Source organism: Pyrus communis, chromosome 6, assembly GCF_963583255.1.
Source record: "Pyrus communis chromosome 6, drPyrComm1.1, whole genome shotgun sequence".
NCBI classification, from domain to species: Eukaryota; Viridiplantae; Streptophyta; class Magnoliopsida; order Rosales; family Rosaceae; genus Pyrus; species Pyrus communis.
The window spans coordinates 17,337,507-17,407,628 of record NC_084808.1 but is presented as its reverse complement, the minus strand read 5'-3'; the positions used below and the strand labels follow the sequence as shown (position 1 = coordinate 17,407,628).

Genomic DNA, 70,122 nt, shown 5'->3' with positions numbered 1-70,122 from the left:
ATCGTAGCATTTTTCCCCCTCCTTTTTTTCTTTTTCTTTTTTCATTGAATTTGTTTGCCATTGATTTTTTTTTTCCTAAAACTAGTTTTTATTGATTTTTAAAGTTGAAAATATGAGAATATCTTTAAATTTAGGTTTTAAATCATTCATTTCAATTGTTTAAATATTAATTATAATAGATTTAGCATGGGAAAATATATTTTGAAGAACATGAATATGATAGTTTGTAGTTATGGTAAAAGAAATAAAAAAAATAAAAAAATTGAAAAGAGGGGGATCGGTATGAAACTAGCGACTTGATGTATGGTAAATTGCTAGTTGGCCAGCGATCGTTAGTCCGCAGAATCGCTATACTAATAGCAACTCTCTTCAAAGAAAATAGGTAGAAAAGTACCGATCGTAACATTTTTCCCCCACCTTTTTTTATTTTTCTTTTTTCATTGAATTTCTTTGCCATTGAATTTTTTTTCCTAAAACTAGTTTTTATTGATTTTTAAAGTTGAAAATATGAGAATATCTTTCAATTTAGGTTTTAAATCATTCATTTCAATTGTTTAAATATTAATTATAATAGATTTAGCAAGGGAAAATATATTTTGAAGAACATGAATATGATAGCTTTTAGTTATGGTAAGAGAAATAAAACAAATAAAAAAATTGAAAAGAGGGGGATCGGTATGAAACTAGCGACTTGAATTAAGTTAAATTGCTAGTTGGCTAGCGATCGTAAGTCCGTAGAATCGCTATATTAATAGCAACACTCTTCTAGGACAATAGAAAGAAAAGTACCGATCGTACCATTTTTCCCCCTCCTTTTTTTCTTTTTCTTTTTTCATTGAATTTCTTTGCCATTGAATTTTTTTTTCCTAAAACTAGTTTTTATTGATTTTTAAAGTTGAAAATATGAGAATATCTTTCAATTTAGGTTTTAAATCATTCATTTCAATTGTTTAAATATTAATTATAATAGATTTAGCATGGGAAAATATATTTTGAAGAACATGAATATGATAGTTTTTAGTTATGGTAAGAGAAATAAAAAAAATAAAAAAATTGAAAAGAGGGGGATCGGTATGAAACTAGCGACTTGAATTGAGTTAAATTGCTAGTTGGCCAGCGATCGTTAGTCCGTAAAATCGCTATACTAATAGCAACTCTCTTCAAGGACAATAGGTAGAAAAATACCGATCGTAACATTTTTCCCCCACCTTTTTTTCTTTTTCTTTTTTCATTGAATTTCTTTGCCATTGAATTTTTTTTCCTAAAACTAGTTTTTATTGATTTTTAAAGTTGAAAATATGAGAATATCTTTCAATTTAGGTTTTAAATCATTCATTTCAATTGTTTAAATATTAATTATAATAGATTTAGCATGGGAAAATATATTTTGAAGAACATGAATATGATAGTTTGTAGTTATGGTAAAAGAAATAAAAAAAATAAAAAAATTGAAAAGAGGGGGATCAGTATGAAACTAGCGACTTGATGTCAGGTAAATTGCTAGTTGGCCAGCGATCGTTAGTCCGAAGAATCGCTATACTAATAGCAACTCTCTTCAAGGACAATAGGTAGAAAAGTACCGATCGTAACATTTTTCCCCCACCTTTTTTTATTTTTCTTTTTTCATTGAATTTCTTTGCCATTGAATTTTTTTTCCTAAAACTAGTTTTTATTGATTTTTAAAGTTGAAAATATGAGAATATCTTTCAATTTAGGTTTTAAATCATTCATTTCAAATGTTTAAATATTAATTATAATAGATTTAGCATGGGAAAATATATTTTGAAGAACATGAATATGATAGTTTGTAGTAATGGTAAGAGAAATAAAAAAAATAAAAAAATTGAAAAGAGGGGGATCGGTAAGAAACTAGCGACTTAATTTCTGTTAAATTGCTAGTTCGCTAGCGATCGTAAGTCCGTAGAATCGCTATATTAATAGCAACTCTCTTCAAGGACAATAGGAAGAAAAGTGCCGATCGTAACATTTTTCCCCCTCCTTTTTTTCTTTTTCTTTTTTCATTGAATTTGTTTGCCATTGATTTTTTTTTTCCTAAAACTAGTTTTTATTGATTTTTAAAGTTGAAAATATGAGAATATCTTTAAATTTAGGTTTTAAATCATTCATTTCAATTGTTTAAATATTAATTATAATAGATTTAGCATGGGAAAATATATTTTGAAGAACATGAATATGATAGTTTGTAGTTATGGTAAAAGAAATTAAAAAAATAAAAAAATTGAAAAGAGGGGGATCGGTATGAAAATAGCGACTTGATGTATGGTAAATTGCTAGTTGGCCAGCGATCGTTAGTCCGTAGAATCGCTATACTAATAGCAACTCTCTTCAAGGAAAATAGGTAGAAAAGTACCGATCGTAACATTTTTCCCCCAACTTTTTTTATTTTTCTTTTTTCATTGAATTTCTTTGCCATTGAATTTTTTTTCCTAAAACTAGTTTTTATTGATTTTTAAAGTTGAAAATATGAGAATATCTTTCGATTTAGGTTTTAAATCATTCATTTCAATTGTTTAAATATTAATTATAATAGATTTAGCAAGGGAAAATATATTTTGAAGAACATGAATATGATAGCTTTTAGTTATGGTAAGAGAAATAAAACAAATAAAAAAATTGAAAAGAGGGGGATCGGTATGAAACTAGCGACTTGAATTGAGTTAAATTGCTAGTTGGCCAGCGATCGTTAGTCCGTGAAATCGCTATACTAATAGCAACTCTCTTCAAGGACAATAGGTAGAAAAATACCGATCGTAACATTTTTCCCCCACCTTTTTTTCTTTTTCTTTTTTCATTGAATTTCTTTGCCATTGAATTTTTTTTCCTAAAACTAGTTTTTATTGATTTTTAAAGTTGAAAATATGAGAATATCTTTAAATTTAGGTTTTAAATCATTCATTTCAATTGTTTAAATATTAATTATAATAGATTTAGCATGGGAAAATATATTTTGAAGAACATGAATATGATAGTTTGTAGTTATGGTAAAAGAAATAAAAAAAATAAAAAAATTGAAAAGAGGGGGATCGGTATGAAACTAGCGACTTGATGTATGGTAAATTGCTAGTTGGCCAGCGATCGTTAGTCCGCAGAATCGCTATACTAATAGCAACTCTCTTCAAAGAAAATAGGTAGAAAAGTACCGATCGTAACATTTTTCCCCCACCTTTTTTTATTTTTCTTTTTTCATTGAATTTCTTTGCCATTGAATTTTTTTTCCTAAAACTATTTTTTATTGATTTTTAAAGTTGAAAATATGAGAATATCTTTCAATTTAGGTTTTAAATCATTCATTTCAATTGTTTAAATATTAATTATAATAGATTTAGCAAGGGAAAATATATTTTGAAGAACATGAATATGATAGCTTTTAGTTATGGTAAGAGAAATAAAACAAATAAAAAAATTGAAAAGAGGGGGATCGGTATGAAACTAGCGACTTGAATTAAGTTAAATTGCTAGTTGGCTAGCGATCGTAAGTCCGTAGAATCGCTATATTAATAGCAACACTCTTCTAGGACAATAGAAAGAAAAGTACCGATCGTACCATTTTTCCCCCTCCTTTTTTTCTTTTTCTTTTTTCATTGAATTTCTTTGCCATTGAATTTTTTTTTCCTAAAACTAGTTTTTATTGATTTTTAAAGTTGAAAATATGAGAATATCTTTCAATTTAGGTTTTAAATCATTCATTTCAATTGTTTAAATATTAATTATAATAGATTTAGCATGGGAAAATATATTTTGAAGAACATGAATATGATAGTTTTTAGTTATGGTAAGAGAAATAAAAAAAATAAAAAAATTGAAAAGAGGGGGATCGGTATGAAACTAGCGACTTGAATTGAGTTAAATTGCTAGTTGGCCAGCGATCGTTAGTCCGTAAAATCGCTATACTAATAGCAACTCTCTTCAAGGACAATAGGTAGAAAAATACCGATCGTAACATTTTTCCCCCACCTTTTTTTCTTTTTCTTTTTTCATTGAATTTCTTTGCCATTGAATTTTTTTTCCTAAAACTAGTTTTTATTGATTTTTAAAGTTGAAAATATGAGAATATCTTTCAATTTAGGTTTTAAATCATTCATTTCAATTGTTTAAATATTAATTATAATAGATTTAGCATGGGAAAATATATTTTGAAGAACATGAATATGATAGTTTGTAGTTATGGTAAAAGAAATAAAAAAAATAAAAAAATTGAAAAGAGGGGGATCAGTATGAAACTAGCGACTTGATGTCAGGTAAATTGCTAGTTGGCCAGCGATCGTTAGTCCGAAGAATCGCTATACTAATAGCAACTCTCTTCAAGGACAATAGGTAGAAAAGTACCGATCGTAACATTTTTCCCCCACCTTTTTTTATTTTTCTTTTTTCATTGAATTTCTTTGCCATTGAATTTTTTTTCCTAAAACTAGTTTTTATTGATTTTTAAAGTTGAAAATATGAGAATATCTTTCAATTTAGGTTTTAAATCATTCATTTCAAATGTTTAAATATTAATTATAATAGATTTGAGCATGGGAAAATATATTTTGAAGAACATGAATATGATAGTTTGTAGTAATGGTAAGAGAAATAAAAAAAATAAAAAAATTGAAAAGAGGGGGATCGGTAAGAAACTAGCGACTTAATTTCTGTTAAATTGCTAGTTCGCTAGCGATCGTAAGTCCGTAGAATCGCTATATTAATAGCAACTCTCTTCAAGGACAATAGGAAGAAAAGTGCCGATCGTAACATTTTTCCCCCTCCTTTTTTTCTTTTTCTTTTTTCATTGAATTTGTTTGCCATTGATTTTTTTTTTCCTAAAACTAGTTTTTATTGATTTTTAAAGTTGAAAATATGAGAATATCTTTAAATTTAGGTTTTAAATCATTCATTTCAATTGTTTAAATATTAATTATAATAGATTTAGCATGGGAAAATATATTTTGAAGAACATGAATATGATAGTTTGTAGTTATGGTAAAAGAAATAAAAAAAATAAAAAAATTGAAAAGAGGGGGATCGGTATGAAAATAGCGACTTGATGTATGGTAAATTGCTAGTTGGCCAGCGATCGTTAGTCCGTAGAATCGCTATACTAATAGCAACTCTCTTCAAGGAAAATAGGTAGAAAAGTACCGATCGTAACATTTTTCCCCCAACTTTTTTTATTTTTCTTTTTTCATTGAATTTCTTTGCCATTGAATTTTTTTTCCTAAAACTAGTTTTTATTGATTTTTAAAGTTGAAAATATGAGAATATCTTTCGATTTAGGTTTTAAATCATTCATTTCAATTGTTTAAATATTAATTATAATAGATTTAGCAAGGGAAAATATATTTTGAAGAACATGAATATGATAGCTTTTAGTTATGGTAAGAGAAATAAAACAAATAAAAAAATTGAAAAGAGGGGGATCGGTATGAAACTAGCGACTTGAATTGAGTTAAATTGCTAGTTGGCCAGCGATCGTTAGTCCGTGAAATCGCTATACTAATAGCAACTCTCTTCAAGGACAATAGGTAGAAAAATACCGATCGTAACATTTTTCCCCCACCTTTTTTTCTTTTTCTTTTTTCATTGAATTTCTTTGCCATTGAATTTTTTTTCCTAAAACTAGTTTTTATTGATTTTTAAAGTTGAAAATATGAGAATATCTTTAAATTTAGGTTTTAAATCATTCATTTCAATTGTTTAAATATTAATTATAATAGATTTAGCATGGGAAAATATATTTTGAAGAACATGAATATGATAGTTTGTAGTTATGGTAAAAGAAATAAAAAAAATAAAAAAATTGAAAAGAGGGGGATCGGTATGAAACTAGCGACTTGATGTATGGTAAATTGCTAGTTGGCCAGCGATCGTTAGTCCGCAGAATCGCTATACTAATAGCAACTCTCTTCAAAGAAAATAGGTAGAAAAGTACCGATCGTAACATTTTTCCCCCACCTTTTTTTATTTTTCTTTTTTCATTGAATTTCTTTGCCATTGAATTTTTTTTCCTAAAACTATTTTTTATTGATTTTTAAAGTTGAAAATATGAGAATATCTTTCAATTTAGGTTTTAAATCATTCATTTCAATTGTTTAAATATTAATTATAATAGATTTAGCAAGGGAAAATATATTTTGAAGAACATGAATATGATAGCTTTTAGTTATGGTAAGAGAAATAAAACAAATAAAAAAATTGAAAAGAGGGGGATCGGTATGAAACTAGCGACTTGAATTAAGTTAAATTGCTAGTTGGCTAGCGATCGTAAGTCCGTAGAATCGCTATATTAATAGCAACACTCTTCTAGGACAATAGAAAGAAAAGTACCGATCGTACCATTTTTCCCCCTCCTTTTTTTCTTTTTCTTTTTTCATTGAATTTCTTTGCCATTGAATTTTTTTTTCCTAAAACTAGTTTTTATTGATTTTTAAAGTTGAAAATATGAGAATATCTTTCAATTTAGGTTTTAAATCATTCATTTCAATTGTTTAAATATTAATTATAATAGATTTAGCATGGGAAAATATATTTTGAAGAACATGAATATGATAGTTTTTAGTTATGGTAAGAGAAATAAAAAAAATAAAAAAATTGAAAAGAGGGGGATCGGTATGAAACTAGCGACTTGAATTGAGTTAAATTGCTAGTTGGCCAGCGATCGTTAGTCCGTAAAATCGCTATACTAATAGCAACTCTCTTCAAGGACAATAGGTAGAAAAATACCGATCGTAACATTTTTCCCCCACCTTTTTTTCTTTTTCTTTTTTCATTGAATTTCTTTGCCATTGAATTTTTTTTCCTAAAACTAGTTTTTATTGATTTTTAAAGTTGAAAATATGAGAATATCTTTCAATTTAGGTTTTAAATCATTCATTTCAATTGTTTAAATATTAATTATAATAGATTTAGCATGGGAAAATATATTTTGAAGAACATGAATATGATAGTTTGTAGTTATGGTAAAAGAAATAAAAAAAATAAAAAAATTGAAAAGAGGGGGATCAGTATGAAACTAGCGACTTGATGTCAGGTAAATTGCTAGTTGGCCAGCGATCGTTAGTCCGAAGAATCGCTATACTAATAGCAACTCTCTTCAAGGACAATAGGTAGAAAAGTACCGATCGTAACATTTTTCCCCCACCTTTTTTTATTTTTCTTTTTTCATTGAATTTCTTTGCCATTGAATTTTTTTTCCTAAAACTAGTTTTTATTGATTTTTAAAGTTGAAAATATGAGAATATCTTTCAATTTAGGTTTTAAATCATTCATTTCAATTGTTTAAATATTAATTATAATAGATTTAGCAAGGGAAAATATATTTTGAAGAACATGAATATGATAGCTTTTAGTTATGGTAAGAGAAATAAAACAAATAAAAAAATTGAAAAGAGGGGGATCGGTATGAAACTAGCGACTTGAATTAAGTTAAATTGCTAGTTGGCCAGCGATCGTTAGTCCGTAGAATCGCTACACTAATAGCAACTCTCTTCAAAGAAAATAGGTAGAAAAGTACCGATCGTAACATTTTTCCCCCACCTTTTTTTCTTTTTCTTTTTTCATTGAATTTCTTTGCCATTGAATTTTTTTCCCTAAAACTAGTTTTTATTGATTTTTAAAGTTGAAAATATGAGAATATCTTTCAATTTAGGTTTTAAATCATTCATTTCAATTGTTTAAATATTAATTATAATAGATTTAGCATGGGAAAATATATTTTGAAGAACATGAATATGATAGTTTTTAGTTATGGTAAGAGAAATAAAAAAAATAAAAAAATTGAAAAGAGGGGGATCGGTATGAAAATAGCGACTTGATGTATGGTAAATTGCTAGTTGGCCAGCGATCGTTAGTCCGTAGAATCGCTATACTAATAGCAACTCTCTTCAAGGAAAATAGGTAGAAAAGTACCGATCGTAACATTTTTCCCCCAACTTTTTTTATTTTTCTTTTTTCATTGAATTTCTTTGCCATTGAATTTTTTTTCCTAAAACTAGTTTTTATTGATTTTTAAAGTTGAAAATATGAGAATATCTTTCGATTTAGGTTTTAAATCATTCATTTCAATTGTTTAAATATTAATTATAATAGATTTAGCAAGGGAAAATATATTTTGAAGAACATGAATATGATAGCTTTTAGTTATGGTAAATTGCTAGTTGGCCAGCGATCGTTAGTCCGCAGAATCGCTATACTAATAGCAACTCTCTTCAAAGAAAATAGGTAGAAAAGTACCGATCGTAACATTTTTCCCCCACCTTTTTTTCTTTTTCTTTTTTCATTGAATTTCTTTGCCATTGAATTTTTTTCCCTAAAACTAGTTTTTATTGATTTTTAAAGTTGAAAATATGAGAATATCTTTCAATTTAGGTTTTAAATCATTCATTTCAATTGTTTAAATATTAATTATAATAGATTTAGCATGGGAAAATATATTTTGAAGAACATGAATATGATAGTTTTTAGTTATGGTAAGAGAAATAAAAAAAATAAAAAAATTGAAAAGAGGGGGATCGGTATGAAACTAGCGACTTGATTTCAGTTAAATTGCTAGTTGGCCAGCGATCGTTAGTCCGTAAAATCGCTATACTAATAGCAACTCTCTTCAAGGACAATAGGTAGAAAAGTACCGATCGTAACATTTTTCCCCCACCTTTTTTTCTTTTTCTTTTTTCATTGAATTTCTTTGCCATTGAATTTTTTTCCCTAAAACTAGTTTTTATTGATTTTTAAAGTTGAAAATATGAGAATATCTTTCAATTTAGGTTTTAAATCATTCATTTCAATTGTTTAAATATTAATTATAATAGATTTAGCATGGGAAAATATATTTTGAAGAACATGAATATGATAGTTTTTAGTTATGGTAAGAGAAATAAAAAAAATAAAAAAATTGAAATGAGGGGGATCGGTAAGAAACTAGCGACTTAATTTCTGTTAAATTGCTACTTCGCTAGCGATCGTAAGTCCGTAGAATCGCCATATTTATAGCAACTCTCTTCAAGGACAATAGGAAGAAACGTACCGATCGTAACATTTTTCACCCTCCTTTTTTTCTTTTTCTTTTTTCATTGAATTTCTTTGCCATTGAATTTTTTTTCCTAAAACTAGTTTTTATTGATTTTTAAAGTTGAAAATATGAGAATATCTTTCAATTTAGGTTTTAAATCATTCATTTCAAATGTTTAAATATTAATTATAATAGATTTAGCGTGGGAAAATATATTTTGAAGAACATGAATATGATAGTTTTTAGTTATGGTAAGAGAAATAAAAATAATAAAAAAATTGAAAAGAGGGGGATCGGTATGGAACTAGGGACTTGATTTTAGTTAAATTGCTAGTTGGCCAGCGATCGTTAGTCCGTATAATCGCTATACTAATAGCAACCCTCTTCAAGGACAATAGGTAGAAAAGTACCGATCGTAACATTTTTCCCCCTCCTTTTTTTCTTTTTCTTTTTTCATTGAATTTCTTTGCCATTGAATTTTTTTTCCTAAAACTAGTTTTTATTGATTTTTAAAGTTGAAAATATGAGAATATCTTTCAATTTAGGTTTTAAATCATTCATTTCAATTGTTTAAATATTAATTATAATAGATTTAGCATGGGAAAATATATTTTGAAGAACATGAATATGATAGCTTTTAGTTATGGTAAGAGAAATAAAAAAAATAAAAAAATTGAAAAGAGGGGGATCGGTATGAAAGTAGCGACCTGATTTAAGTTAAATTGCTAGTTGGCTAGCGATCGTAAGTCCGTAGAATCGCTATATTAATAGCAACTCTCTTCTAGGACAATAGAAAGAAAAGTACCGATCGTACCATTTTTCCCCCTCCTTTTTTTCTTTTTCTGTTTTCATTGAATTTCTTTGCCACTGAATTTTTTTTCCTAAAACTAGTTTTTATTGATTTTTAAAGTTGAAAATATGAGATTATCTTTAAATTTAGGTTTTAAATCATTCATTTCAATTGTTTAAATATTAATTATAATAGATTTAGCATGGGAAAATATATTTTGAAGAACATGAATATGATAGTTTTTAGTTATGGTAAGAGAAATAAAAAAAATAAAAAAATTGAAAAGAGGGGGATCGGTATGAAACTAGCGCCTTGATTTCAGTTAAATTGATAGGTGGCTAGCGATCGTTAGTCCGTAGAATCGCTATATTAATAGCAACTCTCTTCAAGGACAATAGGAAGAAAAGTACCGATCGTAACATTTTTCCCCCTCCTTTTTTTCTTTTTCTTTTTTCATTGAATTTCTTTGCCATTGAATTTTTTTTCCTAAAACTAGTTTTTATTGATTTTTAAAGTTGAAAATATGAGAATATCTTTCAATTTAGGTTTTAAATCATTCATTTCAATTGTTTAAATATTAATTATAATAGATTTAGCATGGGAAAATATATTTTGAAGAACATGAATATGATAGCTTTTAGTTATGGTAAGAGAAATAAAAAAAATAAAAAAATTGAAAAGAGGGGGATCGGTATGGAACTAGGGACTTGATTTCAGTTAAATTGCTAGTTGGCCAGCGATCGTTAGTCCGTAGAATCGCTATACTTATAGCAACTCTCTTCACGGACAATAGGTAGAAAAGTACCGATCGTAACATTTTTCCCCCACCTTTTTTTATTTTTCTTTTTTCATTGAATTTCTTTGCCATTGAATTTTTTTTCCTAAAACTAGTTTTTATTGATTTTTAAAGTTGAAAATATGAGAATATCTTTAAATTTAGGTTTTAAATCATTCATTTCAAATGTTTAAATATTAATTATAATAGATTTAGCATGGGAAAATATATTTTGAAGAACATGAATATGATAGCTTTTAGTTATGGTAAGAGAAATAAAAATAATAAAAAAATTGAAAAGAGGGGGATCGGTATGGAACTAGGGACTTGATTTTAGTTAAATTGCTAGTTGGCCAGCGATCGTTAGTCCGTATAATCGCTATACTAATAGCAACCCTCTTCAAGGACAATAGGTAGAAAAGTACCGATCGTAACATTTTTCCCCCTCCTTTTTTTCTTTTTCTTTTTTCATTGAATTTCTTTGCCATTGAATTTTTTTTCCTAAAACTAGTTTTTATTGATTTTTAAAGTTGAAAATATGAGAATATCTTTCAATTTAGGTTTTAAATCATTCATTTCAATTGTTTAAATATTAATTATAATAGATTTAGCATGGGAAAATATATTTTGAAGAACATGAATATGATAGTTTTTAGTTATGGTAAGAGAAATAAAAAAAATAAAAAAATTGAAAAGAGGGGGATCGGTATGAAAGTAGCGACCTGATTTAAGTTAAATTGCTAGTTGGCTAGCGATCGTAAGTCCGTAGAATCGCTATATTAATAGCAACTCTCTTCTAGGACAATAGAAAGAAAAGTACCGATCGTACCATTTTTCCCCCTCCTTTTTTTCTTTTTCTTTTTTCATTGAATTTCTTTGCCACTGAATTTTTTTTCCTAAAACTAGTTTTTATTGATTTTTAAAGTTGAAAATATGAGATTATCTTTAAATTTAGGTTTTAAATCATTCATTTCAATTGTTTAAATATTAATTATAATAGATTTAGCATGGGAAAATATATTTTGAAGAACATGAATATGATAGTTTTTAGTTATGGTAAGAGAAATAAAAAAAATAAAAAAATTGAAAAGAGGGGGATCGGTATGAAACTAGCGCCTTGATTTCAGTTAAATTGATAGGTGGCTAGCGATCGTTAGTCCGTAGAATCGCTATATTAATAGCAACTCTCTTCAAGGACAATAGGAAGAAAAGTACCGATCGTAACATTTTTCCCCCTCCTTTTTTTCTTTTTCTTTTTTCATTGAATTTCTTTGCCATTGAATTTTTTTTCCTAAAACTAGTTTTTATTGATTTTTAAAGTTGAAAATATGAGAATATCTTTCAATTTAGGTTTTAAATCATTCATTTCAATTGTTTAAATATTAATTATAATAGATTTAGCATGGGAAAATATATTTTGAAGAACATGAATATGATAGCTTTTAGTTATGGTAAGAGAAATAAAAAAAATAAAAAAATTGAAAAGAGGGGGATCGGTATGGAACTAGGGACTTGATTTCAGTTAAATTGCTAGTTGGCCAGCGATCGTTAGTCCGTAGAATCGCTATACTTATAGCAACTCTCTTCACGGACAATAGGTAGAAAAGTACCGATCGTAACATTTTTCCCCCACCTTTTTTTATTTTTCTTTTTTCATTGAATTTCTTTGCCATTGAATTTTTTTTCCTAAAACTAGTTTTTATTGATTTTTAAAGTTGAAAATATGAGAATATCTTTAAATTTAGGTTTTAAATCATTCATTTCAAATGTTTAAATATTAATTATAATAGATTTAGCATGGGAAAATATATTTTGAAGAACATGAATATGATAGCTTTTAGTTATGGTAAGAGAAATAAAAAAAATAAAAAAATTGAAAAGAGGGGGATCGGTATGAAACTAACGACTTCAGTTAAGTTAAATTGCTAGTTGGCTAGCGATCGTAAGTCCGTAGAATCGCTATATTAATAGCAACACTCTTCTAGGACAATAGAAAGAAAAGTACCGATCGTACCATTTTTCCCCCACGTTTTTTTCTTTTTCTTTTTTCATTGAATTTCTTTGCCATTGAATTTTTTTTCCTAAAACTAGTTTTTGTTGATTTTTAAAGTTGAAAATATGAGAATATCTTTCAATTTAGGTTTTAAATCATTCATTTCAATTTTTTAAATATTAATTATAATAGATTTAGCATGGGAAAATATATTTTGAAGAACATGAATATGATAGTTTTTAGTTATGGTAAGAGAAATAAAAAAAATAAAAAAAATTGAAAAGAGGGGGATCGGTATGAAACTAACGCCTTGATTTCAGTTAAATTGCTAGGTGGCCAGCGATCGTTAGTCCGTAAAATCGCTATACTAATAGCAACTCTCTTCAAGGACAATAGGTAGAAAAGTACCGATCGTAACATTTTTCCCCCACCTTTTTTTCTTTTTCTTTTTTCATTGAATTTCTTTGCCATTGAATTTTTTTCCCTAAAACTAGTTTTTATTGATTTTTAAAGTTGAAAATATGAGAATATCTTTCAATTTAGGTTTTAAATCATTCATTTCAATTGTTTAAATATTAATTATAATAGATTTAGCATGGGAAAATATATTTTGAAGAACATGAATATGATAGTTTTTAGTTATGGTAAGAGAAATAAAAAAAATAAAAAAATTGAAATGAGGGGGATCGGTAAGAAACTAGCGACTTAATTTCTGTTAAATTGCTACTTCGCTAGCGATCGTAAGTCCGTAGAATCGCCATATTTATAGCAACTCTCTTCAAGGACAATAGGAAGAAACGTACCGATCGTAACATTTTTCACCCTCCTTTTTTTCTTTTTCTTTTTTCATTGAATTTCTTTGCCATTGAATTTTTTTTCCTAAAACTAGTTTTTATTGATTTTTAAAGTTGAAAATATGAGAATATCTTTCAATTTAGGTTTTAAATCATTCATTTCAAATGTTTAAATATTAATTATAATAGATTTAGCGTGGGAAAATATATTTTGAAGAACATGAATATGATAGTTTTTAGTTATGGTAAGAGAAATAAAAATAATAAAAAAATTGAAAAGAGGGGGATCGGTATGGAACTAGGGACTTGATTTCAGTTAAATTGCTAGTTGGCCAGCGATCGTTAGTCCGTAGAATCGCTATACTTATAGCAACTCTCTTCACGGACAATAGGTAGAAAAGTACCGATCGTAACATTTTTCCCCCACCTTTTTTTATTTTTCTTTTTTCATTGAATTTCTTTGCCATTGAATTTTTTTTCCTAAAACTAGTTTTTATTGATTTTTAAAGTTGAAAATATGAGAATATCTTTAAATTTAGGTTTTAAATCATTCATTTCAAATGTTTAAATATTAATTATAATAGATTTAGCATGGGAAAATATATTTTGAAGAACATGAATATGATAGCTTTTAGTTATGGTAAGAGAAATAAAAAAAATAAAAAAATTGAAATGAGGGGGATCGGTAAGAAACTAGCGACTTAATTTCTGTTAAATTGCTACTTCGCTAGCGATCGTAAGTCCGTAGAATCGCCATATTTATAGCAACTCTCTTCAAGGACAATAGGAAGAAACGTACCGATCGTAACATTTTTCACCCTCCTTTTTTTCTTTTTCTTTTTTCATTGAATTTCTTTGCCATTGAATTTTTTTTCCTAAAACTAGTTTTTATTGATTTTTAAAGTTGAAAATATGAGAATATCTTTAAATTTAGGTTTTAAATCATTCATTTCAAATGTTTAAATATTAATTATAATAGATTTAGCGTGGGAAAATATATTTTGAAGAACATGAATATGATAGTTTTTAGTTATGGTAAGAGAAATAAAAATAATAAAAAAATTGAAAAGAGCGGGATCGTTATGGAACTAGGGACTTGATTTTAGTTAAATTGCTAGTTGGCCAGCGATCGTTAGTCCGTATAATCGCTATACTAATAGCAACCCTCTTCAAGGACAATAGGTAGAAAAGTACCGATCGTAACATTTTTCCCCCTCCTTTTTTTCTTTTTCTTTTTTCATTGAATTTCTTTGCCATTGAATTTTTTTTCCTAAAACTAGTTTTTATTGATTTTTAAAGTTGAAAATATGAGAATATCTTTAAATTTAGGTTTTAAATCATTCATTTCAAATGTTTAAATATTAATTATAATAGATTTAGCATGGGAAAATATATTTTGAAGAACATGAATATGATAGCTTTTAGTTATGGTAAGAGAAATAAAAAAAATAAAAAAATTGAAAAGAGGGGGATCGGTATGAAACTAACGACTTCAGTTAAGTTAAATTGCTAGTTGGCTAGCGATCGTAAGTCCGTAGAATCGCTATATTAATAGCAACACTCTTCTAGGACAATAGAAAGAAAAGTACCGATCGTACCATTTTTCCCCCACGTTTTTTTCTTTTTCTTTTTTCATTGAATTTCTTTGCCATTGAATTTTTTTTCCTAAAACTAGTTTTTGTTGATTTTTAAAGTTGAAAATATGAGAATATCTTTCAATTTAGGTTTTAAATCATTCATTTCAATTTTTTAAATATTAATTATAATAGATTTAGCATGGGAAAATATATTTTGAAGAACATGAATATGATAGTTTTTAGTTATGGTAAGAGAAATAAAAAAAATAAAAAAAATTGAAAAGAGGGGGATCGGTATGAAACTAACGCCTTGATTTCAGTTAAATTGCTAGGTGGCTAGCGATCGTTAGTCCGTAGAATCGCTATTTTAATAGCAACTCTCTTCAAGGACAATAGGTAGAAAAGTACCGATCGTACCATTTTTCCCCCTCCTTTTTTTCTTTTTCTTTTTTCATTGAATTTCTTTGCCATTGAATTTTTTTTCCTAAAACTAGTTTTTATTGATTTTTAAAGTTGAAAATATGAGAATATCTTTAAATTTAGGTTTTAAATCATTCAATTCAATTGTTTAAATATTAATTATAATAGATTTAGCGTGGGAAAAGAAGAACATGAATATGATAGTTTTTAGTTATGGTAAGAGAAATAAAAATAATAAAAAAATTGAAAAGAGGGGGATCTGTATGGAACTAGGGACTTGATTTTAGTTAAATTGCTAGTTGGCCAGCGATCGTTAGTCCGTATAATCGCTAGACTAATAGCAACCCTCTTCAAGGACAATAGGTAGAAAAGTACCGATCGTAACATTTTTCCCCCACCTTTTTTTCTTTTTCTTTTTTCATTGAATTTCTTTGCCATTGAATTTTTTTTCCTAAAACTAGTTTTTATTGATTTTTAAAGTTGAAAATATGAGATTATCTTTAAATTTACGTTTTAAATCATTCATTTCAATTGTTTAAATATTAATTATAATAGATTTAGCATGGGAAAATATTTTTTGAAGAACATGAATATGATAGTTTTTAGTTATGGTAAGAGAAATAAAAATAATAAAAAAATTGAAAAGAGGGGGATCGGTATGAAAGTAGCGACCAGATTTAAGTTAAATTGCTAGTTGGCTAGCGATCGTAAGCCCGTAGAATCGCTATATTAATAGCAACTCTCTTCTAGGACAATAGAAAGAAAAGTACCGATCGTACCATTTTTCCCCCTCCTTTTTTTCTTTTTCTTTTTTCATTGAATTTCTTTGCCACTGAATTTTTTTTCCTAAAACTAGTTTTTATTGATTTTTAAAGTTGAAAATATGAGATTATCTTTAAATTTAGGTTTTAAATCATTCATTTCAATTGTTTAAATATTAATTATAATAGATTTAGCATGGGAAAATATATTTTGAAGAACATGAATATGATAGTTTTTAGTTATGGTAAGAGAAAGAAAAAAAATAAAAAAATTGAAAAGAGGGGGATCGGTATGAAACTAGCGCCTTGATTTCAGTTAAATTGCTAGGTGGCTAGCGATCGTTAGTCCGTAGAATCGCTATTTTAATAGCAACTCTCTTCTAGGACAATAGAAAGAAAAGTACCGATCGTACCATTTTTCCCCCTCCTTTTTTTCTTTTTCTTTTTTCATTGAATTTCTTTGCCACTGAATTTTTTTTCCTAAAACTAGTTTTTATTGATTTTTAAAGTTGAAAATATGAGATTATCTTTAAATTTAGGTTTTAAATCATTCATTTCAATTGTTTAAATATTAATTATAATAGATTTAGCATGGGAAAATATATTTTGAAGAACATGAATATGATAGTTTTTAGTTATGGTAAGAGAAAGAAAAAAAATAAAAAAATTGAAAAGAGGGGGATCGGTATGAAACTAGCGACTTGATTTCAGTTAAATTGATAGGTGGCTAGCGATCGTTAGTCCGTAGAATCGCTATATTAATAGCAACTCTCTTCAAGGACAATAGGAAGAAAAGTACCGATCGTAACATTTTTCCCCCTCCTTTTTTTCTTTTTCTTTTTTCATTGAATTTCTTTGCCATTGAATTTTTTTCCCTAAAACTAGTTTTTCTTGATTTTTAAAGTTGAAAATATGAGAATATCTTTCAATTTAGGTTTTAAATCATTCATTTCAATTGTTTAAATATTAATTATAATAGATTTAGCATGGGAAAATATATTTTGAAGAACATGAATATGATAGTTTTTAGTTATGGTAAGAGAAATAAAAAAAATAAAAAGATTGAAAAGAGGGGGATCGGTATGAAAGTAGCGACCTGATTCAAGTTAAATTGCTAGTTGGCTAGCGATCGTAAGTCCGTAGAATCGCTATATTAATAGCAACTCTCTTCTAGGACAATAGAAAGAAAAGTACCGATCGTACCATTTTTCCCCCTCCTTTTTTTCTTTTTCTTTTTTCATTGAATTTCTTTGCCACTGAATTTTTTTTCCTAAAACTAGTTTTTATTGATTTTTAAAGTTGAAAATATGAGATTATCTTTAAATTTAGGTTTTAAATCATTCATTTCAATTGTTTAAATATTAATTATAATAGATTTAGCATGGGAAAATATATTTTGAAGAACATGAATATGATAGTTTTTAGTTATGGTAAGAGAAAGAAAAAAAATAAAAAAATTGAAAAGAGGGGGATCGGTATGAAACTAGCGCCTTGATTTCAGTTAAATTGATAGGTGGCTAGCGATGGTTAGTCCGTAGAATCGCTATATTAATAGCAACTCTCTTCAAGGACAATAGGAAGAAAAGTACCGATCGTAACATTTTTCCCCCTCCTTTTTTTCTTTTTCTTTTTTCATTGAATTTCTTTGCCATTGAATTTTTTTTCCTAAAACTAGTTTTTATTGATTTTTAAAGTTGAAAATATGAGAATATCTTTCAATTTAGGTTTTAAATCATTCATTTCAATTGTTTAAATATTAATTATAATAGATTTAGAATGGGAAAATATATTTTGAAGAACATGAATATGATAGTTTTTAGTTATGGTAAGAGAAAGAAAAAAAATAAAAAAATTGAAAAGAGGGGGATCGGTATGAAACTAGCGACTTGATTTCAGTTAAATTGATAAGTGGCTAGCGATCGTTAGTCCGTAGAATCGCTATATTAATAGCAACTCTCTTCAAGGACAATAGGAAGAAAAGTACCGATCCTAACATTTTTCCCCCTCCTTTTTTTCTTTTTCTTTTTTCATTGAATTTCTTTGCCATTGAATTTTTTTCCCTAAAACTAGTTTTTCTTGATTTTTAAAGTTGAAAATATGAGAATATCTTTCAATTTAGGTTTTAAATCATTCATTTCAATTGTTTAAATATTAATTATAATAGATTTAGCATGGGAAAATATATTTTGAAGAACATGAATATGATAGTTTTTAGTTATGGTAAGAGAAATAAAAAAAATAAAAAGATTGAAAAGAGGGGGATCGGTATGAAAGTAGCGACCTGATTCAAGTTAAATTGCTAGTTGGCTAGCGATCGTAAGTCCGTAGAATCGCTATATTAATAGCAACTCTCTTCTAGGACAATAGAAAGAAAAGTACCGATCGTACCATTTTTCCCCCACGTTTTTTTCTTTTTCTTTTTTCATTGAATTTCTTTGCCATTGAATTTTTTTTCCTAAAACTAGTTTTTGTTGATTTTTAAAGTTGAAAATATGAGAATATCTTTCAATTTAGGTTTTAAATCATTCATTTCAATTTTTTAAATATTAATTATAATAGATTTAGCATGGGAAAATATATTTTGAAGAACATGAATATGATAGTTTTTAGTTATGGTAAGAGAAATAAAAATAATAAAAAAATTGAAAAGAGGGGGATCGGTATGGAACTAGGGACTTGATTTTAGTTAAATTGCTAGTTGGCCAGCGATCGTTAGTCCGTATAATCGCTAGACTAATAGCAACCCTCTTCAAGGACAATAGGTAGAAAAGTACCGATCGTAACATTTTTCCCCCACCTTTTTTTCTTTTTCTTTTTTCATTGAATTTCTTTGCCATTGAATTTTTTTTCCTAAAACTAGTTTTTATTGATTTTTAAAGTTGAAAATATGAGATTATCTTTAAATTTAGGTTTTAAATCATTCATTTCAATTGTTTAAATATTAATTATAATAGATTTAGCATGGGAAAATATATTTTGAAGAACATGAATATGATAGTTTTTAGTTATGGTAAGAGAAATAAAAATAATAAAAAAATTGAAAAGAGGGGGATCGGTATGAAAGTAGCGACCAGATTTAAGTTAAATTGCTAGTTGGCTAGCGATCGTAAGCCCGTAGAATCGCTATATTAATAGCAACTCTCTTCTAGGACAATAGAAAGAAAAGTACCGATCGTACCATTTTTCCCCCTCCTTTTTTTCTTTTTCTTTTTTCATTGAATTTCTTTGCCACTGAATTTTTTTTCCTAAAACTAGTTTTTATTGATTTTTAAAGTTGAAAATATGAGAATATCTTTCAATTTAGGTTTTAAATCATTCATTTCAATTGTTTAAATATTAATTATAATAGATTTAGCATGGGAAAATATATTTTGAAGAACATGAATATGATAGTTTTTAGTTATGGTAAGAGAAAGAAAAAAAATAAAAAAATTGAAAAGAGGGGGATCGGTATGAAACTAGCGACTTGATTTCAGTTAAATTGATAGGTGGCTAGCGATCTTTAGTCCGTAGAATCGCTATATTAATAGCAACTCTCTTCAAGGACAATAGGAAGAAAAGTACCGATCCTAACATTTTTCCCCCTCCTTTTTTTCTTTTTCTTTTTTCATTGAATTTCTTTGCCATTGAATTTTTTTCCCTAAAACTAGTTTTTCTTGATTTTTAAAGTTGAAAATATGAGAATATCTTTCAATTTAGGTTTTAAATCATTCATTTCAATTGTTTAAATATTAATTATAATAGATTTAGCATGGGAAAATATATTTTGAAGAACATGAATATGATAGTTTTTAGTTATGGTAAGAGAAATAAAAAAAATAAAAAGATTGAAAAGAGGGGGATCGGTATGAAAGTAGCGACCTGATTCAAGTTAAATTGCTAGTTGGCTAGCGATCGTAAGTCCGTAGAATCGCTATATTAATAGCAACTCTCTTCTAGGACAATAGAAAGAAAAGTACCGATCGTACCATTTTTCCCCCACGTTTTTTTCTTTTTCTTTTTTCATTGAATTTCTTTGCCATTGAATTTTTTTTCCTAAAACTAGTTTTTGTTGATTTTTAAAGTTGAAAATATGAGAATATCTTTCAATTTAGGTTTTAAATCATTCATTTCAATTTTTTAAATATTAATTATAATAGATTTAGCATGGGAAAATATATTTTGAAGAACATGAATATGATAGTTTTTAGTTATGGTAAGAGAAATAAAAAAAATAAAAAAAATTGAAAAGAGGGGGATCGGTATGAAACTAACGCCTTGATTTCAGTTAAATTGCTAGGTGGCTAGCGATCGTTAGTCCGTAGAATCGCTATTTTAATAGCAACTCTCTTCAAGGACAATAGGTAGAAAAGTACCGATCGTACCATTTTTCCCCCTCCTTTTTTTCTTTTTCTTTTTTCATTGAATTTCTTTGCCATTGAATTTTTTTTCCTAAAACTAGTTTTTATTGATTTTTAAAGTTGAAAATATGAGAATATCTTTAAATTTAGGTTTTAAATCATTCAATTCAATTGTTTAAATATTAATTATAATAGATTTAGCGTGGGAAAATATATTTTGAAGAACATGAATATGATAGTTTTTAGTTATGGTAAGAGAAATAAAAATAATAAAAAAATTGAAAAGAGGGGGATCGGTATGGAACTAGGGACTTGATTTTAGTTAAATTGCTAGTTGGCCAGCGATCGTTAGTCCGTATAATCGCTAGACTAATAGCAACCCTCTTCAAGGACAATAGGTAGAAAAGTACCGATCGTAACATTTTTCCCCCACCTTTTTTTCTTTTTCTTTTTTCATTGAATTTCTTTGCCATTGAATTTTTTTTCCTAAAACTAGTTTTTATTGATTTTTAAAGTTGAAAATATGAGATTATCTTTAAATTTAGGTTTTAAATCATTCATTTCAATTGTTTAAATATTAATTATAATAGATTTAGCATGGGAAAATATATTTTGAAGAACATGAATATGATAGTTTTTAGTTATGGTAAGAGAAATAAAAATAATAAAAAAATTGAAAAGAGGGGGATCGGTATGAAAGTAGCGACCAGATTTAAGTTAAATTGCTAGTTGGCTAGCGATCGTAAGCCCGTAGAATCGCTATATTAATAGCAACTCTCTTCTAGGACAATAGAAAGAAAAGTACCGATCGTACCATTTTTCCCCCTCCTTTTTTTCTTTTTCTTTTTTCATTGAATTTCTTTGCCACTGAATTTTTTTTCCTAAAACTAGTTTTTATTGATTTTTAAAGTTGAAAATATGAGAATATCTTTAAATTTAGGTTTTAAATCATTCATTTCAATTGTTTAAATATTAATTATAATAGATTTAGCATGGGAAAATATATTTTGAAGAACATGAATATGATAGTTTTTAGTTATGGTAAGAGAAAGAAAAAAAATAAAAAAATTGAAAAGAGGGGGATCGGTATGAAACTAGCGACTTGATTTCAGTTAAATTGATAGGTGGCTAGCGATCGTTAGTCCGTAGAATCGCTATATTAATAGCAACTCTCTTCAAGGACAATAGGAAGAAAAGTACCGATCCTAACATTTTTCCCCCTCCTTTTTTTCTTTTTCTTTTTTCATTGAATTTCTTTGCCATTGAATTTTTTTCCCTAAAACTAGTTTTTCTTGATTTTTAAAGTTGAAAATATGAGAATATCTTTCAATTTAGGTTTTAAATCATTCATTTCAATTGTTTAAATATTAATTATAATAGATTTAGCATGGGAAAATATATTTTGAAGAACATGAATATGATAGTTTTTAGTTATGGTAAGAGAAATAAAAAAAATAAAAAGATTGAAAAGAGGGGGATCGGTATGAAAGTAGCGACCTGATTCAAGTTAAATTGCTAGTTGGCTAGCGATCGTAAGTCCGTAGAATCGCTATATTAATAGCAACTCTCTTCTAGGACAATAGAAAGAAAAGTACCGATCGTACCATTTTTCCCCCACGTTTTTTTCTTTTTCTTTTTTCATTGAATTTCTTTGCCATTGAATTTTTTTTCCTAAAACTAGTTTTTGTTGATTTTTAAAGTTGAAAATATGAGAATATCTTTCAATTTAGGTTTTAAATCATTCATTTCAATTTTTTAAATATTAATTATAATAGATTTAGCATGGGAAAATATATTTTGAAGAACATGAATATGATAGTTTTTAGTTATGGTAAGAGAAATAAAAAAAATAAAAAAAATTGAAAAGAGGGGGATCGGTATGAAACTAACGCCTTGATTTCAGTTAAATTGCTAGGTGGCTAGCGATCGTTAGTCCGTAGAATCGCTATTTTAATAGCAACTCTCTTCAAGGACAATAGGTAGAAAAGTACCGATCGTACCATTTTTCCCCCTCCTTTTTTTCTTTTTCTTTTTTCATTGAATTTCTTTGCCATTGAATTTTTTTTCCTAAAACTAGTTTTTATTGATTTTTAAAGTTGAAAATATGAGAATATCTTTAAATTTAGGTTTTAAATCATTCAATTCAATTGTTTAAATATTAATTATAATAGATTTAGCGTGGGAAAATATATTTTGAAGAACATGAATATGATAGTTTTTAGTTATGGTAAGAGAAATAAAAATAATAAAAAAATTGAAAAGAGGGGGATCGGTATGGAACTAGGGACTTGATTTTAGTTAAATTGCTAGTTGGCCAGCGATCGTTAGTCCGTATAATCGCTAGACTAATAGCAACCCTCTTCAAGGACAATAGGTAGAAAAGTACCGATCGTAACATTTTTCCCCCACCTTTTTTTCTTTTTCTTTTTTCATTGAATTTCTTTGCCATTGAATTTTTTTTCCTAAAACTAGTTTTTATTGATTTTTAAAGTTGAAAATATGAGATTATCTTTAAATTTAGGTTTTAAATCATTCATTTCAATTGTTTAAATATTAATTATAATAGATTTAGCATGGGAAAATATATTTTGAAGAACATGAATATGATAGTTTTTAGTTATGGTAAGAGAAATAAAAATAATAAAAAAATTGAAAAGAGGGGGATCGGTATGAAAGTAGCGACCAGATTTAAGTTAAATTGCTAGTTGGCTAGCGATCGTAAGCCCGTAGAATCGCTATATTAATAGCAACTCTCTTCTAGGACAATAGAAAGAAAAGTACCGATCGTACCATTTTTCCCCCTCCTTTTTTTCTTTTTCTTTTTTCATTGAATTTCTTTGCCACTGAATTTTTTTTCCTAAAACTAGTTTTTATTGATTTTTAAAGTTGAAAATATGAGAATATCTTTAAATTTAGGTTTTAAATCATTCATTTCAATTGTTTAAATATTAATTATAATAGATTTAGCATGGGAAAATATATTTTGAAGAACATGAATATGATAGTTTTTAGTTATGGTAAGAGAAAGAAAAAAAATAAAAAAATTGAAAAGAGGGGGATCGGTATGAAACTAGCGACTTGATTTCAGTTAAATTGATAGGTGGCTAGCGATCGTTAGTCCGTAGAATCGCTATATTAATAGCAACTCTCTTCAAGGACAATAGGAAGAAAAGTACCGATCCTAACATTTTTCCCCCTCCTTTTTTTCTTTTTCTTTTTTCATTGAATTTCTTTGCCATTGAATTTTTTTCCCTAAAACTAGTTTTTCTTGATTTTTAAAGTTGAAAATATGAGAATATCTTTCAATTTAGGTTTTAAATCATTCATTTCAATTGTTTAAATATTAATTATAATAGATTTAGCATGGGAAAATATATTTTGAAGAACATGAATATGATAGTTTTTAGTTATGGTAAGAGAAATAAAAAAAATAAAAAGATTGAAAAGAGGGGGATCGGTATGAAAGTAGCGACCTGATTCAAGTTAAATTGCTAGTTGGCTAGCGATCGTAAGTCCGTAGAATCGCTATATTAATAGCAACTCTCTTCTAGGACAATAGAAAGAAAAGTACCGATCGTACCATTTTTCCCCCACGTTTTTTTCTTTTTCTTTTTTCATTGAATTTCTTTGCCATTGAATTTTTTTTCCTAAAACTAGTTTTTGTTGATTTTTAAAGTTGAAAATATGAGAATATCTTTCAATTTAGGTTTTAAATCATTCATTTCAATTTTTTAAATATTAATTATAATAGATTTAGCATGGGAAAATATATTTTGAAGAACATGAATATGATAGTTTTTAGTTATGGTAAGAGAAATAAAAAAAATAAAAAAAATTGAAAAGAGGGGGATCGGTATGAAACTAACGCCTTGATTTCAGTTAAATTGCTAGGTGGCTAGCGATCGTTAGTCCGTAGAATCGCTATTTTAATAGCAACTCTCTTCAAGGACAATAGGTAGAAAAGTACCGATCGTACCATTTTTCCCCCTCCTTTTTTTCTTTTTCTTTTTTCATTGAATTTCTTTGCCATTGAATTTTTTTTCCTAAAACTAGTTTTTATTGATTTTTAAAGTTGAAAATATGAGAATATCTTTAAATTTAGGTTTTAAATCATTCAATTCAATTGTTTAAATATTAATTATAATAGATTTAGCGTGGGAAAATATATTTTGAAGAACATGAATATGATAGTTTTTAGTTATGGTAAGAGAAATAAAAATAATAAAAAAATTGAAAAGAGGGGGATCGGTATGGAACTAGGGACTTGATTTTAGTTAAATTGCTAGTTGGCCAGCGATCGTTAGTCCGTATAATCGCTAGACTAATAGCAACCCTCTTCAAGGACAATAGGTAGAAAAGTACCGATCGTAACATTTTTCCCCCACCTTTTTTTCTTTTTCTTTTTTCATTGAATTTCTTTGCCATTGAATTTTTTTTCCTAAAACTAGTTTTTATTGATTTTTAAAGTTGAAAATATGAGATTATCTTTAAATTTAGGTTTTAAATCATTCATTTCAATTGTTTAAATATTAATTATAATAGATTTAGCATGGGAAAATATATTTTGAAGAACATGAATATGATAGTTTTTAGTTATGGTAAGAGAAATAAAAATAATAAAAAAATTGAAAAGAGGGGGATCGGTATGGAACTAGGGACTTGATTTTAGTTAAATTGCTAGTTGGCCAGCGATCGTTAGTCCGTATAATCGCTAGACTAATAGCAACCCTCTTCAAGGACAATAGGTAGAAAAGTACCGATCGTAACATTTTTCCCCCACCTTTTTTTCTTTTTCTTTTTTCATTGAATTTTTTTTCCTAAAACTAGTTTTTATTGATTTTTAAAGTTGAAAATATGAGATTATCTTTAAATTTAGGTTTTAAATCATTCATTTCAATTTTTTAAATATTAATTATAATAGATTTAGCATGGGAAAATATATTTTGAAGAACATGAATATGATAGTTTTTAGTTATGGTAAGAGAAATAAAAAAAATAAAAAAAATTGAAAAGAGGGGGATCGGTATGAAACTAACGCCTTGATTTCAGTTAAATTGCTAGGTGGCTAGCGATCGTTAGTCCGTAGAATCGCTATTTTAATAGCAACTCTCTTCAAGGACAATAGGTAGAAAAGTACCGATCGTACCATTTTTCCCCCTCCTTTTTTTCTTTTTCTTTTTTCATTGAATTTCTTTGCCATTGAATTTTTTTTCCTAAAACTAGTTTTTATTGATTTTTAAAGTTGAAAATATGAGAATATCTTTAAATTTAGGTTTTAAATCATTCAATTCAATTGTTTAAATATTAATTATAATAGATTTAGCGTGGGAAAATATATTTTGAAGAACATGAATATGATAGTTTTTAGTTATGGTAAGAGAAATAAAAATAATAAAAAAATTGAAAAGAGGGGGATCGGTATGAAAGTAGCGACCTGATTTAAGTTAAATTGCTAGTTGGCTAGCGATCGTAAGTCCGTAGAATCGCTATATTAATAGCAACTCTCTTCTAGGACAATAGAAAGAAAAGTACCGATCGTACCATTTTTCCCCCTCCTTTTTTTCTTTTTCTTTTTTCATTGAATTTCTTAGCCATTGAATTTTTTTTCCTAAAACTAGTTTTTATTGATTTTTAAAGTTGAAAATATGAGAATATCTTTCAATTTAGGTTTTAAATCATTCATTTCAATTGTTTAAATATTAATTATAATAGATTTAGCGTGGGAAAATATATTTTGAAGAACATGAATATGATAATTTTTAGTTATGGTAAGAGAAATAAAAAAAATAAAAAAATTGAAAAGAGGGGGATCGGTATGAAACTAGCGACTTTATTTCAGTTAAATTGCTAGTTGGCCAGCAATCCTTAGTCCGTAGAATCGCTATACTAGTAGCAACTCTCTTTAAGGACAATAGGAAGAAAAGTACCGATCGTAACATTTTTCCCCCTCCTTTTTTTCTTTTTCTTTTTTCATTGAATTTCTTTGCCATTGAATTTTTTTTCCTAAAACTAGTTTTTATTGATTTTTAAAGTTGAAAATATGAGAATATCTTTAAATTTAGGTTTTAAATCATTCATTTCAAATGTTTAAATATTAATTATAATAGATTTAGCATGGGAAAATATATTTTGAAGAACATGAATATGATAGCTTTTAGTTATGGTAAGAGAAATAAAAAAAATAAAAAAATTGAAAAGAGGGGGATCGGTATGAAACTAGCGACTTGATTTCAGTTAAATTGCTAGTTGGCTAGCGATCGTAAGTCCGTAGAATCGCTATATTAATAGCAACTCTCTTCAAGGACAATAGGAAGAAAAGTACCGATCGTAACATTTTTCCCCCTCCTTTTTTTCTTTTTCCTTTTTCATTGAATTTCTTTGCCATTGAATTTTTTTTCCTAAAACTAGTTTTTATTGATTTTTAAAGTTGAAAATATGAGAATATCTTTAAATTTAGGTTTTAAATCATTCATTTCAATTGTTTAAATATTAATTATAATAGATTTAGCATGGGAAAATATATTTTGAAGAACATGAATATGATAGTTTGTAGTTATGGTAAGAGAAAAAACAATAAATAAAAAAATTGAAAAGAGGGGGATCGGTATGAAATTAGCGACTTTATTTCACTTAAATTGTTAGTTGGCTAGCGATCGTAAGTCCGTAGAATCGCTATATTAATAGCAACTCTCTTCAAGGACAATAGGAAGAAAAGTACCGATCGTAACATTTTTCCCCCTCCTTTTTTTCTTTTTCCTTTTTCATTGAATTTCTTTGCCATTGAATTTTTTTTCCTAAAACTAGTTTTTATTGATTTTTAAAGTTGAAAATATGAGAATATCTTTAAATTTAGGTTTTAAATCATTCATTTCAATTGTTTAAATATTAATTATAATAGATTTAGCATGGGAAAATCTATTTTGAAGAACATGAATATGATAGTTTGTAGTTATGGTAAGAGAAAAAACAATAAATAAAAAAATTGAAAAGAGGGGGATCGGTATGAAATTAGCGACTTTATTTCACTTAAATTGCTAGTTAGCTAGCGATCGTAAGTCCATAGGATCGCTATCTTACTTGCAACGCTCTACAAGGACAATAGGAAGAAAAGCACCGATCGTAACATTTTTCCCCCTCCTTTTTTTCTTTTTCTTTTTTCATTGAATTTCTTTTCCATTGAATTTTTTTTCCTAAAACTAGTTTTTATTGATTTTTAAAGTTGAAAATATGAGAATATCTTTAAATTTAGGTTTTAAATCAAATTATTTCAATTGTTTAAATATTAATTATAATAGATTTAGCTTGGGAAAATATATTTTGAAGAACATGAATATGATAGTTTTTAGTTATGGTAAGAGAAAAAACAATAAATAAAAAAATTGAAAAGAGGGGATCGGTATGCAATTAGCGATCTCAATTCAGTTAAATTGCTAGTTCGCTCGCAACCTTGCTTCCATAAGATCGCTAGCTTACTAGCAACTCCCTTCAAGGATAATAGGAAGAAAAGTACCGATCGTAATATTTTTACCCCTCCTTTTTTTCTTTTTCTTTTTCCATTGAATTTTTTTTCCTAAAACTATTTTTTATTGATTTTTAAAGTTGAAAATATGAGAATATCTTTAAATTTAGGTTTTAAATCATTAATTTCAACTGTTTAAATATTAATTATAATAGATTTAGCATGGGAAAATATATTTTGAAGAACATGAATATGATAGTTTGTAGTTATGGTAAGAGAAAAAAAAAATAAATAAATAAAAAAGAGAGGGATCGGTGCGTAACTAGCGACTTAATTTATTTAAATTGCTAGTTAGCTAGCGACATTGTTTCTATATGATCGCTAGTTTACTAGCAACTCCGTTCAAGGACCATAGGAAGAAAAGTACCGATCGTAGCATTTTTACCCCTCCTTTTTTTCTTTTTCTTTTTCCATTGAATTTCTTTTCCTAAAACTATTTTTTATTGATTTTTAAAGTTGAAAATATGAGAATATCTTTAAATTTAGGTTTTAAATCATTCATTTCAATTGTTTAAATATTAATTATAATAGATTTAGCGTGGGAAAATATATTTTGAAGAACATGAATATGATAGTTTGTAGTTATGGTAAGAGAAATAAAAAAAATAAAAAAATTGAAAAGAGGGGGATCGGTATGAAACTAGCGACTTGATTTCAGTTAAATTGCTAGTTGGCTAGCGATCGTAAGTCCGTAGAATCGCTATATTAATAGCAACTCTCTTCAAGGACAATAGGAAGAAAAGTACCGATCGTAACATTTTTCCCCCTCCTTTTTTTCTTTTTCCTTTTTCATTGAATTTCTTTGCCATTGAATTTTTTTTCCTAAAACTAGTTTTTATTGATTTTTAAAGTTGAAAATATGAGAATATCTTTAAATTTAGGTTTTAAATCATTAATTTCAACTGTTTAAATATTAATTATAATAGATTTAGCATGGGAAAATATATTTTGAAGAACATGAATATGATAGTTTGTAGTTATGGTAAGAGAAAAAAAAAATAAATAAATAAAAAAGAGAGGGATCGGTGCGTAACTAGCGACTTAATTTATTTAAATTGCTAGTTAGCTAGCGACATTGTTTCTATATGATCGCTAGTTTACTAGCAACTCCGTTCAAGGACCATAGGAAGAAAAGTACCGATCGTAGCATTTTTACCCCTCCTTTTTTTCTTTTTCTTTTTCCATTGAATTTCTTTTCCTAAAACTATTTTTTATTGATTTTTAAAGTTGAAAATATGAGAATATCTTTAAATTTAGGTTTTAAATCATTCATTTCAATTGTTTAAATATTAATTATAATAGATTTAGCGTGGGAAAATATATTTTGAAGAACATGAATATGATAGTTTGTAGTTATGGTAAGAGAAATAAAAAAAATAAAAAAATTGAAAAGAGGGGGATCGGTATGAAACTAGCGACTTGATTTCAGTTAAATTGCTAGTTGGCTAGCGATCGTAAGTCCGTAGAATCGCTATATTAATAGCAACTCTCTTCAAGGACAATAGGAAGAAAAGTACCGATCGTAACATTTTTCCCCCTCCTTTTTTTCTTTTTCCTTTTTCATTGAATTTCTTTGCCATTGAATTTTTTTTCCTAAAACTAGTTTTTATTGATTTTTAAAGTTGAAAATATGAGAATATCTTTAAATTTAGGTTTTAAATCATTCATTTCAATTGTTTAAATATTAATTATAATAGATTTAGCATGGGAAAATATATTTTGAAGAACATGAATATGATAGTTTGTAGTTATGGTAAGAGAAAAAACAATAAATAAAAAAATTGAAAAGAGGGGGATCGGTATGAAATTAGCGACTTTATTTCACTTAAATTGCTAGTTAGCTAGCGATCGTAAGTCCATAGGATCGCTATCTTACTTGCAACGCTCTACAAGGACAATAGGAAGAAAAGCACCGATCGTAACATTTTTCCCCCTCCTTTTTTTCTTTTTCTTTTTTCATTGAATTTCTTTTCCATTGAATTTTTTTTCCTAAAACTAGTTTTTATTGATTTTTAAAGTTGAAAATATGAGAATATCTTTAAATTTAGGTTTTAAATCAAATTATTTCAATTGTTTAAATATTAATTATAATAGATTTAGCTTGGGAAAATATATTTTGAAGAACATGAATATGATAGTTTTTAGTTATGGTAAGAGAAAAAACAATAAATAAAAAAATTGAAAAGAGGGGATCGGTATGCAATTAGCGATCTCAATTCAGTTAAATTGCTAGTTCGCTCGCAACCTTGCTTCCATAAGATCGCTAGCTTACTAGCAACTCCCTTCAAGGATAATAGGAAGAAAAGTACCGATCGTAATATTTTTACCCCTCCTTTTTTTCTTTTTCTTTTTCCATTGAATTTTTTTTCCTAAAACTATTTTTTATTGATTTTTAAAGTTGAAAATATGAGAATATCTTTAAATTTAGGTTTTAAATCATTAATTTCAACTGTTTAAATATTAATTATAATAGATTTAGCATGGGAAAATATATTTTGAAGAACATGAATATGATAGTTTGTAGTTATGGTAAGAGAAAAAAAAAATAAATAAATAAAAAAGAGAGGGATCGGTGCGTAACTAGCGACTTAATTTATTTAAATTGCTAGTTAGCTAGCGACATTGTTTCTATATGATCGCTAGTTTACTAGCAACTCCGTTCAAGGACCATAGGAAGAAAAGTACCGATCGTAGCATTTTTACCCCTCCTTTTTTTCTTTTTCTTTTTCCATTGAATTTCTTTTCCTAAAACTATTTTTTATTGATTTTTAAAGTTGAAAATATGAGAATATCTTTAAATTTAGGTTTTAAATCATTCATTTCAATTGTTTAAATATTAATTATAATAGATTTAGCGTGGGAAAATATATTTTGAAGAACATGAATATGATAGTTTGTAGTTATGGTAAGAGAAATAAAAAAAATAAAAAAATTGAAAAGAGGGGGATCGGTATGAAACTAGCGACTTGATTTCAGTTAAATTGCTAGTTGGCTAGCGATCGTAAGTCCGTAGAATCGCTATATTAATAGCAACTCTCTTCAAGGACAATAGGAAGAAAAGTACCGATCGTAACATTTTTCCCCCTCCTTTTTTTCTTTTTCCTTTTTCATTGAATTTCTTTGCCATTGAATTTTTTTTCCTAAAACTAGTTTTTATTGATTTTTAAAGTTGAAAATATGAGAATATCTTTAAATTTAGGTTTTAAATCATTAATTTCAACTGTTTAAATATTAATTATAATAGATTTAGCATGGGAAAATATATTTTGAAGAACATGAATATGATAGTTTGTAGTTATGGTAAGAGAAAAAAAAAATAAATAAATAAAAAAGAGAGGGATCGGTGCGTAACTAGCGACTTAATTTATTTAAATTGCTAGTTAGCTAGCGACATTGTTTCTATATGATCGCTAGTTTACTAGCAACTCCGTTCAAGGACCATAGGAAGAAAAGTACCGATCGTAGCATTTTTACCCCTCCTTTTTTTCTTTTTCTTTTTCCATTGAATTTCTTTTCCTAAAACTATTTTTTATTGATTTTTAAAGTTGAAAATATGAGAATATCTTTAAATTTAGGTTTTAAATCATTCATTTCAATTGTTTAAATATTAATTATAATAGATTTAGCGTGGGAAAATATATTTTGAAGAACATGAATATGATAGTTTGTAGTTATGGTAAGAGAAATAAAAAAAATAAAAAAATTGAAAAGAGGGGGATCGGTATGAAACTAGCGACTTGATTTCAGTTAAATTGCTAGTTGGCTAGCGATCGTAAGTCCGTAGAATCGCTATATTAATAGCAACTCTCTTCAAGGACAATAGGAAGAAAAGTACCGATCGTAACATTTTTCCCCCTCCTTTTTTTCTTTTTCCTTTTTCATTGAATTTCTTTGCCATTGAATTTTTTTTCCTAAAACTAGTTTTTATTGATTTTTAAAGTTGAAAATATGAGAATATCTTTAAATTTAGGTTTTAAATCATTCATTTCAATTGTTTAAATATTAATTATAATAGATTTAGCATGGGAAAATATATTTTGAAGAACATGAATATGATAGTTTGTAGTTATGGTAAGAGAAAAAACAATAAATAAAAAAATTGAAAAGAGGGGGATCGGTATGAAATTAGCGACTTTATTTCACTTAAATTGCTAGTTAGCTAGCGATCGTAAGTCCATAGGATCGCTATCTTACTTGCAACGCTCTACAAGGACAATAGGAAGAAAAGCACCGATCGTAACATTTTTCCCCCTCCTTTTTTTCTTTTTCTTTTTTCATTGAATTTCTTTTCCATTGAATTTTTTTTCCTAAAACTAGTTTTTATTGATTTTTAAAGTTGAAAATATGAGAATATCTTTAAATTTAGGTTTTAAATCAAATTATTTCAATTGTTTAAATATTAATTATAATAGATTTAGCTTGGGAAAATATATTTTGAAGAACATGAATATGATAGTTTTTAGTTATGGTAAGAGAAAAAACAATAAATAAAAAAATTGAAAAGAGGGGATCGGTATGCAATTAGCGATCTCAATTCAGTTAAATTGCTAGTTCGCTCGCAACCTTGCTTCCATAAGATCGCTAGCTTACTAGCAACTCCCTTCAAGGATAATAGGAAGAAAAGTACCGATCGTAATATTTTTACCCCTCCTTTTTTTCTTTTTCTTTTTCCATTGAATTTTTTTTCCTAAAACTATTTTTTATTGATTTTTAAAGTTGAAAATATGAGAATATCTTTAAATTTAGGTTTTAAATCATTAATTTCAACTGTTTAAATATTAATTATAATAGATTTAGCATGGGAAAATATATTTTGAAGAACATGAATATGATAGTTTGTAGTTATGGTAAGAGAAAAAAAAAATAAATAAATAAAAAAGAGAGGGATCGGTGCGTAACTAGCGACTTAATTTATTTAAATTGCTAGTTAGCTAGCGACATTGTTTCTATATGATCGCTAGTTTACTAGCAACTCCGTTCAAGGACCATAGGAAGAAAAGTACCGATCGTAGCATTTTTACCCCTCCTTTTTTTCTTTTTCTTTTTCCATTGAATTTCTTTTCCTAAAACTATTTTTTATTGATTTTTAAAGTTGAAAATATGAGAATATCTTTAAATTTAGGTTTTAAATCATTCATTTCAATTGTTTAAATATTAATTATAATAGATTTAGCGTGGGAAAATATATTTTGAAGAACATGAATATGATAGTTTGTAGTTATGGTAAGAGAAATAAAAAAAATAAAAAAATTGAAAAGAGGGGGATCGGTATGAAACTAGCGACTTGATTTCAGTTAAATTGCTAGTTGGCTAGCGATCGTAAGTCCGTAGAATCGCTATATTAATAGCAACTCTCTTCAAGGACAATAGGAAGAAAAGTACCGATCGTAACATTTTTCCCCCTCCTTTTTTTCTTTTTCCTTTTTCATTGAATTTCTTTGCCATTGAATTTTTTTTCCTAAAACTAGTTTTTATTGATTTTTAAAGTTGAAAATATGAGAATATCTTTAAATTTAGGTTTTAAATCATTCATTTCAATTGTTTAAATATTAATTATAATAGATTTAGCATGGGAAAATATATTTTGAAGAACATGAATATGATAGTTTGTAGTTATGGTAAGAGAAATAACAATAAATAAAAAAATTGAAAAGAGGGGGATCGGTATGAAACTAGCGACTTGATTTCACTTAAATTGCTAGTTAGCTAGCGATCGTAAGTCCATAGGATCGCTATCTTACTTGCAACGCTCTACAAGGACAATAGGAAGAAAAGCACCGATCGTAACATTTTTCCCCCTCCTTTTTTTCTTTTTCTTTTTTCATTGAATTTCTTTTCCATTGAATTTTTTTTCCTAAAACTAGTTTTTATTGATTTTTAAAGTTGAAAATATGAGAATATCTTTAAATTTAGGTTTTAAATCAAATTATTTCAATTGTTTAAATATTAATTATAATAGATTTAGCTTGGGAAAATATATTTTGAAGAACATGAATATGATAGTTTTTAGTTATGGTAAGAGAAAAAACAATAAATAAAAAAATTGAAAAGAGGGGATCGGTATGCAATTAGCGATCTCAATTCAGTTAAATTGCTAGTTCGCTCGCAACCTTGCTTCCATAAGATCGCTAGCTTACTAGCAACTCCCTTCAAGGATAATAGGAAGAAAAGTACCGATCGTAATATTTTTACCCCTCCTTTTTTTCTTTTTCTTTTTCCATTGAATTTTTTTTCCTAAAACTATTTTTTATTGATTTTTAAAGTTGAAAATATGAGAATATCTTTAAATTTAGGTTTTAAATCATTAATTTCAACTGTTTAAATATTAATTATAATAGATTTAGCATGGGAAAATATATTTTGAAGAACATGAATATGATAGTTTGTAGTTATGGTAAGAGAAAAAAAAAATAAATAAATAAAAAAGAGAGGGATCGGTGCGTAACTAGCGACTTAATTTATTTAAATTGCTAGTTAGCTAGCGACATTGTTTCTATATGATCGCTAGTTTACTAGCAACTCCGTTCAAGGACCATAGGAAGAAAAGTACCGATCGTAGCATTTTTACCCCTCCTTTTTTTCTTTTTCTTTTTCCATTGAATTTCTTTTCCTAAAACTATTTTTTATTGATTTTTAAAGTTGAAAATATGAGAATATCTTTAAATTTAGGTTTTAAATCATTCATTTCAATTGTTTAAATATTAATTATAATAGATTTAGCGTGGGAAAATATATTTTGAAGAACATGAATATGATAGTTTGTAGTTATGGTAAGAGAAATAAAAAAAATAAAAAAATTGAAAAGAGGGGGATCGGTATGAAACTAGCGACTTGATTTAAGTTAAATTGCTAGTTGGCTAGCGATCGTAAGTCCGTAGAATCGCTATATTAATAGCAACTCTCTTCAAGGACAATAGGAAGAAAAGTACCGATCGTAACATTTTTCCCCCTCCTTTTTTTCTTTTTCCTTTTTCATTGAATTTCTTTGCCATTGAATTTTTTTTCCTAAAACTAGTTTTTATTGATTTTTAAAGTTGAAAATATGAGAATATCTTTAAATTTAGGTTTTAAATCATTCATTTCAATTGTTTAAATATTAATTATAATAGATTTAGCATGGGAAAATATATTTTGAAGAACATGAATATGATAGTTTGTAGTTATGGTAAGAGAAATAAAAAAAATAAAAAAATTGAAAAGAGGGGGATCGGTATGAAACTAGCGACTTGATTTAAGTTAAATTGCTAGTTGGCTAGCGATCGTAAGTCCGTAGAATCGCTATATTAATAGCAACTCTCTTCAAGGACAATAGGAAGAAAAGTACCGATCGTAACATTTTTCCCCCTCCTTTTTTTCTTTTTCCTTTTTCATTGAATTTCTTTGCCATTGAATTTTTTTTCCTAAAACTAGTTTTTATTGATTTTTAAAGTTGAAAATATGAGAATATCTTTAAATTTAGGTTTTAAATCATTCATTTCAATTGTTTAAATATTAATTATAATAGATTTAGCATGGGAAAATATATTTTGAAGAACATGAATATGATAGTTTGTAGTTATGGTAAGAGAAATAAAAAAAATAAAAAAATTGAAAAGAGGGGGATCGGTATGAAACTAGCGACTTGATTTCAGTTAAATTGCTAGTTGGCTAGCGATCGTAAGTCCGTAGAATCGCTATATTAATAGCAACTCTCTTCAAGGACAATAGGAAGAAAAGTACCGATCGTAACATTTTTCCCCCTCCTTTTTTTCTTTTTCTTTTTTCATTGAATTTCCTTGCTTCCATATGATCGCTAGCTTACTAGCAACTCCCTTCAAGGACAATAGGAAGAAAAGTACCGATCGTAACATTTTTACCCCTCCTTTTTTTCTTTTTCTTTTTACATTGAATTTTTTTTCCTAAAACTATTTTTTCTTGATTTTTAAAGTTGAAAATATGAGAATATCTTTAAATTTAGGTTTTAAATCATTCATTTCAATTGTTTAAATATTAATTATAATAGATTTAGCACGGGAAAATATATTTTGAAGAACATGAATATGATAGTTTGTAGTTATGATAAGAGAAAAAAAATAAATTAAAAAAATTAAAAAAAGGGGGATTGGTACGAACTAGCGACTTTATTTCATTTAAATTGCTAGTTAGCTAGCGACCTTGTTTCGATATGATCGCTAGCTTACTAGCAAGTCCAGATAGTGTTGGTATATTGTACCTGGAAGTCTAGAACTTTGGTAGAATATTTCCTCTAAGTTGCTATCATTTTACTTTAAATCCAATACGTTGAACTGATGAAGTTTAGATGATCACTAGAATTTGTACGCACGCGTCGCTGCGGGATTGAAAACTATATGAAAGATTATACAATTTCAATCTTCATAAACAATGTTTGCGTCAAAAACTGAGTTACCAATGCCAATACAAATTATACACAACCTCATCATGAATGAAACAAATTTAAATATCAAAAGAGAAGCCTATTTCGTCTATTAAAAATATTACGAAGTTCTTTGGATACGAAAAAACACTTCCTATCCAAAAACATTAATGGGAAATGTTGTTCACTGCAACACTAAAAGTTGTCCTCTGCTATGTTGGTCATTAAGGAAGCATCCCAGGCAAGGAAAAAAAATTGAGATAAATTTATAGATTGTAGAATTATATCATGAACAAAATAAGGATGATGCGTGCTTACCTAGTGTTTTCGTGTGCAGAAAGAAGTCTGATTTTGCACAAAATGGAGATGACCTTCTCTGGCAATTCTATAGGACGCAATCAAACTTTTTTGCGCTTCCAACTTGCCTTGCAACCAAGTTTCTGCAAAAACAAATTGAATTCAAGAAAGTAATTAGACCAAGGCATAAGAGATTATAAGAAAAAAGTATAGAAAATATAAACCACATATACCACTTATTATATTACTTTGTATTCCAAATACACCTAAAAATATATCGATTTCTAGTGAATGGTTCGGTTCCAATTAATTCCACTTTAGTTTCTTTCAAACCCTTCAACTTATCCTTAACTTTTTTTTTTTTTTTTTTAACGGCATCATAATTAAGAGATAGCTAATAATAAATATACAAATCTGTTAACCTTTAGTTGACCCTCGACATGTGCTCAGAAGAGGGCTCTTCCAACACCCTGAAATCATGTCAAGAGTTAAAAAGGAGCAAGAAAAAACTAATGTAAGAGCTTTGTAACATTGAGGCAGAGCATATTACCTTATAGGGCCTCTTTAAAATCAGATGGACCAAATTCTATTGCCATGGTTTCATCATCCAATTTGTCAACCATCTGAAAAATGAAGAGAGAGTATTTACATAAGTAAAATCTGAAAAGTAATAGCAAAAAATGAGTCAGTTGTTTAAAACAACGATCTGCTAAGACAACATCCATACCTGCATATAATTCACAACTTTTGAGACAGAATAGTGTAATAAGGAATTTCTACCAAGTTCCTTTTCAAAGATCCACCAGTCCCTCTCAAAAATCCCACTTCAATGAAAAGGAAGTTAGGCCACACTATAAAATGCACTACTCCAACTTTTTTCAAAAATGATATTCTAAGAAGCTAAATGCTTGAAGAACCTAAGAAGAAGATAATATATAAATTTATACTAAATTTTAATACTAAATCTACATATACTAAAGTAAAGTTATTTTAAATGCCCAAAAATAAATCTAAACAAAAACTTGAAACTAAAAACCAAATGGTTATCAAACGGCTCCTAAAGGAATACACGTTTGGATTTATTAAATGGAGTTTTTCAAGACCTTCAACTAAGTGAAACTAATATACAAATACTAAAGAATAATATCGCATAGCCTTACCTCAATCTTCTCAAAATTGATCATGACACTCCCTTTTGTACCGCATGGAATATCCCTTACCTACAATGTTGCTAACAGAAGCTTTCAAAGCTATAATGAAGGGAAAGACAGAATCCCCAATCATCCAAACATGGATTACCAAAGTTACCTGATCAGTCTGTAGGGTCACTTGAACGGGTTCAAAATGGGTGACCAGAGGCAGCTTGAGATGAAAACCTGAAATTTGAAATAATGAGAAGCAGGCAAATTTAAGGCCCTATGCAAGCAACTTCTCAATGCACATCACTTGGATCTGTAATTGTCTTCAGAAGAGCGCCTCCTCTCCAATATACCCCAACATGACCTTCTGGGACTTGGTGTAGAATTGATATCAGTCCTTGGTTGATACCTAGGTTCTGGTTCACAACTAAATTTATTAATATTCACATAATCATTAGACACAATTACATTATTAGGTTCACAACTAAATTAAAAAAAAAAAAAAACATTCTCATAATCATGAGACATCATTCCAACTCATTTCTTAAACCCCAAAGAAAATCTAAAATGAAACTATGATTTCCACCACAAAGAAGTTGGAATTCTCTACTGTCACCAACCTGTTTTCGCCGCCCAGAAATTGGAAGAATCCAATCTTGGACCCATATTCTCACACTAAATAGCAAAAAAAATAAGTTTTAAGAAATTGGGAGCCAAAATTCCATAATTAACCAAAACAAAGAAAAATATCTAAAACCCAAATTTGAAAACATAGAAATAAACATATATGCCACTCGCCATTTCAGTGGCTTCTGGTTCTGTAAGGTTATTTATTTGATTGCTGTAGGGTATACGAAACCAAGCATAAATTAATCGAGCATGTTCAAAAAATAACCCAGATGAAAACCCAAAAAATCAGAAGAAAGAAGACCAAAAAAAAAAAATACACGTTGCTAAATTTCTTTTTGAGGTTTTATCAGAAATTTGTAAATCAAAATTAAATTCCAATCCAAACTCAAATTGCAAAACAATCAGAGCATACAAATTTAATAACCCAAAAGGTTAATGAAACCAAACCTATACTTGAGTACCTCACTCAATGTTTCAGTTGGGTGTGCAGCATATGCTTCCCTGAAAGAAACAGCTTTCCGCAGGTGCTTCCCACGACCAAGAGCTGCTTCTTTCTCACTTTGATATTTTCCCATCTACAAATCCAACAAAATGCAAATAAGTCCTTAATAAATCAAGAAAATGGGAGATGGAAAGCACTTCGTACACAGGAAACCTCATTAGAAACATTAAAGAACTCAACCTCCCCTCGAAATTCAAACGCCAATTTCATCGGTTCCTCCGATTTCCAGAGAGTAGGAGAAGCAGCGATCTTTTTCTTTTTTTTGGATGAGAGAAAGCGGAATAAAGCAGAAGAGTCGAGAAGCGGAAGTCGAAGCAGAAGGTGCATCGATGATGGACGCGTGGGCTTGGAGGGCAAACCCGTCCTTTTGCTGTGTAAAATGGAAAAAAAGGACTGATATCAAAGGAATTGGAGGGTATTTTTTGTCCTCACACTGTTAAGGAACAGTGTTTTGGTTAGGTTTTAAGTATAGTATAATATCCTGGCTGGTAATCGGTATAAGGCACACCATTTGACGGTTCTTCTGACTTGTGTGGTAAGTTGTTGAACTAACTTTCGATCACAATGGAATCTATTCATACTGTGTAGATCTTGTTCAGGAGAGCATGCAAATAATTAAGAATCCCGTTGAAATATACAGTTTTAATGTATTGTATTTGCATGTTGGATCGGCTTTCTTTGAAAATTAAAAAAAAAAAATTAATAAAGGAAAAATAATGTCTTTGCTTTGGTATTCTATGATAAGTGACTACCTCATAAATTCTCTCTTGCGTGTGGATTTCACATAACCCCGATTGACAACGTATTCTTTTATATAAATAGTAATCTCGAGGTCCTGTGTGCGGAAGGGAATTAAAAGCCCTAAAAGTTGCAAATTTTTCACACTGTCCGGAACATAAGGTGGTACGGCATATGTTATTATATATAAGTGGAAGAAATTTTTTTTTTTTTCCAAGTGTTCCTCTACTTGTATAATAACATACGGTGTATGTATCCTGTGTTCCGAGCACACTGAAAAATCTCTCCCCTTCATCATGCTACCTAGTCGCTAGTTGTGAGGAAGTTGATAGTTTCTTCATCTGCTTACTCGCCAGTGGCCTGGATCGCATTCGTTGCTTAATTCCCTCACTTCATGGTCTAAGGTTTAAGCCACACTCTTTATGGTGTGAGGTTTTAGCCCTATTTTAAGTGTCTTTTCATTTATATTATGATAAATAATGTATCTATTATCTTCCGAACATACTAAAAAGAATTCCTCTTTTATGACACGATAACTATTTCTTACTTTTTGACAATGTGCACTAGACTAAATTCACAGCACCACCATATGTCAAGGCCCAATGTACAAACCCACTTTACACAGAAGCCCTATAAATTCGAGGGAACCCCATTCCATAAGAAAGTAATGATTCTCACCCTTTTTTTTGTTTTTTTTTTTTCCTTTTCTTTCCTTTTATTTGAAAGTGATAGTTAAATTACGTCAATATCTTATATTAAATGTTTATATATATAAATAAAAAAACAAAAAAAAACAAAATAAAATAAAGAAGGTAAGAAGAGGAGGTGAAAGAGATGGAAAGAGAGGGGGCTAAGCGAGCCAAACCCTGAACCAGATACGTCCCGTTTACTCTCCGCACGTAATCAGAGTGTTTCAGTGATCACTCGGATCCCTTTCCACTGCAACAGTTGAAGCAACAGCATCATCCTCCATGGACCCGCTCTCCGCCCTCCGCGACTTCACAATCCGTGGCGAGCTCGACAAGATCGTCCGGGTCAACGACGAGTTCCGGTTCGGTTCCGACTACAGCTTCCCCTGCCACGCCGAGACCGCCTACCGCTCCAAGCAAGGCAATCTCTACACCCTCGAAACCCTCCTTTATTACGTCAACAACCACCAAATCAAGCACACCGATTACATCCAGTGCGCCCGCACCCAGGGGATCCCCTCCGTCACTTTCCCCGACCGCAAGCCCCTCCTCGACTACCTCACCGGAAAGATCTCTTCCTCCGACTCCATCGAGTTCATCCTCCCTCCCCAGAACGACGCCATACACCACCCCAAAATCCCTGCCGCCCTCGATTCCGCCAGCAACGGTAACCACATCAGCAACGACAACGGCGATTACGCCGCTTTGGATTCTAGGGTTTTCACTCAAATTGAGACGCCGGTGGACTACATGTCTTTGATTGGCTCCAGCGAGAGGCCGTTGAAGGACCGCGAGGGGTTGCTGGAGTGTAAAGGCAGGAACTTTTACGCCGTTTTGACTTCGGCGACGAAGAGGGAAGAGGAACGGCAGCGTATCGAGTCGCAGCAGAGGAAAGACGGGCTGGTGGCGAAGAGCAGGCTAATGGGTTCCGACGAGAGGGGCTTGACCGGGTTCGGAGATGAATCGGGTTACGACCCGAATACGAAGCCCAAATTGCACTTGAAAGGAGGTAAAGTTGGGGAAGGGGTGCCCATAATTTTGGTGCCCAGTGCGTTTCAGACGCTGATTACGATTTACAATGTGAAGGAGTTTTTGGAAGATGGGGTTTATATACCCACTGATGTGAAGGTGAAGCAGATGAATGGGGCGAAGCCAGACTGCGTGACGGTGCAGAAGAAGTTTAGTAGGGATAGGGATCGGGTGGTGACGGCTTATGAGGTTAGGGATAAGCCCTCAGCATTGAAGGCGGAGGATTGGGACCGTGTTGTGGCGGTTTTCGTGTTGGGGAAGGAATGGCAGTTCAAGGATTGGCCTTTCAAGGACCATGTTGAGATTTTCAATAAGAGTAAGTGGAAATTTTCAGTTCTGAGGTTTTAATTGCATTGAAAAATAGTTTTCTGGTTCGTTGAGATTTAGCTTTCTGACTTTGTTTTATGTGGCTTTTGAAACTTCATTGTATTTGTAGCTGATATGATTTGGCTTATTTTGTATCTGTCTGATTGTAATGCAGTTATGGGTTTCTTCATGCGGTTCGAAGATGATAGCGTGGAGTCGGCAAAAATTGTGAAGCAGTGGAATGTGAAGATCATCTCAGTAAGAATTTTCACCATCTTGAGCTAGTTAGGGACATGGTTTTGTAATTGAAATCATTGTCACTTCATGTTTGTTATTTATTTGTTCTGTTCTCGAACGATATTGAACTGTGTTCTAAATGTGCAGATTAGCAAGAATAAACGACATCAAGATAGAGCTGCAGCATTGGAGGTGTGGGACAGATTAGAAGAATTTGTGCGGTCAAGATCACATTCTTGATGTGCATCAAGGTGCGGAAGAAAGAGATTACAGCAGTCATGTTGGTGCAGCTTGCGCTTTTGTGCTTCTTTAAATTTTAAGTTTTGTTATCAAATTTTTGATGATTTTTTAGGATAATGTAACATTACAATTTTTCTGAGTGACGATACTATATCAATCTAAGAGTACATGGAGATGCTTGGCTGAATATTCAGGGTTGGCAAGGAGAATGCCTGAGGATGTATACTTGAAGATGGACTTGTCGTTTTACATATTTGCAAACTCTTGCCTGCTCATTGCAGATATGCAGAGGGTTTCCCAGTTAATCTAAAACTGACTGAGAAACAGCGGTCGGTGCCCTTGAACCATCTTCTCCGGAGATTCAGCAAGACATTGTTGAGGTTCATCTGAGTGTACGATCTCTGCATATGTGCAAACTAGGCTGAAGTTAATACTGTTCCTACATCTCCAGCCGCCTGTAGGGAGACAAACCTTTGCAGGAAGTGCAATGTTGCTATCCGGGAGGACGGAGATTGGCAAGCTTGTAGTACAATAAGTGTAAGTTTTCTACCGAAGTTGTTATATATTGTGATTGATGTTTATTATCATAATTCTAATTCAATTGATAATTTTGTCACCCAAAAGCTAGAAAAAGTTTATTATAACAAAAAAGGGAAGAGAGCGGGATTGCCTCTTTCAATAGTACAAAAACCGTATCTAGCAAAAATAAAGTACAAAAACTATATCAACCTCTCTGAGGTCACAAGGAATGTATCAATAATCTAACAACTGAATTCAAAATAATAATCGAATACGTTGACAATCACAAACAGTATTCTGTGTAACTCGAAATGTTTGGCCAACAGAAAAGAAAAATTAGCACATTGTAAAGGTAGCATATGCCGCAGCCAAGAGAAGAAAGAGTTGAGTCGTGGTAGACATCTTGATGGAGTTGCCGGCCGACGAGCCACCTTGAGTCGATGGTACATTTTTTGATCCGGTTCCTGCACGATATGAACACCAATACAGCGTCAACCTTGTAGAAATTGCTATAGATTCATTCACAGCTAAAATAATCATATGAACTGTTTTGTGTACCTGAAGGAGTATTTGGAGAGTCTGCTGCTCCTGTTGGTGAGTCAGCTGGAGAACCGGCTGCGCAAATATAACGGTATACAAGTTATTAGAAGAAGATTAAGACGGATCATTAGAATGTGAGCATCCACCCAAAGCCAATAAACAATAGGGTGGAAAGGCCTAAGATCATTTATACTATATTAGGCAAGGCTTCAATTCCCTGATGTGAGATTCACTCTAAACACCGACAGAAGGCATTGAGCAAGTGCAGGCTTACCGTTACACTGGCTGAGTGGTGGAGCCTGGACATTGCAAGCACCAGGCAATGCCAGAGCCTGAGTCCGATTCACGTTGACCCCCAGAGATGATCCACCGCCGTTAAGAACCTCACACAAGCACTGTGGGGAGGAAGCGACAACGCTAGCTAGCTGCGAGCAGCATCGGGAAGAAGGGGTTGAGGAGTTTCCAGTGATGTAACTTAGGCAGGGTGACATGCTGATGATCACGTTTGTGCAACTGGACTGTGCTGCTGCCCTTGCCAAGAACATGGTCGCTAGGACAAGGACTAGAGACATCTCAAACTTTCGTGCCATTGGAAATTTGGAATAAAAGTCGTTTGGATTTGTGTGAGAAGTGATTGGGAAGTTGTGATATCCGCAGTGGGATACGACTGTTTTGAATGATTTGGTGAAGTTAGAGGAGAAATATGTGGCTTTTTGTAGTGGGGGAGATGAAGAGAGAGGACAAAAATGTTGGATTAATTGGTAACCTAACTATTCCTACTTGTATTATGTCACAATGGGTTCTTCATTTAGTTAGAAGCTAAGATTTATTAAATTGTCAATTGTTGTGTGGTTTAGCTGGCTGTGGAATAGTATGAAGGTCGGTTTTTGGGTTACCAACTTCTATTGTTTTTGGCATAGATTGGATCTCAACTTAAAACATTTTTGATGTCTAAAAATGGGTCGCTTCGTATTTATGATTGGATTAGATGATTCATTGTATTTAAAGTCTGGAATGAAGAAATGTTTTTTTAATTCCATTTTGAGCGACTTAAAGAAATAGTATGTTGAATGAAAAGTTATTTACTACTACATTCAAATAGACCTCAAATTATGAGTTATTCAATGCAATTTAATAGGCACCAAACGAGCTCCATAAAACCTTACAAACTACTTTATCTTTTATTTCTGGCTACGAATAATAATATTAAGAGAGTGAAGAAGAAAGAATATTAAGAGTTAACCTATTAAGAGTTAACCTAAACACCACCTCAAATTTAAGAGTTAAGATGTAAGTGGTCATTTACCACAGTAATGAAAATGAATTGAGCTCTTGTATGATGGTGTGAGTTCAAACCCTGTCGGTGGCTAATCTAACATCTAATACAGAAACTTGTTAAAGCACTTCTTCTTAAATTCCTAGATGCGATGTATGTTGGAAGAGATTTTGGGGAGAAGGTTACCGTTCTTTTATTTTCAGAATAATGCACACGATTTGTTTGACGACGATATTCTTGGTAGTTTCTAGAAGGAAAGTTGACTTGAGTTTATGATTGTGAACAATGAGGCATGTTTTAACATCATGAGATGAGGTATGGTGAACTACTTTTATCTTGTATTTCCATTTTGGTCAGCAAAATGTTTGAGTTGTCAAATGATTATTGAAACCCTAAGTTTGGAGAGCAAATTATACGGAATCAGTTTACTGCAACTGTGATGTCATGCAATGTCATGTTGAGAGAAATTTAGACATGACGATAGGTTATGAACTTATTAGACAGAAATGCTACGTAATAGTGAAATCATTTTATGTAAATTCTTCTCTAAGTCTATAACAAAAAGGAAAATGATTATTGAAGCAATTTTTTTTTCCTTTTCTTTTTAGAACTAAAGAATTATTCTCTTTTCATGAAAAATGAAAAATCTGACAACTCGAACATTATCGTTAAGCTTTTGGAAACTTAACGATAATGCTTCTTGTACATAATTCTTTTGCTAATTCCTAATTGTGTACAAGAAGCATTATCGTTAAGTTTTTGGTTCTCAATTTTAAGAGTCCTTGTATTAGAGAAGTCAGATAACAAGGATCGAAATTGAGGCAAAATCTTAAATGTAATTGATTTACTAACATCTGTTTATCTCACACATCATATGATTGAATTAGAAGAAAATAATGACCAAATCATATGACATGTAAAACACATTAACAAACCATCGGATACACGGAAGAATCTCTCACACCTTTTTCACTTGGTGTTACTTCATTTTGGTCACATTTTCATTCTTTATGTTCCTATTAGTATGATTCTAAACAAATGATATGAACCAACCATATGAAGCCACATAATAAAAACCAGGGTTGGACGTTTCTTACTCACCAAAGTCTCAGCGAAAATGCAAATCAAAAGATGGTGCATAAATCTGTTACGCCATGCTAATCCCACCGCTAACAAAAGTGACAAAACACCCTATTTTTTTCCACATAGGTTCGTTAAGGTAGTTGAGCTCCAAAAACCAACTCAGAAAATTCACCTTTTCTTGTTCCCTCCACTTCCCTTCATGTATAAATTCTCTCACCCTTCTCACTTCCAAACGCAACTCAAACAACTCAGAATTCATCATAAGTTTGTACGCATTTCCAACTCCTACATAACCACAGATTTCCTTCCAAGTTCCACCAAAAGATTCAGATACTATGGAGATTTTCGTGTCGTTTCCCCGCCTAGTTATGTCAATGGCAGTGACTCTTGTCCTGGCTCTGGCAGTCTCCGCGCAAGTTCGTTCCCCTTGTACTGCCAACACGATTGCTAGCTTTTCCTCTTGCATGAGTTTTCTCACTAACAGCAGCGCCAATGGTACAGCACCAACCGCAGACTGCTGCAATTCGCTAAAATCCATCACAAGTACTAGCAGGGACTGTTTTTGCCTCCTTGCGACTGGAGGCGTTCCCTTCCAGTTGCCAATCAACCGGACTCTAGCCATCTCTCTTCCTCGTGCCTGCAACCTCCCTGGCGTCCCTCTCCAATGCCCAGGTTAATTTAAAACTTTCGTAATTTTGACATGGTTTTTCAGTAATATAAACATGATTAATTATGTGCACTTTATGATATGATTACTAACATGAACACATGATCAACGTGCAGCCGCTGGTGCACCTATTCCTGCTCCAGGTACCATTTTACCTGAAGTACTGTAATTTTAGGTTAATGTTCCCTTGTCAGACAGTCGAATATGTTATATTACGATAATAATTGATATTGACAATCTAATATCATAACATGTCGGACTGCCTAACGAGTAAACATTTTCTTATACTGTATGGTTGTTAGTTGGTGAACTAATGCTGTCTAATTGAATTTGGCAGGTCCTAGCTCCCTGTCGCCAGCTCTTTCTCCTGGAGCTTCACCATCTGCTCCAACAGGTAACTTCTTAAATTAGTACATTTTCATCGAAGCTGTTTAATGCTAAAAGCGCTCGAAATGGCGATGGTTCGTGATATTGATTGTCTCATAACATGTTTTCTGTTGAACAGCTTCCTCTGTCCCAGCACCCACCTCATCTGCTGAGTCACCGGAATCCGACAACACACCGGATTTAACTCCGCCATCTACAACAGGGGGTTCTGCAGCTCCAAACGCAATTCCTGGGAGCCGCCCGGTTCTGACTCCTTCGGCTGCCACACTCTCTTACTCGCCTTCCCTTCTGCTATTGGCATCCGGCATTCTAGCTATGAAGTTTTTCTAGGCTGATTGTATATGTTTGCCTCTACACATTTTTCGTACATTGTTTGAGAAATATTATTTATAATTGAGTGTGATTATTGTATTTCATTACTTCAGATCATTGTAAACCATATTTAGGTGGTTACTGATAGAATCAGTGAAAATAAATATTTGTTTCATTTTAATTTGGGACCTTTCACAAATTCAGTTTCAGTAAATTACTTCAAGACTCCTACGAATGGCTGACACAATTTTCTTTCTTCGTGAGACGTTGCATCGATCACTTCACTACTCACTCCACCCTAGATGCAAGAATGTTGGGGTCAAACACTCAATTTTGCGCAGAGATGTAATTGATTCTGACATTCTTGAAGTTTTGTGTGGACGGAGGAGTGAAGCGTTTGATGAAATGACTCATAAGGTTATCATTTATCTGCAATGAAAAATGATTTTGGTTTCTATCTGTTGACTTTGAGTAGATATTTGGATTCAAAATTCGAATTTGTAACCATATGATGTGGTTATCTTCAAATTTGAGAATTTGCAAACATTTATATAAAAGCTGAGGAAAAACAGACTCATCATCTCATTTCACACAATGTTTGTGCTTAACTTGTGGCTCAAGTCACAAATTAAAAACCTCCTCTGCAGTTGAGAATTCATGAATAATACTCCTCACAATCCATGTGAAAGGGTTGTATTTTATCAACCCACCATGCAGGGCGAATTGCATGAATTTTTTTTACGATAAAAAGACGAAAGGAGTGATACGTGTCAACTCATTTCGTTCTGCCTGTCACAATATGAATTTGTTCCTATACAAAGATGACAGAGCATTTGCTTGACAAAAAAGATAGCAGACATAATCGATAATGTTTCAAATTGTAATACCAACCAATTAATAAAATGGCTTTTCAACTTTAACTTGCATTTTGGTGCAGTTGCTTGGGAATTAAGACAGTTAAATTTCAGTAAATAGTTTCGTTATCAAAATGCTGGAATGCTGTAAACTAACAAATGTATCAATAGAGCAACATTTCTAAAATGAAATGAAATAAATTGAAGGAAAATAAGGCATAAAATCAAAGTGTCAGTTGAAGTTAATAAACATGCAGGAAAAAGACATAAGTAATACTTGAGCATTGCTGGAAACCCAGTAATGTTGGGTTTATTTCCGTGGATGATTCTGAAACTTGTTTCACTGCCCTTAATCAAATTCTCCAAGCTGGGTATGAATGCTTGTGCTCTGATAGGAGAATCCTTCCCACCCCTACCTTCTTCCGGCATCTCGTTGTCATTGCCATTATCAAAGTCTAACATATCTGCACCTCCTTTAACTTACTGTCCAGGTATAACTGTGCCATGTCTATCTTCTACTACAACTGATCCAGGAACCGTCCTGTTGGCCCCGGTTGAAGCACTGACGACGCTACAATAGAAGCATATCAGCCACAGGCCCTCAAGTAACCAAAACCAACGACGATGGTCCCAAGAGGAAATCAAACAGAGAGGACAAGACCAAGGTTAATCCACTACCAATGCTGCTACTGCCATTTGCTCTTCAAGCTTGTAAAGCATTGTATTAGCTTAATGAATTCTCTATTTCTTGTGCTACAGTAAATTGACCAATAATGTAATTTTTTCGAATAACGATTATGTTGAGGCTTCTATCATTTTCTTGTTGAGCAATGCTAAAAGAATCGTGTTACTGAATGTGAGTCGGTTGGTCTAGGCAATGTTTCCGCGTTATGCACCCAAAGTTGATTCCTTCCAGTAGATTGGAGTAGTTTGGCTACAAAATTTGTTAGAAGCAAATTCTAACCGCTTCCATAAGGTTAAGCTTGGGCAGTTAAAATTACACTCTTCGTTATTAACCGCAAACCTGAAAAGGGCACTTCTGGAATTATCAAAATTCCTCTGTTTCCCGCCATTTCTCTCTCAAACTCTCGAGCATGATAACCACTGCCACCGCTCCTCCGCCCCTCATGGCCATCCTCCTCGCCATGACGCTCGCCATTATCAGCACCGAAGCAGCAGAACCGCCGTCGCCGCTACCCAGTTGTGGTGACGAGCTTGTGAGATTCTCGCCGTGCCTGCCGTACGTGTCGTCTCCGCCGAACAACCTCTCCAACTCGCCCCCACCCAAGTGCTGCGACGCGTTCTCGCTGTCGCTGGAGTCCGGCGGCGCTCTGTGCCTCTGCTACCTGGTCCAGGATCCTCCTATGCTCGGGTTTTCCGTGAACGGGAGTCGCGTTCTGTTTCTGTCTTCCACTTGCCCTCTCGGAGACATTTCCACAAACACAAGCAGTGCAGAGTCTTTGGAATCGCTCTGCTCAGGTTCTTGAGCCCAATTTATGGTTTTATATATCGATTCATAAATTACCAATCTTTTAACTTCTTGACGCCATGAATGCGAATTTTCAAGAAACTTTGGTTCTGAAAATTCTGATTTTATTGTGCAACTGCAACAGGATCGCCAGAACTCCCTCCTCTCGGCAGCTCAACAATTTCAGAGATTTCTCCTCCTCCTTCTGGTAATTAGTCCCAATTACTCCACGACTTTCTTGGATTTTAACCTTCAAAAATGTATTTATTATTTAATAATTATTATTAATTGTCTTTGAAGTGCATTGAGATTCAAGAGGGATGCTACATGCTAATCTTGGCTAATTAAGAAAAACCCTAAAAACCCCATTTGTCACTTTTCTAATCTCACTTCTAAAATGCCATGCAGAAAACTTCGATTTTGTAAAAACCCTAAAAATCCCATTTTTATTATTATCTTGCAGGTTTTGAGTCTGTTGGCAATGCTTCATCTCCTCTCATGAGCTTAGCACCAGAATCAGCAAACACTACAAGCATTCCACCGGCAAACAGATCTCCGACTCCACCAAGCTCAGCGGTATATCCGGCTAGGGTTTCAGCAGCAGTGAAGCAAATTCACACAAGCAACACTTGGTTTCTACCTGCCCTACTGAGTTTCCTTGTTTCCATGTCCAGCTGATGCTTCCTATATTCATTGAGATTGTAGATGAAAATTCCACCGCCCTTTCGGCATTTCTCGTACTGACTTCATCAGGAAAGCTTGTGTAGTTACCCTGTCACATTGACATTCATGAAAAATTGTACATTCACATATAAATTTCTGCCTAATTTTGAGATGACAACCTGTGATAGTTGAGCAATGAAGTATAATGAAATTCACCCACAAATATGTTTCATCTGCATAACTTATAAAATCAACTTTCGTCTTTCACACAAACACAACGAGCTGAATGTAGTCCTACATGAAATTGGCATGTCAAATCATGCTGGAATAGTGCCGTAGATTCATGGCACGTAAAATAAAATAAAAAGTAAAGTAAATTACAGTTCTGGCTAGCATCCATGGATTCATAGTATATGAAGAAAATAAACTTCTGTTCCAATTTATATGTTCCAATCAGACCATTCAGCTTCACCAACCCCAGCAGGCTGGGGGACTTCTGTTTGCAAGAATTCTTCCGGCTGCCCATCATCTATAGAGAAAGATGTGTCTTCATCATCTTCCTGTCTCTCAGGGGGACTACAACCCTGATAGGATGAGTTGTCAGCACAACGCCAAAGCAGCTTGTTCCAGTTCCGGTCCTGCCAAAACCAATCAACTGAAATCATAAGAAAATAATCCTAGGATTGCACGCACGCACATACACACCAGTAGACACCAGTAGTCGAAAGATAATGTCCTGTAACCTGCTGTAAGACAAAGGAACATACCTTGGTGATGATGTGCGGGTTACCAATTACAATTAGCAAAGCTTTAGCACGAGTAATAGCCACATTAAACCTTTTTGGGTTGCTCAAAAATCCCAAGCAGTACGTTTTGTCAAACTCATTGTGTTTGATTGTTGATCGGACAGTTGATATTATAATAACTTGCCTCTCTTGTCCCTGGAATTGCTCAACACTTCCAATCTTGATATTAGGCATGTTCTCATTCTCGAAAGCTTTCTTCAGTTTTAGCACTTGCTGCCGATAAGGTGTTATGATCCCAATCTCTTCCTCGCTCAAATTCTTTCGTGCAGTCAACCGCTTAGTGATCTCTACTACCTTACTTGCCTCAGTCCGATTAAACCATGATGGATTACACCCTTCCCTCTCATCACAGCCTTGGATGCCAAAGAAAAGAACAGGGAAATCTTTGTTAGGAAGAAGGTCCACCCTTGCCATGAAGGAAACTGGGTCATCCTTGCAAGCAATCAACTCTCGTCCATAGAACAGCTCATTAGGGAGATGCAAAATTTCCGGGTGAGATCGATAGTTTTTAATCAACTTTGTAACATAATTTCTGTCCCCATTTCTATAAAAATCACATTCGTAAATCCTCTCTAAGTATGATTTCCCCAAACCAAAGGTTTCTGCTTCTCTGGAGTTTATGATTGGACCTAATTGCATCGGGTCACCAGCAAGAACAACTACTGTATTCTGTTTATAGATACTCGATATCGGGATCATGGTCTCTGGTTCTGAAGCTTGGCCTGCCTCGTCCAAGATAATATGAGAGAAGTGGCCTCGACGGACACCTTCTGCATAAATCAAGGAGGCACTCGTATAGGTGCATATGATGATCCGATAGCTCAACAGGGCATGGAGTTCAGGACAGGTGAAGGCATCATCATCATAGAAGCAGTAGTCAATAAGGTTGGGATTGACATCTTCATAAGGGCGGGTAGATGCATTGAGCCTCAATATATCAAACTCTTGAACTACGACATCAGCATTTGCATTGAGCAGTTTCTCCAGAATGTGGTCTGCTGCGCTATTTGAAGGAGCACAAACAAGGATTCGATCTCTCTTCCGGGTTGTGTAGAGTTGCAGGATTGTTTCAACTAATGTCATAGTCTTACCTGTTCCAGGAGGGCCGTAAATTACATAAGGTGGCCCTCCTTTGCAGCCAAGGATCATCTCAACCGAGCGCCTCTGCTCCTCATTAAGGGTACATGATATAGGCACCATTCGCATGGCTCTAATCATCCTTCTTTGAGTGGACTCAGATGGAAAAAGGAACCCTACATCTAAATCTTCTGTAGCATCAACAGCTTGATATAACCTTCTCATGCTGCTTCGATTATATGTGAATTGTACCTTATAAAGGTTACCGTCCCTATGATGTGAATGAAATTCTGGGGCAAACTTCAAGTAAACATCATCGGCCTCGACACGGTAGATATGACCCTGAACAGAACACATTAAATATTTTGAAAGATAAGCTACATATTCTGGATATTAAAATAACACGGGAACATTTTAGCAACGACTAAAAAAATCCCTAACACATGAATTAGCCAACAGCTTATGAAACACAAGGCATATGCATGGATGAAATTCTCTTTCTTCATGGATGAACCCACCAATTGGTTTAGGACATAGTCATGAATGATCAACTTCTGCCAGACGCTAAACATTTCAATTATTTGGTTTGGCCAAAAATCACTCTAGATGACAACTTTAAGAACATGAAACAATTATTAAATGTACCTTGGTAGAACTAAGCATTTACAAATAGATAGATGATTACATAAATAATTCGAATGGCCACGCAATTCATCATACTAAATATTAACAATCATTGAATTTAGTAACGGATTGGAGGTTTGGTCTTGAAGATAAGTTTTTGGTTTAGGAAACAACCTTATATGGAGGGCTTCTCTCATCTTCATACTCAAGCTTGGCAAAAACATAATCCCCTTGAACAAGTGAAGGCCTTCTCTCAGCAAGCCCTGGCACTTCAAGGGACAAATATTGCTGTCCCCTCTTCCTCAAAGGAACGCCTTCCATATCATAACTTCTCATGCTGTCCTGAAGGAATCACAAAATTAAGCACAAATCACAAACAACTTCATAAAGTGTTGTTTCAAAATGAAGAGCTTACCTCTAGTGCTATTTCCTCCATGATGAGTAAATTTTTGAAGAAATGTTGATAGTTCCCTCTTGTAAGACCTTCAGTCACAACAGAGGGAATCTGCCCACTCTCAATCAAGCTTCTGATGTCCTTTGGAATGTCATATCGAGGAAGCCTATTTTTGTACATTCGATATGTTTTTCTACTTGGACGTACAGACCCAATATGAGATTCCACATTAAGAGGTTTCTTTTTAATGCCTCTTGTGTATGGCTTTGTAGAGGCTAAAGACTGGGATATTTTATCTTCTGCCAATAGAAAGACAGCACGTTCAATCAAGTCCGCCTCAAGATCAAAATGCACAATTGAGGTGTGCACTCCAATTTCCTTGGGTTTGCATGATAGCCATACAGTCAGAGTATCTCCAGGATGCAGCACTCTGTCCTCCAGGGAAGTACACTCAAGGAAGGCTTGGATGGTTTCCAAATCAGAGTTGTTGGTTGGAGGTTCCATCAGAGAAAGCTTGAATGAGTCCTCTGGATTCGATGCATAAATTGTAACACCCCACTCCACAGGATCAGTGGTGGTGTTCTTAAGAGTTATCTTATCCACAGCTGTTTCTCCTACAACTACTGATTGAGGCTTTCCACCTTGCTTTCCATCCACAAAAGGGAAAGGAACTGAAACAATAATTGGACCCTCTTCATTAGGATTGTAATTACGCACCGATTTATCATGATCGAAATCTATGTATCGGACTTCTCCCTTGTCTCCGATTACAGAGCGTTCTTCATCATCCCACTTATCACCAACTGAATCCATCACCAAACACAGACTGACAAGAACAACAGACTGTAAGTTTCAAATAGGAAACTACATTACAGGTAGATAAATGAGAACTACCACAACTCCAATTCGCTACAAAGTAATTGTTTTTAGTTTATTGGAAACCGAAAACCAAATTTTGAAAATTCACATGAGTAGCATTCGGGGTTTTCGTTGAAAACTTGTTTGGTAAAAAGGTGTAAACAGAAACTGAAAACGAAATGGTTCTCAAACGTCCGTTAGATAACCTACATGGTTCTTAAACGTCCGTTAGTAAACCTACATTGAAGCAAAGAAGTGGGGAAAAAGGGGACAACGAACAATGGCATACAAGCTCCACCAACAAAAACCAGCACAACCACAATCAGAGAAAACACAGAATACAAATTACCAACAAAATCAATAAAATCAGACATCAATATCCAAAACCCATACGCGAATTAAAGTCCAAAATTCGACATAAATTAAGCAGAATCGGGCAGAAATCGTTAAAAATAAGATTTAAAAAAAATAATAATAATAAGGAATTTGGTTAAGAGACGAACCTGTGAAGAGATATGAGGAGGCGGCCAACGAGAGAGATGATTGCCCAGAACCCACCGCCGATCAAACGAAAACAACCCAAAAGATTAGATTTTTTAGAGAGAAACGAAGAATCTGGAAAAGGGTTCAATGCAGTTCCATCCACTTTTGAACCGAGAAAAGAGAAAAAAATGGTCGGAACCTGGAAACAAGTGTGCACGGAAGAGTGAGAGAGTGAATGGTCACGAAAAAAAACCAAGTACTAAACCTCTTAAACTTCCTAGTTAAGTTTACTATAATGATTACTTATGACCCACATTGTCTACTGATTTTAGTACGATGATTCCCCTTTCTCGTCCAATAATGCATTGTCGTCTGGATAAATACTTCTACATGGCATTATTTGATTATAACGTTGCGTGGTAGTAAACGTGTTTCATTTAAGTCCTTCGCATCATTGTTTGAAGATTTCTATATACTAAATTTTTTTCTATTATATTATTGATCGAGAATTTATTGACCAAATTTAATAACCAAATTTAATAGCTGAAATTTTGATATATTGGATACGTTGAAGCATAATATATTTAATGTATCAATTACATCGAGTGTGGATAAAAATATAAAAGAAAGTAGTTTTTGGTGACAAAGAACAAAACAAATTAACCCGCACTAATGATTCGTGATTACTTAAGTGGCATTTTCATTTTGGGATTAATCTTCTTAAGCTTCCCCATTATCACTAAAGTGGTTACTTTGTGACCCATTCCCCGATGGACTATTAAGTATTATATTTTGAATGTTTTAACAGTTATTTTAATTTTTATATTTTAAACAAAAATTTAACAGTTAAAATATTTGGAGTAAATATAATCCCGAGTAGCCAAAAAAGTCCCCTATGCCTATGGTCATTGGATTCCACTGCTGCCCAATAGCGGCTTCCCGTCCTGCCCTGTCAAAACTCATTGTTTCCAGGTGAAGTCGTACAAATCAAAACGGATGGTGATATAAATATCTAGTTCTACTTTCATGCAAGTTTTGTGGGTGGACTCAGAGGCCCGCGGGATTCGATATCTCCCTTGCTATAAAAGCAATGAGCAACTCATTGCCTCTTAAATACAATATCAATTTTTTTTTTTTGTCAATTTTATATGATGCTTTCATACAAATTTTGCTTGCATAAAATATAAAACGGAAATGTTAAAAGTGACCGTGTCACAAACCACACATAACCATATAGAAAACTTAAAACGCAACAATTGCTATTTACTTTAGAGTGCTGTCATCTTAGAATTCCTATTTCATGCGAGTCTCAATCTAATTTGAGGGTTTGCGATTTATCTTCACGAAAGATTTATGAAAATATAGTTTTAGGGTTTGGAATTAATCTTCCAAACGATAAATGTTGGTTCCCTTGACATGAGGGTAAATGCAAGTATGGTTGTTAACAGATTTCTTGGATAACAAATAACCAGTCATTTGCTTCCTCCAAAATACAAGTATTCCAGCAGCTTTCGTATCATAAGTGCAAACAAGAAGGGAGCTACTGTGAGTATTTTAGGTGGGTTCTGGAAGGCCTTCAAATTCACTTACTAGAGCATAGTCAAATGTAGCCAACAAGCGTTTAAAAGTAACAAAAACACGAGTCTGGTGATACTTTGAAAGGATCGATCATGCAGCAGCAACGTTGATATCTCTGATGGACTCCCGCCATGCATACTCCCTCGCCCCGTCCTTGTCAACAATCTTGATCACAAAGTTTTGGGGAGCCACCACTAGTCTTGACCGGATCTCGATGATGCACTTGTCAACCAAGTCAATTGCTTCCTCCACGGACATGCCACTGTGGTAGTGCCTGTCCATCAGTGAGAGCGCAAAGTACGACCCATATCCAAAGGCTCCCTTCTCAACCTTGTGAAGAGAGGCAATGTAATCGATGTAGTAAAGGGATGCCCCCGCCTCCTTGTCAAAACCAGCCATCAAGATGTTCACCATGTACGGATTCTGCAAAATCAAATTTTTTTAAAAACCAGAAGAAAAAAATTATACATCAAGTATCAACTATTTAACTCTATTTACTAAATAAATACGCTAGATACAATCCCAGCATCTGTCACTCATTGGTAACAACTGAACTCTCTCTGAAGTTAAAAACATCCCTCTAAACTCAGCAGTTTTCTTCTTGGTGAACAAGAAAATAAAGTAACTGTACATGGTTTTTTTGTTTTTCACACATGAAAATTTAAAGTGGATAAAGAAAAATTTTGCAACTCAAAAGGAAAATCATAGCACAATATAATCCCCCTTGAGATTTTAACCACAACCCCCCTTATTTCAGGTTAGAGCCATATTACGTTGAACCATACCCATGAGAAGTGAACTGGTAGTGCCTATAACACTGGTGAAGCCAGCATGAGGAGCACAAGTTGACACATAAAATTTTAGGAATACCAATTAAGCATATTCACTTTTTCCTCAATAGTTCTTTCGCCTAGGAACAGCCTCAAAAATGAGAAGCATACACAATTACTTGAGACTTGCCACACTTGCCCTCAACATTCCAAGCATTTGACGAAAGGTACAAACATCCATGAGATAGTGTTCTAGAATGTAGATGCCATATTGATTGAATTCATACGTTTAAGCAGTAATTCAAAACGAGGTTTAATGTATAAATACAAATGGGAAGAAGGATTGGTAGGATACTCTGAAGACTACTAGGGTTGGACTTGAAGACAAGAAGTCACTAGAATTTTATCATTGATTCTGGAATTTAGGGCAGCAACTACTCCATAATTTTAGGTGCCGTGGCGATTAAGCTAAAGGCGGCTATCAACAAAAATTGGGGAAGAGTAAACTCGGGCTATCAGAATATTTGAGTGAATGGTTTTTGGTTTGAAGATAGAACAAAAATCTGGAAATACCTAATCAGACCACACAAGAAGGAAGCCCATAAATGCCTCAAAAGGCACAAATGGGGCTGAAAATTGTGCATCCAATGTTAAACACATGCTATGCTAGAAATTATGTTATAACATAAACATATAAGACAAAGACTTCAATAAAAATGAAAACTGAAATAAAAAGAGTTTGATAAGTTAGCTTGCAAACTTTCAGACAAACACTTTGAAGCTCAAGCAAGTGTCTAGGAAACTTACCAAGGGGCCTCAGTTCTATTAAAATGTTTGACTAGTTAACTAACTTTCAAATTTGGTTTCTTAGATACATTCTGGAAGTTTGGATTTCGTAGAAACATTATACGCAAGTTATACACGTCTAAAACAAAATTTAGATCAAAATTAGATTTCCTTAGTACGCCTAATTAGAGTCATCACTCTTATCAACCCAGATTGTAAACAACATATAACTAGCATCTACAGAACCTGCATACCAGATTATTTGATACACAAATCCAACCTTTCAGTCTCTGATCACTTAACTTTGCAATACAACTTTAAATCGCTCATTTAACTCAAATGGGGCTGTCAATTAAAGCATACCGTTGAGAGATTTAGTCAATGTATAAGGTCAAGAACCAAACAGTCTTACTCAAAAGAACATTACAACTGCATTTGTTCAAACCAAAACAATGTGCACAACATAACGTATTTACCCCACTCACATTGTTTAATCTTTTTTCCGCTTGAAGCCCACTTCATGTAGTTAATTTCGACATTGCTTCGTTCTAACTAAACCCCAATTACCATACCTCAACAAAAACCCTAAACTTGCAGGAGGAGAAAACCCCTCACAATAATAAGACTATTAACCTTAACACCAGATCCCTAATGCTGGGCAAAAATCCAATCAACCAAACAAGGAAACCACAAATTATATCTAACGTATCAAGAAAAAGCCCACACCTTTCGCAAGGCAGTGGCAAGCTCGCCGCGGGTAAAATTGGCAGCAGCAGCGGTGGTCAACGGAATCCCATTCCGGAACTGGTACAAAGCCACGTTCTTCTGTATGTACTCCGTAAACTGAACCCTAATTTCCCCAAAATATTCCAAAAAAAAAAATTCAATCAGATTCCATACCACAGTGATCGACAATCAAACCGAAAACTAGAAAGAAAAGATTTTGAACCTGTCGCCGGGCTCACCGCTGGCGGCGACGAGCTTGTGGGAGTCGAGCACCATGATCTTGTCCTCGTTGGACTTGTGCACCAGTATGCTATGCACGGCTGAAGTGTCCGCCGCCACGACCGCAAAGCCATCGCCTACCAAGCCGAAGATGGACTCCATTGCTTGTTGATCTGGTGGGTTTTGGAGGTTCGATCTCTGGGATTTTGATTGATTTGGAGCTGGGACGCACTGTTGTTCTGTGCCTTTGGGCTACGAAATTGGAGTTACATTTACTTTTTATTTTTTGTGTTAATATTAGGGGTCTTTACTTGCAAGTTGGGCCCGGACTGTTTTTTCTTCCTTTCAAACTGATTTTTATTTGTCAAAGACCACATTAGGATTTGTAGCATTCTAATGAGAAATGATAATTGCAATTTTTTAAGTAGAATGACAGTATTAGCGGATTAAATAATTAGTGGATAAGAGAGAGGAGAATCGATGAGAATCAAACATATACTATAGTGCATGATTATTTATTTTCTGCTATTGTGTAGAACGTTAACATTTTTTTGTTTATTCATTTTGTGATATTTTATTTATGTGATTGATATATGTATGTTTTTATTTCCTTTTTGTTTTGTAAATAGAATTGCATATAGCACAGATTTTATTCTTGTAGTGGGGGATGTGCAATAAAACTTGGTACTTATACGATAATGAAAGAAGTAATTTGACTAAACACGAATACGATCTCTTAAAGTCTTCTTCCATAAAAGGAATAAACAACTCTTTGAAGACAACTTCACAATGCGGCAATCTACGGTTGCAAAAGAGTGGTATGATGCCTCAAAGCGTGTATGTTCTAATGTTCCTAAGATGCAAGTGTCTTTGGCTTGGGATCCACCTATTGGAGAGAAGGTGAAGCTTAATGTGGACGGTTCTCAGATCAATACTATCGGAAATATAGGTGCAGCAGTTCTTAGAGACAACATTGGTGATTGGCTTGGCGGATTCTCTGTCAACTTGGGCAAAGGTCAGGTAGTTGATGCTAAAATTTGGGGGCTATATTTTGGACTGAAACTTACAGTTGACAAGAGTATTTCACGTTTATGCGTGGAGATAGATTCGGCTCTTGTGGTTAATTTAATCAATAATATGACTAATATCAGTTTTCATCCTCTTGCCAACATCATTGATCTGTGCAGACAACTTATGACACGCATAACCGGATGCGAGTTAGTGCATGTTTATCGGGAGAAGAACATAGTGGGAAATGACATTGCCAATTGGAGCTATAATATGGATCTTGAGTACCATTATTTTGAGAATCCTCTTGATTGGATTGGAACTCGATTATTTGATGATATGATGGAAGTCCCTAAGACTCGAATTATCTATAATAACTCTTCGAGCTAGTTTATCCAATGATCCACCCCCTTATTTTACCCAAAAAAGAAAAAGGTTCTTCTTCCATAAAACCAACTGACTATACCAACACTGCTCAACCCAAAAATTTAACAACTTGACGATCCAAAGGAAAGATAATTTTTATTGATGATTTGGTACATTAACTAATACGTGGGGTGGCTCCCTTTATTTGCATTACAAAGAGGTGACTTTACATATTAATTCATGATTTCAATAAGATTGGTTGAAGAAGGAGGTCGAGGCCAGTTTGGACACTTGCGCGGACCAGAAGGACTGCATGGAGCACCGTCCGACATCGCACAAACACAACTATCATATGGAAACCCTCCACCACCAGCTCTGCAATATGATGCGACCTTGCCAACGCCGCGGTAACAAGTACTGCATGTCAGGGCACACTGGTACTCATCAGGACAACCCCCGCCGATCGTCGCCAAATAACACACTTTGTCGGCCTTGACAATTGTCGCCATTGTTTTCACTGCACCGAAAAACACATTTCTAGAGTTTCATATTCATAATAATTTTATGATACATGTTCAATACATCTATCAATTACGAAGAAGCTAGGTGCTAAAATATTGAACAAACCTGAGAAGAATGCAAACAGGACGGCGAGAAAATAAAAGGAAGTTGAGGTGGCCATTTTAATAGTTTGCAAGTTGCAAGAACGATGAGACAGTGGAGTTGCAATATGGATGATGGCGATATTGCTGAGATTGGTGGGTTTTTATAAGTAAAGATAGTTCGTATATGCTTCTTGCCTCATGGTAATCATACACATTATTTCTAGATGCAATTTTCTATGGAAGATATGGTTACCAATTATATCATTCGTGTATTGATATATTACCAATTTTGTTTAATAATCTGTTGCACCTGGTCAACGCAAATTCTATGCGATTAACTCAAATATTGGATACCATTTTTTTAATATTTTTTTTTTTTTTGAAAATCGTGGGGTACAATGGAAATTTATTGATATATAAAAAAAATTACATCTAGTCAGAAGAGACATAAACCTACCTTACAAAATACAAGAAAAAGAAGGAGGAGGGGGGGGGGGACATACACCTTGTCCCTCTTGAAAAAGAGGGGTGAACATAGGACCAAACCCGTTTAAAATAAAACCTAAAATGTAAGAATCTGCAAGACAAGCTACAAAACAAAAAAGAAAAATTCAAAAAGATTACGTAAAAATGAAAAATCACACATCAAGAAGAGGAGACAAACATGTAGGCCGGCATGCTGAAGAAATCTGAATGTAGAAAAGGAAGAATCTCTATAAGAGGAGTGACATGCCAGACAAGTGAAGGTGAGAGAAGCCCTAAATTGGCTAATTTGTTAGCAACTACATTTCCTTCTCGAAATGTATGAGATAACAAAATAACATGTGCTGTAATCAAGAAATACAGTTTTGCCAACGAGTCTGGAGCAACCAAGGAGGAGAAAAAGAACCAAAAGCATAGCAACATATCACGCTAGAAGAGTCACTTTCTAGTTATAAATTTTGCCAACCCGCCATGTAAGCTAACTCTACAGCAAGGATGGTAGCATGAAGCTCTGCATAGAAAGAAGTACGATGCCCGAAGTTCAGGAAGAAACCACCAAGAAAATAACTTTAGCAAGTCCATACGTGTTCAATTTGACACAAAACTTGGAGAGGGGATGCCAAAAGATATGAACTATAGAAGGAGCTTTATAGTACTTAGCCGAGATTCCAAGAGGTACTAAAAGTTGCTTATCCAAAATACCACGCACATGACCAGGAGTGAAAACTCCAACCTGCCTAATCCAGGCCAAAGCGGATTGACGAATGGGTGAAAGGCAAGGAGATGCTTAGTTTCAAACTTCATTTTATTACACATCTTCCAAATAGATATTAGTAAGAAAAACCCTGATGCTAGCCAGACATTGCGAAATTGTGGAGAAAACTGCTTTGGCACACCAAACACATTGTGAAGAAGAATAGTGCCAAATTGACTAGCAAGCCAACACCAAACACATTGTGCAAATTCACAACTAAAAAATTAGTTCCCAATAAGTAAATTCACAACGTGTGATACCAATTTATTCTCTCACCTCTAAATGTAAATATATCGTTCTATAAAAATATCAAAATGATTAGGATGTCCTTTAATTGAGCTAAAATTTTAATTATTATGTTGAGTGTGACATCCCGTCCCGGGATTATTAAAACGCACTTGTGGAAAGACATTTTTACCCCTAGTTCGTTTCTTTGACGTTATTGGTTGTTTTGTGTGTTGTGGCATGTGTTGGGCCACACACACACAGGCACACTCACTGTCTCTCTCTCCCTGCCCTTTCTCTGTCTCTGTCTCTCATCTCCCTCTCCCTCCCCGTTACCTTGATACGTACGGACAAACCCACAACCACCCTAAACACTAACAGATCGAGGAAACCAAGGGTGCAGTTGTGATCGTGAGGTCGAGGGGAGCACGAATATACCATTTTCAGGTAAGAACTTCGACGTTTTCACGTCGATATCGCGATGTCCGTTTTGAGCACTGTTCATGCAACATTAATTTACTTAGTTTTTGGACATTTGAAGCTTGTAGGTGTGTTGGTGAAGTCCTAAGGAGCGTCGGAGTAGCTCGTTGGACGAATTTGGACGTCGGGAAGGCCTGGTTCGAAGTTGGCCGAACTTGGAGTTTTTGGACAAGGTATAATCTCTTAGTTTTAGCCCTTAAAACTTGTTGGGACATGTTCTACTAGTCTAGGGCTTTCATTTGGTCCAAGAATCACGAAAAACGGATGAAAAATGAGCGAGAAAACCCAAGTTGCAGGTTTTCCCAGTTTCCTGCGCCGGCGATCGAATGAAGAAGGCGACGGAATATTCCGTCAATTCTGACGGAATATTCCTAACGCCGTTAACAGATCCGGTTAGATTTAACGGAATATTCCTGACGGCGTCTGTTGACACCGTCAGTGTGCCTGGCACGTGGCCGCGCGTGGGGGGCGCGTAGGTCCGTGCCTGTGCTGGCGCGTGGGGGCGCGTGTGGGGTCCAAAAATTATTTTAAAAATATGGTTGTGATCCTGAGGTTGTGTAGAGCACGTTGGTATATTCAATTGTCCATTTTGAGCAATGTATGAGAAGTTATTACGAGAAGTTAGTTATGTGCTTTAAAGTTAACGTTTTTATAGTTGTTTCGCATTTAGGTGACACGTACCCCGAGGACGAGCGTGCACACGCGAGGCAGGGGGGCTACGACCCTTCTACATACCAGTGAGTGGGCTTTTGTTTTCCGTATATACCTATATACATATTAATTCCCAGAAATTAGTATAAATGCTTCGTTATATGCCATTTCTTTTATATATAATTGGTGGTTATGCATGAGTAGTGGCATATACGTTTAATTATATATTCAATTATGCATATGTCATATATATTTATATGTGGGTGCTGTGGAGGCATAGGTAAGTGCCAGGTAAGCGTTATTTAACGATTGCATTAAATAGTGGTTAGAGATGCTTAGAGAGCTCATAACCTGCACCCCCGGTGTTAGTGCTCCCGCCCAGAGTAGGGCACAGTCCTTCACGTGTTGTTCACCTCCCGCACCATACGCTCAGCTTGGATCTAAGCTAGGTGCATAGGTCTGTCGTACAGACCACAGTAGGTGGTTCCGACTCGTAGGTGACCCGCGATTATTCGCACAGCCTTCACGTGATCGTAGCACTAGAGCGTATATACATGTTACACCCAGGCCTGTCGTACAGACCCCTTTAGGTGGTTCCGACTCGTGGGCAGGTTTAGATATTGAGATTGAGATTTGAGCTCTATATGCAGCCGTACAGGTCACGTTAGGTGACTCCGGCTGCCAGAGGATTATGTGATTGATATGACTCATACCTGAGCACTTGCATATCATTATGAGATTTTGACATGGCATATATTGAGCATGATTGGCATACCCTTGAGCATGTTTGGTATATCTATACATACGTTTATATGTTTATTTTCTGGGAAGTATACAGGTTTTACGGCGAGGGGTTAGATTGTATTTTGCTAAATGGTTTTCAAAGAGCTTTGTTTTTGCCCACTCATGCTTTTGTTTTGCGCCCCTCCAGGTTCTAGTTGTTTAGCCGTTGCGGTGGTTTCCCTTGAGAGCTTTTCGGCGTTCTGACAGACACTCCACATTGTAGGGTCGCCTTCGGGCGTACTACTGTTATCGTTTTTGTTTGGACTGCTCTAGACCTGCTCTGATTTTGTATCACTTACTAGCACTTATATTAGTACCTTGTATGCTAGTTTTGAATCATTCGTACTTTTATATTACTACTTTACTAGCTTCCGCACGTGCACATGGCTACGTCACCTTTGAGTGACGGCCAGCACACTCCGATCTCGGTCGGGGTGTGTCATTGAGACCCAAAAATTTTGAATAATAAAAGTTTAAGGTTAAAACAAATTTAAACAAAAAAATTAAAAATATATGCTTCTAATGTGTTTGTGCCTAAATTGATATATCTAAATTTTTAATTTGAATCAATTATAAGGCCAAATCATGGCTTATAGTGCGATTTATTAGAAAATAGGCCTATTGAACTATATTTTCTAATGATCTTTGAATTTAGGTCAAATGAATATTCATAATATTATGGATATATCAAGCATATTTAACTTATATAACAAGAAGTGAATGAATTTTCCTAAGATATGCATCTGAACCAAACAAAAATTACAAATACGCATCTAATATGTCAACCTGACTTCAGATTTCTGTATTGCAATGGGTATTCAGACTATGTTGTATTTTTTATTTTATTATAATCAAATTAATCACAACTTATATTGGATTTCTTATTTATTTTATTTTATTATAATCAAATTAATCACAACTTATATTGGATTTTAGTACGATTATTGGCTTCAAATTCCTTTTTACTTTTTTTTTAATTTTTTATTTTCATTTTCAACCCGAACATATTTTTCACCAAATTAATTGCTTTAATTTTGTCTTAAGGTTTAGCTTTCAGGTTTTGGTGTCGAAAACACGAGACCTAACCCACCACTTGAAAATCATATACGACCGAGGTACATCGCATTTGGATCTCTAGATCTGAAAAGGCTGCTTTGATTATAGATTTATGGAACGATGATGAAATCTAGATCAATAGAGATGAAGCCTTCGCCATGTGCTTTGTTCATCGAGAGTAGGAATTAAAACAGTGAAAGCCTGAGAGTGGGATTTGCAAAGTAACGTTAATGTTGGCATCATTTATATGAAGGATTTGTCCCCGTGTTTGAATGAACATCAACTTGGGGAAACTGAAAGCTCATCAACTTAGCCTCTGAATGAATGAATCCCGTGCAGGCATCACAAGTTCAATCAAATCTCCAATACAAATACCACATTTAGGTCCTTGCTTTACACTTTTTATTCAAAATTCATACTGAGAATCAAATATACCTTTTATTGACAGTTTATTTTATTCGGCAACTTTAATTAATTAAGAGTTCTATTGACATTATTTGTGTGATTGCTACTTAAAGCATCTTGCAGTTGTGGGGGACGACAACCATCAAATGGTGGACATGGTGCACCCTTGCTGAAGCTACAAATACATCGCCAAAATGGCGCAAAATCCTGGTAGCACCACGCCACAACCTTTCCGATACCGACCTAGCAAGGGCGGCATGTTTCGAGGCACTTTTTTGAATCCGGACATCCACCACCACTCCAAGAGATCTCGCAGTCTTTTGCTTCCACTTTAGGCACCAGCATTTTCACTGCACTTTCAGCAAGCACCAAGGCAATTAATTACATATACAGTTTGATTTTCTTAGTAAATAAGTGAGCAAGTTATTAGAAATATTAATAAGAACTTAAGAACAAAACCTGAACAGAAAGCAACCAGGACCAAAAGCAAGTGAAAGAAGGTGGTAAAGCTTGCCTTCCCCATTTTTTCCAGCAGAGGATTAAAGAGGGGCCAAATGTGGACGGAAAGCTGCGGGGAAAGGTTGTTTTTATAGAAATATAAGCTCTACCGGTGGATATGTAATCATTAATTAGAATAGATAACCTTCCATAATGTTTCAATATAATTCTCTTTCCGTAAAAAACTTGTTATTAGCATTTAAAAATGTCATCTTGCACATTTTTAGAGATCGTTTGATAATCATTTTGTTTTCAATTTTTACTTTTTTGAAAATTGAAAACACTTTATGAGTTTTTGGAATTTGATTTTGAGTTTTCACTTTTTTTATTTTTAAAACGAAATGATTATCAAACGGTCCCTTATAAAAACATAAGAAAGAAGTTGCACTTTGAGAAGTGCACCTTCTTGGAGTGTCATAAGCCTGTAACAACTTTATTTCTGAAATTCATTAATAATTAAAATTGAAATTTAATATGGAAACTATGACACTCCTAAAATCTCATTGTTGCACTCCTCATAAGTGTTCTTTTCTTTCTAAATATAAAATGATTGAAGTGCACATTGAGAATATTAGAGTATTAGTAACAACTCCCTTTAATGTCGTGAATACTAGTAGTCATTCGTGTTTTTTTTATGCTAGCTTGTGAGCTAGTCACATTAATTGATTTATTTATGGGGTTTTATTGCAAATGGTCCCCGAAATTGAGCCACTTGATCAATATAATCATTTAAATTGAAAATCAATCAACGTAGTCCTTGAAAAATGGGTGGCATAAATCAATATAGTTCTTCCGTTACAATTCCGTCAAAAATTGTGTTATGTGTTGATGTGGCACATAAGTGGGTCCTAAAAATCAAATTAAATATTTATTTTTATATAATTAAAAACAAAAAATAAAAAAGAAATTTTTTGTTATTTTTTTCCTTTTTCCTTAAAAAAAAAAAAAAAAAAAAAAACAAATTCTGAGTCTGCTTTAAACACGATGGTCAATGATTGTGGCAGGCGGAATCAAATTTGTGTTTAGGGGCATGAACGGTTAATCAGGCGTGGAGGTCCGGGAATCATGGTGGTCTGGTGTGAGATGGTTCGGGGCAACGGTGGGATGGGATTTAAGAGCAGTGGTTTCACAAGAACGCGAGTCGGTCTGGGTTGTAGGTTGGGCATGTGCAGGCTGGTGGTTTGTGTGTTGGGCGGAACTAAACAGAGTGGTGGATGAGGATTGGGCTTTGTGGAAGCAACCCACTGCCTCGCAGCCACCGCATTGAGTCTCAAATCGGCCCAATTCCCCATTCTTTTCTTCCTAGCTTTTTGTTAGGTTCTCATCCAAAAAACAAAACCCAAAAAATATGGGAGTTTTAACGAAAAGGGCCTAGCACTATTCTTTCTTAATCAAAAGGACATTTTGTGTATGAAAAATCTATAATGGATTACGCTCTTTTCTTTATTTACTTTTATGTCATTATTTTATTATTGTAGCTGGGTCCACAATGATGTTGACATTTCTTCTATTTCTTCTTTGAAATTTTGAGGCTTCCAATAGGGTTGATGATTGATCTTTGTCTTGCTGTAAATATACATTTCTTCTTTTGCTGCTACTAATATCATATCATACATAAAATCTTCAAACTCATTTAAGGCTAACATTTGGATCCCTCAAAATTTTAGAATATTTTTGTATGAATGAGTCCACGTATGTGAGGAGATAGGGGATAGTCTAAAGGACTCTTCATTAATCATGGCTATATGCCTAGCTTTCTCCTTATGCATATGTACATATCAATCTGGATGACTACTAATAAAACTTAAGCAAATTTCTTTCCATTTTTCCAGATAATCTTCTGCTACTTTTATAAGTTTTTCAGGAAATAATTTCAATTGGGAAATATGGTTAATGAATATCTTATCAAAATAGTCAAACTCTAATAGTAAGGTTGGGGTAACTTCTACCACATTATGCTTTTTCTGATGCTCATAACTAAAATGCCATGGTCTAAAATCTCTCATATTAATCCTGGCCACAGCTATGCTAACCTCTAGTTTACAAATACAATTCTTTGTACTATCATAAAGACATGGTGGATACATGTTTGTAATAATAAACATCCCTATTTTTGTATCAAAGATGGACTGATACAAAGCACATTGTAATTGTAATTGGAACTTTTTCATGGACTGTGATGCTTTACTCATGATCTCATTTTGCATATCTGATGGCATTATTCTTAATTTTGTTTTTGAAATTTCTTCTAATAGGATATCATCTATTATTGAGTCTAAAGGCATATTTCTAAGAAAACTTTCATATTTTTCTTGTTTTTCTTTGTTACTCAGATGCTGATGCTGCTCATTATTTTGATGCTGCTTCATTTCAATATCTTCTTCTAAGAGCTTAATCTTAATCTCTTCTATGGGCTTATTAGCCTTTTGTTCTATGAGTTCAATAACCTCTTTTTCTTTATTCTTATGCTAATCAGTTTCTAAACCTATTTTCAATTCTCTTTTTAGGGTGTGACTTGCCTTTTGCTGCATTAGAAGAGATTGGAGTTCTTGGTTTATTTTGGTAAACTTACTAAGTAATGACTCATGTTCCCTATAAATGACTTGAAGGTTGTGCTCAAGAGAATGAATATGATACTGGTTTTGATGGATACTAAAGCTAAAACTATCAAACTCTTACTCTAAGGCTCTAATTAATTTTTCATGACTTAACCTCATGATTGGCTGTTTAATTTGGATATTCTAAAAATTATCTAAGAGAACTTGTTACCTATTAGAAAGCCCTGGTACTATTGACCTATACCTCAGAGTTGGATTTCTGATTCTTTCAACAATATTTCCGTTAAAATTGAAAGTTGGTACTGGTGGTGATGCTAGTCTGCTTATGCTATTTTAGAATCCATTGAATGGTGGAGGTCCATGGTGCATCATTATGCTATTGAAATGTGCTCTTCTGCCTTGTGGTCTTGTGCTATATGGGGATGATGGTCCACGATATTCAATTCCTGTTCAACAAATTAATCTTCATAAGATATCAACTAATGTATTGTCATTACCTTTTATATGTTCAAAAATTGGTTTAAAACTATTTCCTGTAATTGAATCAACAAAATTAACCCATCTTCGGGCTGCCCATTTATTAGCATATATTTTGTTATAATGAGAAACTATATTTTGACAATATGTTCTAATCGTGAATACTTCATTATGTAAGAATAAAGAAAATGCCTCAAGTTAGTTAATTATCCTTGAAATTTCTAAATTTGTTGACGGTAATCTTGACTGTACATCACTAAATTTAGTTGGGAATTTGATTTAAGAGAAGAATTTGGTGATAAATTATGAAAATTTAATCGTATGTTTTGGTAAATTAATTATGGTTATAGTTTTTGTGAGGGATTAAGAAAATTAAAAAAAGAATCGTGATTATTGGTAGTAATGTAAACAAGAATTTAATTTGGGCCTATCATCGAAATTAATTCCCGAAAATAAATATTTCGCCGGGGGGGGGGGGGGGCAGGGCGTTACAAATGGTATCAGAGCAAATGATCCTACTTTACATTAAGAGATATTATTGAGTTTGTGGATGTGAATTATGAATTGCATTGATATTGCATTATTCCATAAGTTCTATAAATAATGAGGAATTTTAGTGGAAAGTGTATGTTGTAAATCATCATGAAATGAATTGAATTGAATGGGAGTATTTTAAAATGTATATTTCATGTAATAGCCTTAATGATGAGCGCTTGATTAAAGTTTCGGATTAACCTTAAATTAGGGTTGAACTTATGTTATGCATTATGGAAATTTGAATATTAAAGTGATTGTGAAATTGTGACAAGTAGATGGAAAAGTCGTAATATACCTATGCAATTTGAGAAATGTTGATTTGGGTGGAAAAAGGCCCGTGGATGTTGAATTGGGTGAAAAAGGCCCGTGGATGTCGATTTGGGCGTGATAGCCCATGGAATGGGAGGATGTGTGATTTGGGCAAAAAGGCCCGAGGATGTGTGATTGGGCAAAGTGGTCCCGTGAATGATGAATTGGGCAAAATGACCCGTGAAATGTGAAGGAATGATTGAATGGGCACAAAGACCCAGTGTTTTCAGGAGAAAAGCTCCATGTGTGGGCTGCGAGAATGAGTTATCAAAGTGATAAATATGTGTGATATGTATGTTGACCAGGTATATTACGATTCCTTCCAGACTGCTAGTTACTGGTTTGGATGAAAAGAAAGTTGTGGAAAAATCTTTGTTTGGTCAATGATGATTATGTTTAGAAATTCTTTGTATTTGTATGGCCAATGATAATGATGGTTTGAAATTTTATTATTTATGAAAGTCATGGTGATTCATCGAACTAGAATGCAATCATAAACTGAGATTATGATTTGCCCATTAGAAATGAAATGGTGGAAAGACCATGAATATTTCTTCATTGATCACTGGAGGACATGAATAAAATTATGGAATGAGACTTTGAGTTCGTTTAATATAAACGATTTTCCAGTTGTGTTTTTTTTTTCGTTTGATCAAAAGAATTGATGGACAAAGTTGTAATTA

The 70,122-nt window shown here is 32.5% G+C and overlaps 6 protein-coding genes and 2 long non-coding RNA genes across 14 annotated transcripts; 4 read left to right on the top strand and 4 right to left on the bottom strand.

Moving 5' to 3' along the window:
* Positions 1-36,166: 36,166 nt before the first annotated feature.
* On the bottom strand, positions 36,167-39,139 carry LOC137738271 (uncharacterized). Of its 4 annotated transcripts, none has more exons than XR_011068879.1 (5): positions 38,875-39,139; positions 37,372-38,199; positions 37,195-37,267; positions 37,067-37,114; positions 36,167-36,787 (listed from the first exon to the last, which is right to left on the bottom strand). It is a non-coding gene; the product is annotated as an uncharacterized lncRNA (long non-coding RNA). The 4 variants fall into 4 exon arrangements; XR_011068880.1 differs by having other exon boundaries at positions 37,195-37,864; positions 37,953-38,199; XR_011068881.1 differs by having other exon boundaries at positions 37,195-38,199; positions 38,861-39,139.
* Positions 39,140-40,505: 1,366 nt separating this feature from the next.
* Positions 40,506-42,735, top strand: LOC137737480 (protein CDC73 homolog). Of its 3 annotated transcripts, none has more exons than XM_068476974.1 (4): positions 40,506-41,687; positions 41,853-41,935; positions 42,062-42,165; positions 42,436-42,546. In XM_068476974.1, exons 1-3 carry the CDS (start codon positions 40,625-40,627, stop codon positions 42,152-42,154), a joined length of 1,239 nt encoding a protein of 412 aa, XP_068333075.1. In that variant the 5' UTR covers positions 40,506-40,624; the 3' UTR covers positions 42,155-42,165; positions 42,436-42,546. The 3 variants fall into 3 exon arrangements, with proteins under 3 accessions (XP_068333075.1, XP_068333074.1, XP_068333073.1); XM_068476973.1 differs by having other exon boundaries at positions 42,349-42,459; XM_068476972.1 differs by having other exon boundaries at positions 42,062-42,735.
* Positions 42,736-42,961: 226 nt separating this feature from the next.
* Positions 42,962-44,219, bottom strand: LOC137737482 (non-specific lipid transfer protein GPI-anchored 5-like). The gene is made up of 3 exons (XM_068476975.1): positions 43,488-44,219; positions 43,232-43,288; positions 42,962-43,137 (listed from the first exon to the last, which is right to left on the bottom strand). Exons 1-3 carry the CDS (start codon positions 43,801-43,803, stop codon positions 43,010-43,012), a joined length of 501 nt encoding a protein of 166 aa, XP_068333076.1. The 5' UTR covers positions 43,804-44,219; the 3' UTR covers positions 42,962-43,009.
* Positions 44,220-45,818: 1,599 nt separating this feature from the next.
* On the top strand, positions 45,819-47,028 carry LOC137736459 (non-specific lipid transfer protein GPI-anchored 20-like). The gene is made up of 4 exons (XM_068475725.1): positions 45,819-46,244; positions 46,356-46,382; positions 46,577-46,633; positions 46,745-47,028. Exons 1-4 carry the CDS (start codon positions 45,908-45,910, stop codon positions 46,954-46,956), a joined length of 633 nt encoding a protein of 210 aa, XP_068331826.1. The 5' UTR covers positions 45,819-45,907; the 3' UTR covers positions 46,957-47,028.
* Positions 47,029-48,886: 1,858 nt separating this feature from the next.
* Positions 48,887-50,027, top strand: LOC137736142 (non-specific lipid transfer protein GPI-anchored 25-like). Its single transcript, XM_068475468.1, has 4 exons — positions 48,887-49,271; positions 49,406-49,468; positions 49,724-49,836; positions 49,935-50,027. Exons 1-4 carry the CDS (start codon positions 48,887-48,889, stop codon positions 50,025-50,027), a joined length of 654 nt encoding a protein of 217 aa, XP_068331569.1.
* Positions 50,028-50,124: 97 nt separating this feature from the next.
* On the bottom strand, positions 50,125-54,429 carry LOC137736952 (probable RNA helicase SDE3). Of its 2 annotated transcripts, none has more exons than XM_068476278.1 (5): positions 54,186-54,429; positions 52,846-53,667; positions 52,605-52,772; positions 50,691-52,148; positions 50,125-50,561 (listed from the first exon to the last, which is right to left on the bottom strand). In XM_068476278.1, exons 2-5 carry the CDS (start codon positions 53,635-53,637, stop codon positions 50,364-50,366), a joined length of 2,616 nt encoding a protein of 871 aa, XP_068332379.1. In that variant the 5' UTR covers positions 53,638-53,667; positions 54,186-54,429; the 3' UTR covers positions 50,125-50,363. The 2 variants fall into 2 exon arrangements, with proteins under 2 accessions (XP_068332379.1, XP_068332378.1); XM_068476277.1 differs by having other exon boundaries at positions 52,846-53,650; positions 54,186-54,428.
* Positions 54,430-55,588: 1,159 nt separating this feature from the next.
* LOC137737623 (proteasome subunit beta type-2-A-like) lies at positions 55,589-58,516 on the bottom strand. Its single transcript, XM_068477159.1, has 3 exons — positions 58,249-58,516; positions 58,026-58,149; positions 55,589-56,166 (listed from the first exon to the last, which is right to left on the bottom strand). Exons 1-3 carry the CDS (start codon positions 58,404-58,406, stop codon positions 55,834-55,836), a joined length of 615 nt encoding a protein of 204 aa, XP_068333260.1. The 5' UTR covers positions 58,407-58,516; the 3' UTR covers positions 55,589-55,833.
* Positions 58,517-61,830: 3,314 nt separating this feature from the next.
* Positions 61,831-63,242, top strand: LOC137736680 (uncharacterized). Its single transcript, XR_011068787.1, has 3 exons — positions 61,831-62,132; positions 62,227-62,338; positions 62,836-63,242. It is a non-coding gene; the product is annotated as an uncharacterized lncRNA (long non-coding RNA).
* The last annotated feature ends 6,880 nt before the right edge of the window (positions 63,243-70,122 follow it).

Bases quoted from the DNA above. Each gene is read 5' to 3' on its own strand.
- LOC137737480 (XM_068476972.1), top strand. From the start codon at position 40,625: ATGGACCCGCTCTCCGCCCTCCGCGACTTCACAATCCGTGGCGAGCTC. The intron at 41,688-41,852 runs GTAAGTGGAAAT...ATTGTAATGCAG, and splicing joins TGTTGAGATTTTCAATAAGA to TTATGGGTTTCTTCATGCGG. The intron at 41,936-42,061 runs GTAAGAATTTTC...CTAAATGTGCAG, and splicing joins GGAATGTGAAGATCATCTCA to ATTAGCAAGAATAAACGACA.
- LOC137737482 (XM_068476975.1), bottom strand. From the start codon at position 43,803: ATGGCACGAAAGTTTGAGATGTCTCTAGTCCTTGTCCTAGCGACCATG. The intron at 43,289-43,487 runs GTAAGCCTGCAC...ATATTTGCGCAG, and splicing joins ACCACTCAGCCAGTGTAACG to CCGGTTCTCCAGCTGACTCA. The intron at 43,138-43,231 runs GTACACAAAACA...CATATCGTGCAG, and splicing joins CTCTCCAAATACTCCTTCAG to GAACCGGATCAAAAAATGTA.
- LOC137736459 (XM_068475725.1), top strand. From the start codon at position 45,908: ATGGAGATTTTCGTGTCGTTTCCCCGCCTAGTTATGTCAATGGCAGTG. The intron at 46,383-46,576 runs GTACCATTTTAC...TGAATTTGGCAG, and splicing joins TGCACCTATTCCTGCTCCAG to GTCCTAGCTCCCTGTCGCCA. The intron at 46,634-46,744 runs GTAACTTCTTAA...TCTGTTGAACAG, and splicing joins TTCACCATCTGCTCCAACAG to CTTCCTCTGTCCCAGCACCC.
- LOC137736142 (XM_068475468.1), top strand. From the start codon at position 48,887: ATGATAACCACTGCCACCGCTCCTCCGCCCCTCATGGCCATCCTCCTC. The intron at 49,469-49,723 runs GTAATTAGTCCC...ATTATCTTGCAG, and splicing joins GATTTCTCCTCCTCCTTCTG to GTTTTGAGTCTGTTGGCAAT. The intron at 49,837-49,934 runs GTATATCCGGCT...TTCCATGTCCAG, and splicing joins CGACTCCACCAAGCTCAGCG to CTGATGCTTCCTATATTCAT.
- LOC137736952 (XM_068476278.1), bottom strand. From the start codon at position 53,637: ATGGATTCAGTTGGTGATAAGTGGGATGATGAAGAACGCTCTGTAATC. The intron at 52,149-52,604 runs GTTGTTTCCTAA...TGTTCTGTTCAG, and splicing joins AGAGAAGCCCTCCATATAAG to GGTCATATCTACCGTGTCGA. The intron at 50,562-50,690 runs GTATGTTCCTTT...TGGTTTTGGCAG, and splicing joins ACCCGCACATCATCACCAAG to GACCGGAACTGGAACAAGCT.
- LOC137737623 (XM_068477159.1), bottom strand. From the start codon at position 58,406: ATGGAGTCCATCTTCGGCTTGGTAGGCGATGGCTTTGCGGTCGTGGCG. The intron at 58,150-58,248 runs GTTCAAAATCTT...TGGGGAAATTAG, and splicing joins AGCGGTGAGCCCGGCGACAG to GGTTCAGTTTACGGAGTACA. The intron at 56,167-58,025 runs GTGTGGGCTTTT...TTGATTTTGCAG, and splicing joins TTGCCACTGCCTTGCGAAAG to AATCCGTACATGGTGAACAT.